Below are 58,420 nucleotides of genomic sequence, written 5' to 3'. Positions count from 1 at the left end.
CCACAGCCAGGGCAGGAGCAAGTGGGAAGCTGCAAAGACACAGCCCCTCACAGCAGAGACCCGGGCGTGCAAGGACAGAAGTCATCACCTATCTGCGGCTGCATCTTCTACTCCCTTGCTGATGAGCGGTGTTTACTTTCTCAGTTAATCCCGTGGCTGTGAAGCACTCCACTGAAGATTTCAGATAGTTTATAACTTCTCATATTGGGGTCTGTTCTTTCAAGGTAATCTAAAGGACTTAAGCCAGCTTCTCTCTTCCGACTCTACTAATGGAAATTAGTAGCCATCCGTCTTGCCTGACTGCTTGAAGGTAGTTCTTAGCCTATTTTTTTTCCAGATGGTATACTCTGTTATCCTACCCTCGTAGCATTAGGATAACTTATGTAAGTAGGATAATTTACTACTGTAGAAAGAAAAAGACGTACATTTTGCACTGCACTCTTTCACAGGAGGAATGGAGTAACAAGGGGATTGGCTCTGCAAATCTCAGCCCTCCCTCTTTCTGATTCCTAGCTTAGCCAGAAAGGACTGTCTGCCTGGAACATCCCCATGTGAGCCCACATTTTTGGAAAGCCTTCAGGGACACTGCAGACTAACTGCAGTCATTCTCTGAAGATTAGTAAGGAAGTAGTCACATGAGCACGGAGTGTCAATGCTGTTTCCTTGGATGAACTTGTTTACCTCCTGGAGGGAGAAATTTTTTAGATAATATTTATGAACAGCAAACATGTACTTACTTGAAAGTCTGTTTAAATGTTGCACGATCATTCTTGTCTCATTTCCCACTGAAAATATTTGGATACTGATAAGACCATATCAGCCAAAGTTGGGGGCGAGGCATGTCTGTCTCTGATATTGGTAGGGGTGGATGTTGTGGGGCGTTGATATAGCTGTTCTAACAAGGGCAGACATCACAATGGCCTAAAAAGGAGAGTATTCCTTTCTTTCTTTTTGGCAGTTGTGACTGTTAAAAGGGCTTCCCAGGTGGCTCAGTGGTAAAGAATCTGCCTACCAATGCAGGAGATGCAAGAGAAACTGTTATAAATGTTACATCTGCATTTTATTTTTCAAAAATTTTATTTTATATTTGAGCATAATTGATTAACAGTGTTGCATACGTTTCAGATGTACAGAAAGTAATTCAGTTATACATATACATGTATCTATTCTTTTTCAAACTCTTTTCCCATTGAGGTTGTTACAGAGTATTGTGTAGAGTCCCCTATGCTATGTAGTAGGTCCTTGTTGATCGATCTTATATACAGTAGTGTGAACATGTCCATTCCAAACTCCCAATCTGCCCCCAGGGGAGGTTATTTCTGTCTCACATCCAGTACAAGTATAAGCAGTCCTGGCATGGCCCCGCCATGCCAGACATCCTGGCTCCTTTGGTGTTATTTCCGTTTTGATCCCACTCCTGGTCTGACTCCCACCACCAAGGCCATCTGCCGGCCAGCGGAGGAGGTGAAGGAGGGGCGGGACATACCAGTTCTCTTCAAGGGCGCATCCTAGAGACTGCTTGCTTTACCACACTCACGTCTCCTGGGGCAGAGCTTAGTCACAGGACGCACTGAAGCCCAAGGGAGGCTGGCAAATGTAATCCTCAGCTGGGAGAGGACTGTGTCCCCCTAAAACCTGGGGCTAAGGGAAAGATGGATTTAGGGAGTCACACAGCAATCTCTGTTAGAATGACTTATCTTCCACAGTTGTTTTAAATTCCCAACCTGGTAATCCCAGCATCTCTGCCATGTCTGTGTTTGGTTCTGACGCTGGCTCTGTCTGTTCAAACTGTACTTTCTGCCTTTTAGCTTGCCTTGTAATTTATTTTTTTTCTCCACTGCTTGTCTTGTGGGATCTTAGTTCTCTGACCAGGGATCGAACCAGGGCCCTTAGCAGGGAAAGCATTGAGTCTTCACTACTGAACCACCAGGGAATTCCCTAGCATGCTTGCACTTTTCTGTTGAGAGCTGGATATGATGTCCCAGGTAGCAGGAGCTGAGGTGAGTAGGCCTTTGGTGGGAGGCTTTGTATGTTGATGTAGGAATTAGGCTGTGTTTAATGCTTACAATGCCTGGGATGTCAGAGGGTGAAACTGCCTGTGGTGTAGTTGTTTTTTCCCCCTGATTTTCCCTGGGTTTTCTCTAGGTTTCCCTTCAGATTTTTTCTTAAATGGGGTCTGAGACATGCCCGTCTTTGGGCTGTTTTGTGGTTGTTTAGTCACTCAGTCATGTCCGTGTGCTCTATGTAGCCCACCAGGCTCCTCTGTCCATGGAGATTCTCCAGGCAAGAATGCTGGGGTGGGTAGCCATTCCCTTCTCCAGCAGATCTTCCCTACAGTCTCGTACAGTCCTGCATTGGCAGGCGGGGTCTTTAGCACTGCATCACCTGGGAAGATTTACTACCCTGTACCCGTTAAGCAACCACTCACGCCAGCCCTGGTGAGCAGTAGTTTGCTTCAGTCTCCTTGGAGCTGCCTCTTCTGGACATTTTGTACAAAGGGAATCACACAGCACGTGACATTTTATGTCTGGCCTCCTCCACTTAGCGTCATGTTCTTTAGGCTCATCTACATGGCAGCCTTTCTTGAAGGCCTCATTCCTTTCTGTGCCTGAGCCGTATTGCAGTGTGCAGAGATCACGGTTTGCTTACCCACTCATCCACTGGGGGGCGTTTGGGTTGTTTCCATCTCTTGAGTGTTTGGCTGAGATGCTGTTATAAATAGTCTTATACCAGTTTCTGTGTGCACATGGGTTTTCTTCACCCCTGGGTAATATACCCAGGAGTGAAACTGCTGAGCCATGTGGTCATTCCATGTTTAACTTTTTCAGAAACTACTACCACCATGGCGGCACCATTTGGCATTCCCACCAGCAATGTATGAGGGTTCCTATTTCTCCATATTCTTGTCAACATTTGTTATTTCTTTTCTTTTCTCCTTAAAGTCATCTTACTGGGTAGAACCATCTCACTGTGGTTTTGATTTGCATTTCTTTTTTAAAAAAATTTTATTGAAATATAGTTGATTTACAATGTTCTGTTAGTTTCAAGTATATATATATATAAATGTTCTTCTTTTACATTCTCTTCCATTATAGGTTATTATAAGATTTTTGAGTAGAGTCCTCTGTGCCATACAGTAGGTCCTTGTTAATTATTTTTCTATATAGTAGTATTTATATGTTAATCCCAAACTCCTAATTTATCCCTCCCCACTTCCCCTTTGGTAACCATAAGTTTGTTTTCTATGTCTGTCATATAAAACAGTATGTCAAAACATATTGTTTTATTAATAAGATCACTCGTATCTTTTTAGACTCCACGTATGAGTGATATCATACAATATTTGTCTCTCTCAGTCGGACTTACTTTGCTTAGTATGATCATCTCTAGATCTATCCATGTTGCTCAAAATGGCATCATTTCATTATTTTTACGGCTGAGTAATATTCCATTGCACACAGGTGTGTGCATGCCCATGTGTGTGTGTACACATACGTACCTGATTTGCCTTGCTGAAATGACCAGTGAGGGTGTGCTTGTTAACTGTCAGGACCTCTGTATGTTATTACAAGTATTGAGGGCTCCCAAAACTTTTTGTTTATATAGTTACATCTAGTGATACTTAGCATACTTAGATGCTAAAACACCAAGAAATTTTAAAAATATTATTCATTAATTCTTCCATCAACAATAGTGATAAACTTATTTTATGTTAACACCAGAGCGATGACATCATCATGTATCATGTAGTTTCTGGAAAACCCCACCACGCACTCGTAAGGGAGTAAGAACGAGAAGGCAAATCACATCTTACTCACAGTTGACCCTTGAACAGCCCGGGAGTTGGGAGCAATGACCCTCTCTGTGCAGTAAAAAAATCCACGTTATAGTTGGTTCCTCATACCCACGGTTTCTACATATCCCTGGTTCTGCATCTACAGATTCAACCAACCTCGGATTGAATAGCACGCAGGATTTACTGTTGACGAAAATCCACATGTAAGCGGACCCACGCGGTTCAAACCCATGCTCTTCAAGGGTCACCTGTATTATGAAAAAATTTTGATCTCACAGACTCCCCCCCACAAAATGAATAATGATAATCCAGTTTTACTCAAGTCAGATAAATAAGGTTAAAAACATTTTACTCACTTTCCCAGAAAACATACATGTCAGGGAACGCTGATGATGGACTCTGATTGTACTTGGTTGGTCACAGAAAGAACAGAAAAGCTCTTTTTAACCTGGATATAGACCTGCTAATACCTGTGCATTTTTTGGTAACACTTTCCTGCCCTCTCAGAAATGAAAACTGGCTGCTGATTTAAATTTTTCATTAATCTCCTTCATCATGTGATTTTGTTCAGCCAGGACATCTGTCAACTGATTGAGAATTGATATCTTGGGCAAGAGTTTGAACTTGCACTGAAATCTCAACCCCCAAGGTTGGCTTTTCCATTGGGGGTTGAGGGTCAGCAGGTATGGAGAGGTATAAACACGATGATTCTCAAAATGTGGTCCCGGGTTGGCATCCCATGTAACCTATTAGACATATGGATTCTCAAGCCCCACCCCAGACCTGCTGACTCAGAAACTTTGGAGATGGGCCCAGGCTTCTAGATCTCACCAAGTTCTCCAGGCAATTTTAATTTGCTCACAGTGTGAGGGTCACTTATGTGACCTCGTCCGTAATTACATGCGCTCCCCTGCCCCCATCCTTCTTTCTTTCTTTCCTCCCATAAACATTAGATGTACTGCTCCCTTATCAGTGTTTTTATGACACCTCTTTGCAAATGTACACATTTGCACACTGTGTGTCTGTCCGTAAACATCAGATTTGTGGTAGCCGAATGTGGAGCATCATTTATAGCAATCCCAGAGGAAAAGCTCTTAGAACAGCCAGTCACAAACAGCTGAAGCTAAATGTTAAGGATAACCCACTACGTGGACCCAGCTTCTCCCCCTTCTCCTGGCATTAACTCCAGTGAAATCCTTTCAAACTCTGAAGCTCAACAGTTCCATGGGTTTGCTTGCTGTCTTCTGCGGTCACCCAAAGACTGCTCCCCCAGGGAATCTGTTCTTTAGAAATTCAAACTGTAAGGTTCAGTAGAGGGGGCTAGCTTGGAGGACTGGGCTAAGGTCAAAAGGATTCCTTTGGGGGCATATGAGCAGGAGAGTGGGCTGGTCAACCAGAGGCTTGGAAAGGACTTATGTGGATCCAGGGACAAAGTCCACTCACCTGGGCAGAGAGCATGTGTGTCTATTTACATCAGTGTTAGGGCTTTCCTTGGGATTTCTAACCTGGGAAGTCGGGATGCTCTTAGCATGAAACTACTCTTCTTTATACTCTACATGGTGTGGAGAGAGCTCCATGCTACTTGTGGTCTAGTGAACGCATATACATGGAAACAGGAGCAAGAGTTCTGGTTGTCTCTCCCCGTTCCTCCAGCGACCTTGGACTTGCTGCCTAGACGCAGATCCACCTCAAGGGCTGATACCACAGGGCTGGCTTCACGATGGGGTTGCAGCTGCCCGGTGTTCTGTTCTGTGACTTCAGAGCTTTCCAGAGCCCACCGGATCAGGAAAGGCCTCTTGGATGAGTGTTTAGCTTCTTTGATTTTGATTGCGGTCCATGACATCTGTGGGCTGTTCTTGACTTCTTCTGGCCCTTGGTTTTCTAGATTGTCCTTCTGTTCTTCTTCCTGTGGTGATACAAGTCATAGTCATGGGTGGAATGCTGCATCAACACCAATATGATCTCACTAAACTGATGTGGGTTGAGCATCCCAAGCCCCACTGACCCGCTAACTTTAAGTCCCACCTCAGGATACCCTGACCATCCCACTGATCATCCCTCTAGAAGTCAAGACCGGCAGCCCCGTGGTCCTCACGGGGACGTGACCCAGTCATTGTGCAGCCTGTGGGGCTGAAGATGAGCCCGAGGTCTGGCGGATTACAGGTGGGGGAGCTGGTGGGTCTTGGGGAGGGGCTGAAAGGTGGGCTGTGCTCGGGGGCTGCTCCTCACGGGGTGCACATCCTCACTCTGCATTTTGTCCCAGTAGGTGGTGATGACAGTCCCTGGGGAGTGGGTACCTGCCGCATCTCGAGTCGACCCTCCTCCTTCACACTCACTTCCAATCAGCCACCAGACTCTGCTAACCTGACTCCTTTATGTGTCTCTCCATTCTTTTCCTCTGGTTTAGCTGATGCCCCCAACCTGGTCCAGCCTCTCCTCGTCCCCTGGGTGGATTTATTCCGGCATAAATATCAAACTGCCACCACTATTACCACCCTCAATCCAGCCTTTCTGGTGGCCGGACCATTCAAATGCCGAGGCTACCATTTACCACATCAGCCAGCTTCTGTGGCTGCTGTTGCCCTCAGGATGGGCCTGAGTTCCCCAGTCTGGCCTGATCTTCCAGGACGTGGTCTCTGGCCATCACACGTCGGGGCACTGTGACCACTGCCCCGTGCACTTTACCCCTCAGTGCGGAGAACTGCCAGACCCTCGCAGATGGCCTCCTGCCCTTTAGGACGCTTCCCTTCTCCTCCTGTGCCTCTGCCTTGCAGCTGCTCCTGCTGTTCTTCACCTGTCTGCCTGTGTCAGCTCTGAAAGCCTGTTGGGCGCCCCCCAACAGGATGGTCTGTGTCATTTCTCTCTTCATTCTCTGTAACGCCTCAGTCTTAGGCTTTCACAAATTGCATTTCAAGTCTCTCTCTTTTATTTTCTCTTCTCTTGGACTGGTCTATAAGCTCCTGAGAGCAGAGGCCCTTCTTAATCATCCTGAGGCCCCTACCAAGTGCCTTGTACACAGGAGATAGTCTCTGAGTCCTTTTAAAATCGAAAGATAATTGGCAATGAACACTGTGGACGTTTAAGGTGTAGTGTGTTGATTTGATACATTTATGTGTTGTGACATAATAGCCACGTTGCTGTTAAGCTAACACTTCCATCACATCACGTGGTTGTCATTTCTTTTTTGGTGGTGAGACTATTCAAGAGCTAGTCTCTTAGCAGCTCTAAAGTATATAGATACACTGCTGTTGCTTGTAGTCACCTAAGCTGCTGCGTCAGATTCCCCAGAACTTGGCCATTTCCTAACTGCAAGTGTGTGCCCTCTGACCCACATCTACACAGGAGCTGTTCTATAAAACTTTTTGGGAGTAGAAGACAATAGCTGCAGAAAAGGAAAAATCATAGCACAGCTAGCTGTGCCAAGGGGATTTCCTGAATTGAAAACTGCTAGTTTCTAGCCAGGACTGTGCTGTAAGAACTTTCTGTGAAGATGGGAGTGTTTCATATCTGTGTTGTCCAACGAGGTGGCCACATGTGGCTATCAAACACCTGAAATGTGGCTACTGCCACATGTAAACCGAACTTTTAATCATATTTAACTTATTTAAGTTTAAAGTATGAAGTATCCGCACGAGGCTAGTGGCAACCCTGTCAGACAGCTCTCAGCAGCATCTGGTTACCTCCTATCTGGCTAAGAGCTCCCATGGGGTGAGGCTGCAGGAACTGGCATGCAGGCAAATGCTTAACAACCAGCTCTCGGAAACCGTCTGCTCACCTCCGTGGTGTAAAAACCCCCACCACACCCAGTGTCAATATGTCCTGCATACAGAGCTGGGGAGAGAGGCACAATGTAAAGTCATTATCTAGGCAGTGTTTCCTCAACACAGGTACACAGATGCAAACAACCCTGAGAATAAAGTAGTCAAAGGCAATAAAATAATTAGAAAGTGATTAATTTTGAATATTTATTGACTTTGTACTAAACTTATTTAATTGTAAGCTTAATATTTTAGTTTTTAATAATGGCTAAACTTAAAAGCAGATTGCAAAACTCCAGAACACCTAACTTTTGGCTTTCAGGAGCCTTTGTAAGCCAGCTCCATCTCATCACCAACTCCTAGTTCAGTTCAGTAGCTCAGTTGTGTCCGATTCTTCGCATGGACTGCACCACACCAGGCTTCCCTGTCCATCACCAACTCCCAGAGCCCACTCAAACTCATGTCTATTGCCTCTGTGACACCATCCAACCATCTCATCCTCTGTTGTCCCCTTCTCCTCCCACCTTCAATCTTTCCCAGCATCAGTGTCTTTTCAAATGAGTCAGTTCTTTGCATCAGGTGGCCAAGGTATTTGAGTTTCAGCATCAGTCCTTTCAATGAATATTCAGGACTGATTTCCTTTAGATTGACTGGTTGGATCTCCTTGCAGTCCAAGGGACTCTCAAGAGTCTAACACCACAGTTCAAAAGCATCAGTCCTTCCGTGCTCAGCTTTCTTTATAGTCCAACTCTCACATCCATACATTACTACTGGAAAAACCACAGCCTTGACTAGACAGACCTTTGTTGGCAAAGTAATGTCTCTGCTTTTTAATGTGCTGTCTAGTTTGGTCATAGCTTTCCTTCCAAGGAGCAAGCGTCTTTTAATTTCATGGCTGCAGTCACCATCTTCAGTGATTTTGGAGCCCCCCAAATTAAAGTCTATCACTGTTTGCATTGTTTCCCCATCTATTTGCCATGAAGTGATGGGACCGGCTGCCACGATCTTATTTTTCTGAATGCTGCTGCTGCTGCTGCTAAGTCGCTTCAGTCCTGTCCGATTCTGTGCGACTCCATAGACGGCAGCCCAGGATTCTCCAGGCAAGAATACTGGAGTGGGTTGCCATTTCCTTCTCCAATGCATGAAAGTGAAAAGTGAAAGTGAAGTCGCTTAGTTGTGTCCGACTCTTAGCGACCCCATGGACTGCAGCCTACCAGGCTCCTCCGTCCATGGGATTTTCCAGGCAAGAGTACTGGAGTGGGGTGCCATTGCCTTCTGAATGCTACCAATTGCTTAAAAAAAAAAAAAAAAGAAAGAAAGAAAGAAAGTAGTATTTCATTTGGCCACAAGAGGGCGCTCTCAGATGGCATTGGATTCTAAGAAGGCTTTTGTTGGCTTAGTCGGTAAAGAATCTGACTGAAATGCAGGAGACCTGGGTCTGATTCCTGGGTCAGAAAGATCCCCTGAAGTAGGGAATGGCAACCAACCCTGTATTGCCACAATACAGGCAACCCAGTATTCTTGCCTGGAGAATCCCATGGGCAGAGGAGCCTGGCAGGCTACAGTCCATGGGGTCGCAAAGAGTGGAACGCGACTGAGTGACTAACATTTGGAACAGCTCTCTGGGTCAGTCTGAGGTGTCTGCTCCCGTCTCCCAGAAGACTGCAGTTCTGGGCGTCTGGGGGACTCACACAGTGTCAGGCAGTTCTCTGTTTCACAACTACTCACCATTTCCGCTGCCAGGTGAGGCAGCTCAGGAGGAGGATGCTGGCGAGCAGGAGGGTGCAGCCGGCCACTGCGGACAGAGAAGCAGGTCAGGGAGGCGGCCCCGGGGCTGAGAGAGCCCCTTCCCGCGTGTCGGTGCCCCCAGCCCTCCACACCCAGCTCAGTGCTTCTGGGGAGGTGAGCGCCGCGGTCTCCGCAGCCCCTTTTCAGAACGCAGCTCCCTCCTGGCCAGGCTTCCCTGGAGGCTGCAGGACCAGGACCTGGGGGTATGGATCAGAAGGGCCCCAACCTTTCCCAAGGGGACTCCCCTCCTTCTCAGGGAGCAGCTGACAGGCACCCTCTTCAGAGAGGGTCAGAGGCCCAGCCTCAGTTAAAGAGAACTTGAGTGAGGCCCGCAAGGGGTGAAAGAAATGTTGAAACATCAAGATGAGTATAAAGGTAAGTGATAAACACTTGGCATCTCCTGAAAGCATCTCTGTTTCCCATACACTCTTTCCTTTGCCCTGGAGCTGGCGGTTATCCATCCAGCCATCCATCTATCGGTCTCAGACGTGCCTCAGAGCCTGTTTTTCTCCCTTCATCCGCCCCGTAAGATATAATTGACCTGTAACAGGCTGTAATTTTAAGGTGTGCACTTTTATTGCAAAATATATTGTAATTACTATTTCTCTTCTGTGCCAAGAACGTTGAAGATTTACTGTTAGCAACTTTCAAGTCCTCGACACAGCATCGTTGCTGTGATCCCCACACCCTGACTGTCCCAGACCGACTCCTCTGCTGAGGAAGTCCGTGCCCTTTGTCACCGTCTTCTCTTTGCCTCACCCCCAGGCCCTGGTCACCAGCATTCTACTCGAAGAGCTCCGTTTTGGTGTTTGGGGGTTTTTTTTGTTTCCCTCAAAGCCTGTTTCTGGCTCCCACCAGAAGGCAGCTGGAGTGGTCTTGGTGTGTTTTTTTCTCTCCTGCGCTGGGCACGCCACCTCCCTCCACTCACATCCAGGTGCTGGGTGTTTGTCCTCTGGGAGCTGGTCAGGAGGCTCTGGTTGAGGCTGGTTGGAGACCTCACTGCTGACTCACCACAGCCGTGCCTGTGACTCTGAGTCACGTTATGCTCTGGATTCGTCTTTGAGTTTATATATCATATAGTGTAAAGAGTTCATTTAGACTAACTCACCAAGCAGCTCACCACCCACCAAGCAAATGTGTAGGTTTCTGTTGGGTCACTACCCACCTGCAATCTGGTACTCAGTGGTAAATATGAACGTATCCAGCGTTGCAATCTCATCTGTGGGCTTCTGGAAATCTGCAAGAGAGGGGGAGGAGCTTGTGGATGCTGGCTGTGGGGCTGCCTGGGGCTGTGAGAGTCCAGGCTTCTGGAGGCAGGGGACTCGGAGGCCGCTGGAGACCTGCGAGAGGCCAGGGGAGCCCTGGCCCAACTTCTGAACATCTCGTTCTTCTGCCTCGAGCTGCTGCCCTCCAACTTGCTTATCCTCTGACACTGGCGACACTGACCGTGTTTGAGGCCTGGGAGGTCGTGTGCAGATGTGGGACCGTCTCTAGCACCAGGGGGCAACTCCCAGGCCAGCTCTTCCCTCTCCTGCCTCACAGTTTAATAGCCAGGCTTTTGTCTTCCAAGAATGCCAGCCGTACCTGTGGTCCCTGCCATCCTGGTTGGTAAGAAAGTTCCACTCCCAGGGGGAGCTTCCGTGCTCTCCTGAGGCTCTGCGTCATCTGGAGGAGAGAAGAAGGATGCTTGTGGGGCAGAGGTGAGGAGTGGGGTTCTGGGGTCTCCCACCCACCCCCTCCGCCTCCTCAGCTGACCCCAGACATGGTAGCTGAGGTGTGTCTCGGCTTTGCGGTCCCCATCAGGGTCACAGTGAAGTGGCTCAGTGACCCCAGCAGAGCGGGAGGGAGGGACCTGTGACCCTGACTCTGGCTCTCCTTGGAGCTCTGAGCAGCTTTCTCCCCGAACTTCCTACTCAGCTCTGGTTGCTGTCTGCAGCTTGGAATTGGGTCATCCTAATACAAATTCCATCAAACCATTAAGCAAAGTGTGTGCGTGCTAAGTCGCTTCAGTCTTGTCTGACTCTTTGCGACCCTCTGGATTGTAGCCCATCAGGCTCCTCTGTCCATGGGATTCTCCAGGCCAGAATCCTGGAGTGTGTTGCCATTTCCTTCTCCGGGGATCTTCCCAACACAGGGATCGAACCTCTTATGTCTCCTGCATTGGCAGGTGAGAGTTCTTTACCACTAGGGCCACCTGGGAAGCCTATTAAAGTAGAAATGCCCAAAAGGAGAGCTTTTCTTTGTGACAGATTCCCCATTGCTCGTGGACACGCCTGGTGGGCAGTGTGACTCATGGCGGGGGGGCAGGCTATGGGAAAGAAACACAGCACCCCAACAAGAAGATCCAAGAGGGAGGTGTGGGGCCTGGGCAATGGGGGCGAGCAAAGAAACCACCGACAGTTAGGGCCCAATGGGGGGCCTTTTGATTGTAGATATGGTAATACGATTTGAGGACAAAAGTAGCAGAAGAACTCAACGTAGGTGGCGTGTCCGTGTGTGTGAACGAGCACACAAGCGTGTGCCTGTGTGTCTGTGCTTGAAAAGTCCCTGCCCTGCACGTCTGCACTTTGGCAAAGCTCAGGTGGGACTCACATAAGAAGGGGGGTGGCTTTCTCCTGGTATAGAAGGAGGCTGGATTTACATCACGTATCAGCAAGTTGGAAACATATGCAGGGCAGGTGGACTTTCCCTTTTGAATGAGGAAGTCTTGGTAGCTTAGAAGCAGAGGGGGAATTTCAGGATCAGCTAGAAACGCCGTGTGGGGGTGGGGGGGCCCTCTGGAAGATGCCTGTCTTCCTCTTTCAGATCCTGCTCTTTATCCCCATCAGGAAATGGGGGACCCCAGGGCATGGAGACCTTACGGTTCATCTCATCCGTTTTCTAGAGTAAGAACAAACCGAGGCCCCAGGAGAGGGAGCGGCTTGCCCAGGACCACGTGGCGGGTGGGTCAGGGAGCAGCCAGGCGGCGGGCCCTGGGCCCGGGCACCTCTGTACCTGAAGCCTGACCGTGCTCCCCTTCACGTATGCACTTGAGCCTGGGCCTGGTCCACCTCAGCTCCCCGTTGATCATCATGCAGGTGCTTTCAGCAGGACTGGTCTGTAGGGCCCTGAATCCCTGGGCGCACTGGTAATGAACCGTCTGCCCCAGCGTGAAATGGTAGACTCTCTTTAAAGGTTCACGTTCGTGTTCCCATGGTGGCGGTTCCTCACAGTGACCTGGACGAGGGGAAGGGAATTCCAGAGGCAAGTTGAGGAGATGCTGTGAGTCCAGGCTGCCTCTTCCTAGAGACCAGACCACAGTCCTTCTTCTCTTCTTTGGCCCCTCCTCCACCCCTCCCCCCGCTTTCTTCCAATAAGTATTGGTAACATCTATTTGTTAGGGCCTTTGCTAGGCACTTTGTGAAAGGCATGAAGACCCAGTCCCCCTCTCCTGCAGTGAGCAGACAGTGGGTCAGGGAAGGAGCCTCTGCAGGGAGAACGTGGGGAGCATGACACAGGTGCTCGCTCTGGGAACGCAGAGAAACGAGCTTCTGCTGACAGGGAGAGATTTGCTCAGTGGACAGGTGTGCGAACAGTGGTTTCAGCTTAGGGTTAAGGGCAGGCTCCAGCCAGTCTGGGCCGAGGAGATGTGGAGACCACCTAGATCTCGACTGCTAAGTGAGGAAGCACATTCTCAAGTGGTCGTCTTGGAGCCACGGAGAAGTACTTGGGACAAATCCAAAGCTGGGAGGAGGGAAGCACCAAGACGATCTTAGAGAAATGGAGCCTGGTCCCTGATCAAGCCATGCCTGAAGCTTGCCCTTTTAAGGCCTCTGAAAATTCCCATATCCAGTAACTTTCCCCTCATCCAACTAAAACCAAAGCCTGGCTGCCCTTTAACCCCACAGATCATGTCCTGTCTTGATTTAATCCCTTGCCCCCCAAATCTGGACACATGGAACCACAGATCCTTCTAAGCCCAGAACTGTGAAGCTGTGTATATGCTCTGACCTTCCACAACCCCAAGGATCCAACATAACCCCTCCTACTGCCCTCCATGACCCTTTGCAGCAGGAGGCCTAGTGGTCCCATTCTGAGGGGTCTGCTCAGTACAGCATCTTGCAGTCCATCCTTGAACGTGTGTTTAAGTCTCAGAATCAAATTGCCTTTCCAGTCAGTAAAATTCATAACCGTCCAGACCCGTTGGAATTAGTTTTGCTTCTTTCGAGTGAAAACTTCCAAATTAAGACAGTCTGCGCAGCATCCCTTAGCCAGAGGCAGCTGGTTATCTCTTGAGTAAGGAGAGTAAACACTGATCTCTTGAGAAAACTTTCAGTAATTGTGGGATATGGGAGGCGAGAAGGAGAGGAAAACAACGAATGTGTTCTGAATCCTCACTCCAGAAAAAAGTCACAGTGACAAGGAGAGGAGACAGCGTATTGCAGCAGGTTCCCCAGATTAGTTGTTGTCTTTTTATTTTTTGTTAATTAATAAAAGCTGAAAATAAATTCAAAGTAGCTTAAATAATCGTACCAAGAGCCCTGGTCTAATTCAGGAGACCCGAGGCCTTATTTCGGTCCCATTTTATGAGTCGCGCCGTGTCTTTAATTGTCTCTGCATCTCAATTCCATCAGTAAATTGAAGGAATATTTCCTGCTCCCTGACATACTGGGTTCTGAGGTTGGAACGAGATTATACACCAAGTCGTAAAGTTCTCTGTAAGGTTGTACAATCAGCATAGGGGCACGGGGTATTGAAAGGTCAGCTGGCCCCCCAACGCTCAGGTTTCCCTAATGGGCTCCTTTCTTCCCGATGTCAAGGCTGACTTCCACCGTATTAATTTTGGAAAGTCGAGGCAGCAGCTGGGTGACACAGCACTGGCTCGTCCACAGCCCGTTAGCTCAAGCTCTGTCCGCAGCTTCCAGAAGCCAGTGTGGCCCCACCCAACTCAGAACCCTGTCCTGTTAGAAATAGAGACGTCTGGAAGTCAATTACTTGGCTCACAGTTCAGTGTCTCTTCCTTAAGGGAAACACAGAGCATCTTTTGAGGCCAAGGAGTACTGGCGACTCAGATTGCTATTCTCTGGCCACTGTGCTTGGGGCAGTTAGCCCCCAAAATGCTATTTGAATGGAAGTGAGTTGAGTTGAACTGAATTGAGCCCTCTTGGGCCAGTTCCCAAGCCTGGAGGATGCACAGAGCCCAGGCTGGCTGCTGTAAGAGGGGCTCGAGATGCTGAGCAGAGAGCCTGCCACCACCGCGCCACGGCGCTGGTCCCCAGGGCGTCCTCGGGAGAGAGGACCACAGGCCGGACTTTCCTCCTTGGGGGTGCACTGCGTGTGTCTGTGAGAGAGCAGGTCCGTTCCTACCTGGAAGGTCAGCTTCCTCCGGAGGCTGCGTTTGGTTCTGCGCATCTGTGGGTTTTTTCTCCCTCTGTTCTTCGGGTGCAGGAGTGACTTGTTTTACTGGGTTCTTAGCAGGGGCTAGAGAGTATGGAGGGAATGAAGAATATAACTTCACAGGTGTTTAAAAGAGAATACCCTCAGAAAGAACATCTTTCTAGGGCCTGTAACATGCCAGGCAATATTGGGAGATGCTGAGGTTATAAAAATGAGCCCCACACACCCTGTCCTCAGGGGGCTCTCAGAGGGCCTGTTCACGGGCAGCAGAGCACCAGCCCGCCAGGCAGGCTTCCTGTACGTGATGATAGTAGTCTATAGTGTGTTTCTGAAGGACCCAAGCTTTTCTGGCTGAATGGTTTGTGCCTGTGTGTCTCCCCAAAAGGGACCCCGTTCTGGCCATCAGCCTGTCAACGCCGTGCATGGAGGTGAGTGTGGTGGCCAGAAGAGCAATCTCAGCCACTCCTGTCTCCCGAAGGCAGGTTGTTTAAGAGTCAGAGGGCATCCTAAAGAATGGCAATGTGTGCAGTCTCAGAAAAGACAGAATGGTCTCTGCTTCCAAGGCAAACCATTCAATATCACAGTAATCCAAGTCTATGCCCTAACCACTAATGCTGAAGAAGCTGAAATTGAACGGTTCTATGATGATCTACAAGACCTTCTAGAACTAACACCAAAAAAAGGTGTCCTTTTCATCATAGGGGACTGGAATGCAAAAGTAGGAAGTCAAGAGATACCTGGAGTAACGGTTTGGCAAGTTTGGCCTTGGAGTACAAAATGAAGCAGGGCAAAGGTCAACAGAGTTTTGCCAAGAGAACACACTGGTCATAGTGAACACCCTCTTCCAACAACACAAGAGACGACTCTACACGTGGACATCACCAGATGGTCAATACCAAAATCAACTGATTTTATTCTTTGCAGGTAATGATGGAGAAGCTCTATTCTGTCAGCAAAAACAAGACCAGGAGCTGATTGTGGCTCAGATCATGAACTCCTTATTGCAAAATTGAGACTTAAATCGAAGAAACTAGGAAAACCACTAGACCATTCAAATACGATCTAAATCAAATCCCACTTCCCTGGTGGCTCAGATGGTAAAGCGTCTGCCTACAATGTGGGAAACCCAGGTTCAATCCCTGGGTCGGGAAGATCCTCTGGAGAAGGAAATAGCAACCCACTCCAGTACTCTTGCCTGGAAAATCTCATGGACGCAGGACTGTGGTAGGCTACAGTCCATGGGGTTGCAAAGAGTCAGACAGGACTGAGAGACTTCACTTTCATTTCCACTTTCTATGATTATACAGTATAAGTGAGAAATAGATTCAAGGGATTAAATCTGATAGGCAGAGTGCCTGAAGAACTATGGACGGAGGTTTGTGACACGGTACAGGAGGCAGTTATTAAAACCATCCCCAAGAAGAAGAAATGCAAAAAGGCAAAATGGTTGTCTGAGGAGGCTTTACAAATAGCTGAGAAGAGAAGTGAAAGGAAGGGAAGAAAGGAAAGATATACCCATTTGAATGCATAGTTCCAAAGAATAGCAGGGAGAGATAAGAAAGCCTGCCTAAGTGATTAATGCAAAAAAAAAATAGAGGAAAACCATAGAAGGGACATGTTTAGAGATCTCTTCAAGAAAATTAGAGAAACCAAGGGAACTTTTCATGCAAAGATGAGCACAATAAAGGACAGAAACAGTATGGACCTAAAAAAAGCAGAAGATATTAAGAAGAGGTGGCAAGAATACACAGAAGAACTATACAGAAAAGATCTTCATGACCCAGACAACCACGATAATGTGATCACTCAACTGGAACAGACATCCTGGAATGTGAAGTCAAGTGGGCCTTAGGCAGCATCACTACTAACAAAGCTAGTGGAGGTGATGGAATTACAGCTGAACTACTTCAAATCCTAAAAGATGCTGCTGCTAAAGTGCTGCACTCAATATGCTAGCAAATTTGGAAAACTCAGCAGTGGCCACAGAACTGGAAAAGGTCAGTTTTCATTCCAATCCCAAAGAAAAGCAATGCCAAAGAATATTCAAACTACCACACAATTGCGTTCATTTCACACATTAGCAAAGTAATGTTCAAAATTCTCCAAGCTAGGCTTCAACAGTACATGAACCAAGAACTTCCAGATGTTCAAGCTGGATTTAGAAAAGGCAGAGGAACCAGAGATCAAATTACCAACATCCTATGATTGTTGGATCATAGAAAAAGCAAGAGAATTCCAGACAAACATCTACTTCTGCTTTATTGACTACACTAAAACCTTTGACTGTGTGGATCACAACAAACTGGACAATTCTTAAAGAGATGGGAATACCAGACCACCTTACCTGCCTCCTGAGAAATCTGTATGCAGGTCAAGAAGCAACAGTTAGAACCAGACATGGAACAATACACTGGTTCCAAATTGGGGAAGGAATATGTCAAGACTGTATAATGTCACACTGCTTATTTAACTTATATGCAGAGTACATCATGTGAAATGCTGGGCTGGATGAATCACAAGCTGGAATCAAGATTGCTGGGAGAAATATCAATAACCTCAGATATGCATATGACACCACTCTTATGGAAGAAAGTGAAGAAGAACTAAAGAGCCTTATGATGAAAATGAAAGAAGAGAGTGAAAAAAATGGTTTAAAACTCAATATTCAGAAAACTTAGATCATGGCATCCAGTCCCATCACTGCATGGCAAATAGATGGGGAAACAAGGGAAACAATGGCAGACTTTATTCTTTCGGGCTCCAAAATCACTGCAGATGGTGATTGCAGCCATGAAATTAAAAGACTCTTGCTCCTTGGAAGAAAAGCTATGACCAACCTAGACAGCATATTAAAAAGCAGAGACATTACTTTACTAACAAAGGTCTGTCTAATCAAAGCTATGGTTTTTCCAGTAGTCATGTATGGATGTGAGAGTTGGACTGTGAAGAAAGCTGAGTGCCAAAGAATTGATGCTTTTGAACTGTGGTGTTGGAGAAGACCTTGAGAGTCCCTTGGACTGCAAGGAGATCCAACCAGTCAATCTTTAAGGAAATCAGTCCTGGGTGTTCATTGGAAAGACTGCTGCTAAAGCTGAAACTCCAATACTTTGGCCACCTGATGTAAAGAGTTGACTCTTTTAAAAAAGACCCTGATGCTGGGAAAGATTGAAGGCAGGACGAGAAGGGGACGACAGAGGATGAAGTGGCTGGCTGGCATCACTAACTTGATGGACATGAATTTGAGTAGGCTCTGGGAGTTGGGAAAGGACAGGGAAGCCTGGCATGCTGCAGACCATGGGGTTGCAAAGCATTGGACACAACTGAGCGACTGAACTGAACTGAAGAATGGCAGTGGTGCAGCTGCTATGGAGAACAGCTCAGTTGCATGTGCTACATTCACATCGTTATGAACTATAGTTATTTTCAGTTGTTTAGTAATTATTAGTGTAATGTCTTCCCCCCCTCCGCCACGCCCTCTTAAAGTGTGGTTTCCTTGGCTTGGTGTGGCAGAGTCTAGGTCCACCCAAATCTCTACAAATGAGCCAATTTCATGCCTTTTTATGGCTGAGTAATGTTGCATTGTATATACGTAGCACATCTTCTATATTCATTCCTCTGTCAACGGACTTTTAGGTTGCTTCCATGTCCTGGCTATTGTAAATAGTGCTGCAATAAACACTGAGGTGCATGTGTCTTTCTGAATCATGGAAAAGTAGTACAGATGAACCTATTTGCAGGGCAGGAATAGAGACGCAGATGCAGAGAATGGGCGTGTGGACACAGCAGGGGAAGGGGAGAATGGGAAGAACTGAGAGAGTAGCATTTACATATATACACTAGTGTGTGTGGACCAGCTACTGGGGAGCTGCTGTACAGCACAGGGAGCTCAGCTCGGTGCCCTGTGGTGACCTAGAAGGGTAGGATGAGTGGTGGGAGGGAGGCTCAGGAGCTAGGGGATATATGAATACTTGTAGCTGATTCACTTCCTTACCAGCAGAAACTAACAACATTGTAAAGGAATTCCACCCCCCCCACCAGCCCCCAAGGAAAGTTGCAGCCCCGCCTCCTTCTTTGCTCCAGTTTTTCTCCTTCCCTAGGGGTTACCAGTGGAAACTCTTACAGGTGCTGTTGCAGAAGCATCTGTTTTCCCAGGCAGAGTGGCTGGAGTCCCCCACGCAGCGCATGACGGCCGACACTCTGCGGAAGCCTGTCTTGCAGTCGCAGTTTATCATGGTGCCCACCTCGTACCTGAAGACCTTGAACATGGCGTTTCTGAGACTCGGAGGGTCATCATGACAAGCCTCTGCCAAGACAAAAAGGCACCTTAGTGATCCAGAAGCTTCCAAACACGGGCACAGTCAACCATCAAAAGGTTCGAACCCCACCTTTCTTCCCTTGATTTAAGGGGTTGGCATGTACCCCACTTTTTCCTGGAAAGAAACTCAGGCTGTTGAAGGTTCTTTAGAAACCTTCAGATCAGAGATGGTTCAGAATTTAACTTCAGCCAAGTTCTAAGCCAAGCTACAGTGTCTGTCAAACTAAATTAATAGAAACAGCTGGGGTTTTATTCTGATGACTCCTGCCGAGCAAGCATAGTTTCTAAACAAGGAACAAGAGGAAGGGCTTCCCTGGTGGCCCAGCTGGTAAAGAATCCGCCTGCAATGAGAGAGACCGGGGTTCGATCCCAGGGTTCGGAAGATCCCCTGGAGAAGGGGAAGGCTACCCATTCCAGTATTCTGGCCTGGAGAATTCCAGGGTATAGTCCATGGGGTCACAAAGAGTCGGACACGACTGAGCGACTTTCACTTCACTAACATGAGGAAAGGTGGGCAGCGGGGGAAGCCACACGGATTTAACTGAGGGATGAAATGTATCTGTTGAGAAATCGTTTCTTGGAGGAGAAATATTTGTTAAGTGTTCACTCAGTGTGTGGTGAGTAGGAGATGTGTTTCTCACCCATCCACCCACCTCTGAGTTTACCACATTTCTTCTCACACCACAAAACCTGACCCTCGCTTGGCCCAAAAAACCATCACTGGTTTCCCACTAAAGACACTTGAAGAAGTAGCCGAACACCCAACTAGTATGGGGAGGGAAGCGTGCTGGTCTCATCAGAACAGGGATTCCACTGTGTGTCTCTAGACACGTTGCCCTGCTTCAAGAGATGAGATTTTTCAGGAAAAAGTCATAGGCTGTGTGGAGGAGGTGGACAGGACGGAACAGGAAACGGGAGAAAGTGAGGCGGCCAGGGCTGCCCGCAGCTGGCCTCGCCACCCAGCAGAAGGGCATCAGCTCTGGGCAGGTGGCCAAACCCGGGGCCGACAGAGGACCGTCTGCAGTTGTGAGTCAGTCACTCCGTGTGGAGCGGAGCTTCTCGGAGCCCTCATGCTCTGCCCAGCCACTCACCGTCCTGGAGACCACCCCTTATCCCCATCCAGGATGCAGGACCCTCCTGACACCCCCCAGAGGATGAGGAGAATGTGAACAGCTTGCCCCACCTCTAACCCAGAAGGGACTAAACAACAGCAATTTGAATGGCCGAGCGGGCCAGCAGTTGCAGAGGAACCTGTAACATAACGTGCATGCTGAGTCACTTCCGACATCTCTGACTCTTTGCGACCCCATGGACTTTAGCCCACCAGGCTCTTCTGTCCATGGGATTCTCCAGGCAAGAACACTGGACTGGGTTGCCATGCCCTCCTCCAGGGGATCTTCCCGACCCAGGGATCGCACCCGCGTCTCTTATCGTCTCCTGCTTTGGCAGGCGGGTTCTTTACCATTAGCGCCACCTGGGAAGCCCATCACATAATTAAATTCTGGTAATTGTAATACTCATAATAAGCCAAGAAACATAGTGTAGTGGAAAGGTGTTGGGGGCCAGAGTGAGGTACTCCGCCCATGGCAAAGGTCATGAGGAAGGAGGCTCGACATACGCAAAGGCGGGATCGAGCCTCAGGAGTCCCCCTGGAAATCCCCGAGCGTCTACCCCCATAACCAGAGCCTGCCTACTTTACTACTTTGTGCTCTTACCTACACCTCTGACTTTACGGGGGGCTGTCCCCCACCACCTCTTTCGGAGAAGGAGTTAACCTAGAGCTCCAGTTAATAATAATTCCTGGGCGTGATAAGAGTGTTTTAACCTACAAACTCCTCTGAAGGTTCTCTAGCCTGCCTGACAGGCTCGTCCAGCCACATGTGATTGCTCACAGCCTCCCAACCGTGAGAGGCACAAGATGCTTTAAACCCTCTAAAAACAGGTTCTTTAGAGAAGTTAGAAAACTATTAGTATAAGTATAATGGGCTGATTAGAAATTGTGTTGGTGAAGGGTTTTTCATTTGTTGAGCCAATGTTTGTTGCTAAGTCTCCACATCCCCTGCCCTTACACACATTAATGAATATATAGAAGGAATAAGTATTAACCTTTGATATTAATCACGTTAGACCTTAGGCTAAGTAAATTCTTTCCTTAACTAAAACCCACTACACCCTCACCCTGTAGGAATGTAACTTTATTTGGGTGGCGTCTGTTTTGAGAATAATCAGCCCTGGAGAAATAAGTGTCCTGATTGACTGACCGCTGTCACAAGGAGAGGGTCGTAAATTGTCAGCAGGCCCCCCTGGCCAGAAGATGATGTAACACCCCTAAGACCTCTGTATACATTTGTGTGAAGCACCTGACTTTAATAAAAGTCAGGACTGCTGTCCCCACGTGACTTTTGTATAACATCTCAGTGTATAAAAACAGACTCTGGAAAATAAAGAATTGGGATCAGTTTCTCGAAATACTGGTCTCCCCATGTCGCGCTCTCTCTCACTCTGGCTGAGTCTCCATCTGGAGCGCGGAACCCACCATGCTTACTAATTATGCCTGGGCTTCTAAGATCCGACCCGGGAGGCCTCAGTGTCTCCTCTCCTTCGGGAGAACGGAAGGACGCCTGCGGCCTACGTAAGTGGTGCAAACTTCTTGTCTTGAAGTTTTATTGGTCTCCCGTGTAAACCAAGCTACTCAGCCTCTTTTCTCCACTGAATTTTCCTACTGAGCTATCCTTATTCTATTACTCTTTATATCTTTAATTAATATCTAATTGAAGCTATTGTATCCTGATCCTCGCCTATGCCGTCTCTCCTTCGAATACCCTGGATCAGCTGGGGCTGGTCCCCGGCAGAAAGGGAAGGAAGCTGGGTCTCTAAATTGTAGCTCCACCAGCTTACTAGCCACACAGTTTTATTGTAGTTACTTATCTAAGACGCAGCTTCCTTTTCTGTAAAATTCATATAATAATTATCATTTTACTGATTTGTTTTAAAGATTATGTGAAATAACATATCAAGGTAACTTGCAGAGCACCCAACACGTAATAGTCATAGAATAGATGCTAGTTCAGCTCCTTTTTTTCTCTGTCCAGAAAAAGCAATCTTAGATGTCCTTCAGTAAATGAGTGGACAAATAAACTGTGGTAAATTCAGACAATGGAATGTTATTCAGAGCTGAAAAGAAATGAGCTCTCAAGCCAGAAGAAGACATAGAGGAAACATTAATGCATATTATTAAGTGAAAGAAGACAATCTTAAAAGACCACACATTGTATGATTCTAACTATAAGACATTCTAGAAAAGGAAAAACTATGAAGGCAGTAAAAAAAAAAAAAAAAAATCAATGGTTGCCAAGGGTTACGGAGAAGGCAGTGGCACCCCACTCCAGTACTCTTGCCTGGAAAATCCCATGGACGGAGGAGCCTGGTAGGCTGCAGTCCATGGGGTCGCTAAGAGTCAGACATGACTGAGAGACTTCACTTTAACTTTTCACTTTCCTGCCTTGGAAAAGGAAATGGCAACCCACTCCAGTGTTCTTGCCTGGAGAATCCCAGGGATGGGGGAGCCTGGTGGGCTGCTGTCTATGGGATCACACAGAGTCGGACACGACTGAAGCAACTTAGCGGCAGCAGGAGCAGGGGGGCTGGAGAGATGAATATGTAGAGCACAGAGGATTTTTAGGGGGTGAAATTACTCTGTATGATACCATAATGATGGATACAATAAATAAGTGGGCGAAGATTGTTCAAGTCACTTCTCCAAAGAAGATATCTGATTATCAGTAATCACTTGAAAAGGTGCTCAAGACAACATTAGACATCATGGAAAAGCAAATCAGAAGCCACTGTTCAAAGAGTCCATTAGAATGGGTAGAACAGATACAAGACTGATAATACCAAATGTTGGCAGGGAGCAACTGCAACTTGCTGACATTACTGGTGGGAGTGAAAATAACACTGTTAACTTTTGAAAATTCCAAGTTTTTAAAAATGAAGTTAGATATATACCTGCCCTACGATCCAACCATCCCACTCCTGGGTATTTATCCAGGAGGAGTGAAATCTTGTGTCTATGAAAACACTTAAACATTTATAGTAGCCTTAAGTAATCTCAAAAACATTATGTTGAACAAAAGAAGATAAAACAACACACACACACGTTGATTCCACTTATATAAAGCTTCAGAAAAGACAAACTAGTATACAGAAAGAAATTAAACCAGGGTTTGCTCGTGGTGGGCGGGATTGACTGCAAGGAGTTGGTGGGGTGATGGAAATGGGGGGTCCTTGGGTGTACATCTTCATCCTGATGACAAATTGAAATTATAATGGACTCATCACAGTTCAGGCAGACAAAAGTAGAGTCAGGGGCCATGGAAGACCTGCTCTCAGACACCTCCCTGCACCAAGAACTTGAATTTTCTCTGAATTGCACAGAACTTAAGGACACCACCAACCGTTTTCAAAGCAGTATCTGCCAGCAGCTGCAAACTGATGGTCTCAAGGTTCCTCCTTGAAACTGTGCATGCAGCCTTTTCAGATGTCAGCCGATTGGTACTTAACAAGCATCCTTATGCTTGCCAGCTCCAACTATAATTCTTGGCAAACAAGTCATGTCACTAACTGTAACCTTGTGGGTTTTCCGTTTATAAGCCTCCCTTGTTTTATTGTTGGGGGTGGAGTGGGGAGACAATTCACGGGCTCCTTTTCTTAATTTTTATTGGAGTCTAGTTGCACGACAATATTGTGTTAGTTTCTATTGTACAACATAATGAATCAGGCGTAGATATACATAGAGCCCCTAGTTTTTGGACTTCCTTCCCACTTAAGTCACCACAGAGGATGGAGTAGAGCTCCCTGTGTTGTACAGTAGGTTCTCATTAGTTATCTATTTTATACAGAGTATCAATAGTGTCAGTCCCAATCTCCCAATTCTCACCACCCTTGCCCTTTCGCCCTTGGTCAAGGGCTTCTCTGGGGTATTCCTAACAAACCCCAAAGAAACACCTTTTTTATTTCAATCAGGTCTCCATTTCTGAAATTTTTTGTTAATGGCCAAAACTCATCAAAATCGTACACTTCAGATCTGCGCATTTCACTGCAAGTAATTTTACTTCCAAAAAATCAGTAAGAAGTATACCGAGCAACTCTCACGATTATTCACTAGCACAAAGAATCAAGGATTGACCTCAGATGCATTCGGAATCTGACAACTCAATCACAAACCAAGGAAGTTTCCAAACACAGAAATTGGAAAAGAACCAGGAAAATTGCCCTTGGGACAACTTGGTGTCCTTAAAAACTATTTACATGGTGATATGCTTTTTTTAATTAGGCCATGGAAATTTTTCCAGGATCATCATAAATTAGCCTGAGCGTCGAGGAGGTCATGTGAGGACAAGGGAAAGTTTCAGAGCTTCTTACTCCCACAGACTTGCTTTTTATCAAAGCATCTTTCCTGGAATCTAGAAGCAATGGAACTTCCCTGATCTATAGCTTAGAAGTAGTAAAGAACTTGACTATAACCCTTTGCCCTGGAACCATGCAAAGACTGAGCCAGATGTCATCTGAAGAAGGTGGAGTGGGAAGGTGTTCAGCAAAGGCAGACAGAGGGTGGGGTGTTCTTTTTAATAGGATTAAATCTGAGATTTTTAAAAAGTCCTTCTCAGACTGGTCATAAAAGAAACAGCAGTACAACATCTTTCAAAAAAAAAAAAAAAAAAACCTGAAAATGCCTCTTCTCTCCTGAAATCTTGCAGAGGAATGAGTGAGTGAAACTTGCTGAGTCGTCTCTGGTTCTTTGTGACCCCATGGACTGTAACCTGCCAGGCTCCTCTGTCCATGGAATTCTCCAGGCAAGTGTACTGGAGTGGGTAGCCATTTTCTTCTCCAGGAGATCTTCCTGACCCAGGGATCAAACCCAGGTCTCTTGCATTGCAGGCGGATTCTTTATCATCTGAGCCACCAGGGAAGCAGAGGAGTGTTGAAGGACAATTCTGTTTATGTGACTCAGCAAAATGTCTTTACATCCCCTTTCCTCATATTATCCTTACAAATTTTCTTCTCACACAGCATGGCAGCTGCCCTCATTTCCTAGTTTTACTCTAAAATTCTCAGAGTTCAGCAAAGGGGCTTTTTCCGCCTTTACTCTTGCACCCACATTTCCAAATCTATTTCCTGTTTCCACCGGAGGCTCTGCCTTTCTAACAGAAGTCTTTCTCTGCTCTCCACTCTGCCCATTTCCCCAACTCAGGAGGCAAACACAGAAAAAGTTTTTGCAAGTGGGAAGTGAACTGTTTTTCTCTCTGTCGTTTTAAAGCATCGATACATTTCTAAATTGGATGTTATCTTCTCTTCGGAGAGGACTGAAAGCGTGTGCTGCTTCTGGAGTGAAGGAGAACTGTGTACATTCCTAGTCTGGTGCTGGGACTTGGGGTGAATGCTCAGAGCTTGGACTGGGGGTCCAGGCGGGGTCCTACCAGGGGCTCAGAGGAACACTGATATGGTCTTGCCACCTCCTACCTTTCGTGTGATCAGAGGTGGAAAGAGAGCCAGTGATTATCATTAATCCTGCAAACCCCAAGAGCTTCCACTCTCACTTAGAGAGTTCAAATTGAGCTCTTCTGACGTCGAAAGTGTTTCCTGTCTCATTTCAGATTTTAGCTAAGACAGGTAATTGGAAAGACACAGGCGGGACCCCACACATGTGTCCCTCTGCCCTGCACCCACCCCACCTCCATCCACACTGGCCCAGGTGCAGCTCCTCTTGGGATATTTGTAGGTTTGTTGCCTCCGGGAATTCCCTATTCAACTGAAGTGCAGGAATCTGTGCACTTTTGACATCTCCAGCTGACACTGGTGACAGTCACTGAGAGCTGCCTTGCTCTGGGCTGTGTCACCACGCAGGTCTGGGAGGAAGGTGGACGAGGACGGGGGCCCCTGGGACACTCACTTCTTTTGATCTCCGTTGTTTTGTTTTCCCTCCAGTGGGTCGCTGGAGCTTCACCTCCTCCATCTCACCACACCCAAGCAGGGGGAAAGAGAGCTGAGGCAGCCACTGCAACGCTGCAACAGACCAGCTGTTCTGTCTCCTAGGCATCTGCTCTCTCCTTTCTGGCCTCTTCTTCTTCTTCTTTTCATTTTTTAAAGATTTATTGATTTATTTTTGGCTGTGCTGGGTCTTCATTGCTTTGCATGGACTTTTCTCTAGATGTGGCAAGCTGGGATGCCCAGGCTTCTCACGGGGGCGTTGCTTAATGCAGAGCACGAGCTCTCGGCACATAGGCTTCGGTAGCTGAGGTTCAGCAGCTCTAGAGCAGGCGCTCAGCAGTTGTGGTGAACAGGCCTGGTTGCCCTGCAGCAGGTGGGGTCTTTCCAGAACAGGGGCTGAACCTGCATCCCTTGTGTTGGCAGGCAGATTCTTTCCCACTGGGCCACCAGGGAGGTCCTGCTCTCTCCTTTTGAACATTAGACCAAACCACCAACCATTTGCTGCTGTTTCCAGAAGGACAGCTCCTGCTGCTTGGGTTTCCAATAACAGATGAGAAACTTGGTGACTCAGAGCAGTCACTTCCCTTCCTCTAAGTGACCGGCCACCCGGTAGGAGTGACAAGAGATGCAGACCGGGGCTTCCTAATTGGAGGTGGGATCCTGATACCCCTTCTCTCGCCCCGCATGTGCTTTCAATGCCACTCCCCCCAACATAAAGCTACCCTTTGTGTTTTGCCATTTTGTTTTTAGAAGAGAATAGAACTAAGATGCGGGCTTCCCCGGTGGCTCAGTAGTAAAGTGCCAATGCAGGAGACATGGGTTCGATCCCTGGGTTGGGAAGATCCCCTGGAGAAGGAAATGGCAACCCACTCCAGTATTCTTGCCTGGGGAATCCCATGGACAGAGGAGCCTGGGGGCGCTATAGTCCTTGGGGTCACCAAGAGTCGGACACGATTTAGCGACTAAACAATGGCAACCGCAAAGAACTAAGATGAGTTTTGGGCTGAGGTGTTTTCGTGTCCCTCGAGTTAACCAGGAATACCAGCACCTGGAGGGAAGTCGGTCCTTTGAGCGGGAAGTCTGATTAGAGCCGGCAGGACTCTGCTTCACTTGTGCACAGCAGAGCCTCTCACACTTTGACATACAGACATGTGGCCTGTGGGGGGCTTGTTGAAATGATAGGGTGAGTGTGGATGCTGAGACGATTTCTCACAAGTGCCTTGAAGCTGCTGGGGGCTGCAGCCACGTTCAGCATCTAGCAGTGGCTGCCCCCTCCCCAGGGGCCCGCCTCCCCCAGGGGCCGACCAGTGGGGTCCTTAAGCGCCGCTAAAGCTGCTTCTGGAACACTTTGTTCCCAGGAAAAGCATCTGAGAGGGTGCACTGAGAACTCCCTTGGCTGGAGGAAAGGTAGATGGGTGAAAACAGTTGTGGACTAGGTGATTTTTTTTTTAGTATTCTTTTCTGATGTTGCTGAAAACAGAAGAGCACTCATATGGCCCCTGCGGCCTGTGTGAGTAACATGAAAGACAGGGAAAGGGAAGGGGCTTCGAAAGGATGTGGACAAGGTCTGAGATAAGATTCTTCGCTCTGTGCGTGAATCAAGATCAAGTTGTGTTTGCCCGAACAGCCAGGCCAGCTCTGAGTGCCTGGCTTCATCTTTGGGCGCATCTGCCTGGCCATCCATATGCTCGAGGCTGGGGGCAGGCATCAGAGGAGCTCACTCAGCACAGGAGCTTCTGGGTGATGGTTCACTGAGCTTTACATAAGGGATGTGGGAGCCATGAAAGTTTGGACCACTGGATAAAGAAATGGTGTGGTTCTTGACCTCAAAACATCCATCTGTGTCAAATCTAAGAACCCCGAGATTTGCTGCTGTTGTTCAATCGCTAAGTCGTCTCCAACTCTTTGTGACGCTGTGGACTGCAGCACGCCAGGCTTCCCTGTCCTTCACTATCTGTCAGAGCTTGCTCAAACTCATGTCCATCGAGTCAGTGATGCCATCCAACCATTTCATCCTCTGTTACCCCCTTCTCCTCCTGCCCTCTGTCTTTCCCTGATGAGAGCACCTCATCAGGGCACCTGATGGTGGCCAAAGTATTGGAGCTTCAGCTTCAGCCTCAGTCCTTCCAGTGAATATTCAGAGATTTATCTAAAAGTAAGAGACAGTCTCCAAATTCCTTGGGGGGCCCACCCAGCAGTCTGAGCCTCAGAAAAACCAGGTATTTCAGGTGCAAACTAAAATATTACAGGACACGTTTACCATTAATCTAATAGGATCCCAGGATCTGAGAGCTGGGAGAAACTCCAGAGATAATTAAGGTTAACCTGCTCTTTTGTTGATTAAGGAAACAGACCTTGTTCCATTCAACGAATAGCTGCAAACGTGGGACACGACAGAGCCCCGACTTCCGGTTCAGTGCTTCCCCCCATAGCTAGCGTCAGGAAGGAGCGTGCTTGTCACCAGCGGTGGAAGCTCCTCTAGCTGGAGGCAGGCTCTGTCTACACTATCTGGGTCACTGGGAAGTGTTTGTGAAGTGTTGTGGTTGAATTCAGATCATTATCTTTGAAGAATTCAGAGCTCACGTCCTCCATTTGGGGCTATTTATATAACAGTAGCTGTGACACCTGAGCCCTGCCTGTGGCTGCTCCCTTGTAGAGATTACCTTCCATGCTCACTGCAACCCTCAAAGGGAGAGATTGTCATCACACCTTACACGTCAGGGAACTGAGGTTCAGTCAGTTGCCTGAAGTCACACAGCTCAAGGCGATGGGACCAGAATCACAGGAAATCCCACTATTGCTGCCTTCATGCCTACCTTTTTTTTTTTTTTTAAAGGAACGCCTTTTTTTTTTTGGTATGGCAGATGATCTGCTTACAATGCAGGAGACCTGAGTTCAATTCCTGGGTTGGGAAGATTCCCCTGGAGAAGGAAATGGCAACCCACTCCTCTCCTGGAGAATCTCATGGACAGAGGAGCCTGGCGGGCTACAATCCATGGGGTCGCAAAGAGTCTTACATGACTGAGTGACTCACACTATTTCTTTTTTTAAAGAATATCTATTTATTTTTGGCTGTGCCGGGTCTTCACTGCTGCTTAGGCTTTCTCTAGTTGTGGTGGGTGGGGGCTGCTCTCTAGCAATGCGCAGGCTTCTCATTGCACTGGATTCTCTCATTGCAGAGCACGGGCTCCAGGACATAGACTTCAGCAGTTTGCGGTTTCCCAGCTCTAGATTACAGGCTCGATAGTTGTGGAGTATGGGCTTAGCTGCTCCACGACCTGTGGGATCTTCCTGGAACAGGGATTGAACCCTGTCTCCTGCCTTGGCTGGAGGATTCTTTATCACCAAGCCACCAAAGAAGCCCCCTCATGCCTACTTTTAAAAAAAGATCTCACTTTTACTTTCAGGAAATAATTTCAAATAGCAAACTTAAATGAGTCAGAAGAAGCAGTGATGAAGAAGACAGCAGGAGAAAAGGTTTTCATGGACCCCAGGTCACCACAAAAACACAGAGGGTGATGCAGTTGGTTTCTCTGTAGGCATGAGATTCAAAGTGTTGAAGAAGCAGGATAGAGGGGCTCGGGAACCAGTGTGAGGGATGCCAATGTAAGGGTGAAGCCAGCGTCCCGCAGCCCCCGTCTGCCACAGAGTGACCCTTCAGTTGCTGATGTGTGGGAGGAGCCAGGGGAACGAGTGCAGACGGATCATTTGAGAAGTTCAAAGAGCAGATATTGACAAACTTGGACATATTTCAATTCTTTAAACAACTAATATGACAAAGGCAGTGATTCTCAAACCTTTTGGTGTTAGACCTCTTTACACTTTCAAAAATTACTGAGGGTCCCACCTCAAAGCTTTTGTTTTTGTAGATTATATCCATCACTGTTTGCCACGTTAGGAATTAACACTGGGAGAGTTTAAGAGTACATGTTAATAATTCATCTTAAAGTAACAGTGACAAGCCCTCACAAATATGCCCTGATTTGATCCTGACAACCACACCATGAAGAAGATATTATCATGATTCCTACCATTTTACAAATGAGACACTGAGGCACAGCGAGGTTTGGAGAATTGCCTGAGCTTGCCCAGCAAGGTCGTGTGGCTAGACGACCCTCAATGATGGGACTAGAGGCTTGTCTGGGCTTCTGAGCTGAGGTCTTGGCAAGGATGCTGTGCTGCCCCGAGCAGACGCCTACCTCAAGCCCTGAGCTCATGTCGAGACATAGTGCCTTCACCTCCCCATCTGGCCATCCTCTGGTGCTCCAGCTCTGCTCAAAACCTACTATTTCCTCTTCTACTTAACTCGCCACTGGGGTTTTAGTCAATGCAATCAGATGAAAGAACACGTAGCCACCTAAATACTAGAAAGAAAAGAAGTAGAACTATCTCTACTTGCAAATTTTATGACAGCATGTCCGGTAAACCCCAAAGAAGCAATGGTGGTAGTGATAAAATAATGAAATGGTTTGAAAAGCTAGCAAACGATCTGTGTGTGTGTCCCAGCTGCTCAGTCATGTCCAACTCTTTGTGACCCCATGGACTGTAGCCTGCCAGGTTCCTCTGTTTATGGGGTTCTCCAGGCAAGAATACTGGAGTGGGTTGCTATCGATAGTGATACTGAAAAAGCATGGCATGGAGTGAGGAGGAGAGAAGCACTTTTTTGGATAATGTCTGGATAATGCCAGCTAAGGAATGCAGAAAGATGGATTGAAAAGGGAATTATGTGCAGAAAGGTAGATCACAAAGGAATTAGGTTGAGTGAAAAAAAGCCAATTTCAAAGGTTACATATCATGTAATTCCATTTATCTCATAGTCTTAAAATGACAAAAATCATAGAGATGGAGAGTGGCTCAGTGTCTGCCAAGGGTCAGGGAGGATGGTGGCCTGTGGCCATGGTCACAGTAAGGCAGTGGGAGGGATCTTGGGATAGGAACTTTTGTGTACATTGACTCTGCTCATGGTCACAGAAATCTACACACGTGGGAAAGTCGCATGGAAATAAAGACACACGTGCATCAATGAGAGCATGTAAGATTGTTAGATCAGCAAGACTGATAGATTGCAGTGAGGTCAACTTCCTGGTTGTGATACCATGCTATAATTGTGGGGAAGACTGAATGAAGGCTGTACTGGATCTCTTGATATTGTTATTTACAACTGCATGAAAATCTATAATTCTCCCAAAATAAAAAGTTAAAAACAAACATGCACTCAAACAACCCTCAGGTCTTCTTGTCCTTGTTTCTTTTAAGGGCCCTGTCATGCCCATGAGGCAACTCTTCAGTCCCTTCAGTTCCCCTCGCCTTTGCCATCGGGTGCAATCCCTTCCCAGGAGTTGTTGCTTGGACCTCTCTAGGACCCTGGCATATGTAGCCCCCTCCATCTCCTGTACCACCCACCCTCGCCTCCAGCCCTCCGGACTGCAGACCTGCCAGAGCATCTTATCATTTCCTTCCACCTCCCAACTTTCCCTGCTTCCGATATGTGTTTTCAAATGTCACCAGTTTTGTGCAGTGGCAGTATTGTGGCCAATGAGGCTTATCCGAGCTAGCTGAAAAGGAAAAAAGACCATCGAGTCAGGGACTTGACTGGCTGTCCAGTAGTTAAGAATCCTCCTTACAATGCCAGAGTTAGATCCCCGATCAGGGAACTAAGATCCCACGTGCTGTGGGACAACTGGGGCCTCGAGGAGCATCCAAGCCTGTGCGCCACAGCTAGAGAGTCTGTGTGCTGCAACGGAAGATCCTGCATGGTGCAACTAAGACCCAACATGGTCAAACAAATAAATACCTTTTACAAATGAAAGAACATTGAGAAGTCAAGCATCCTAGCATCCCAGAGCACAGAGTGACTGAACTGGTGCCGTAGTCAATGGCTGCAGGTGAGGAGCTCTCCACCTCTGTGATCGACCTCTGGGTATCACAACCACTCTCCCTCTTTCACCTTTGATTCAGGAAGTGGGTTTCTCAATCACCAGACTCGGTTTTTGACAGGAGGGATTGACAACATTTCTTTTCCTTACTTCGGGAATCAAGTCTGCCAGTCAAACCACAGATGGCAGATCCCTCAGCGCCATTAAGGAGCGTATGACCTTAGGGGCTTCTTAGACACTCCAGGTCCTCCAGGTCACTGCCTTTGCCAAGCTGATCTGGGCATGATGTCCCCGATGGGGAAGCCTTCCCAGCCTGTGAGTCAGGTCAGGAGGAAGGCTGTTCTCGGCTTTACCGGGTTTGAAGGATAAACAGTGGTTCGCCTGGCAGAGAGAATGTCAGATTCAGGGGACTGTGTGTGTGTGCCAAGTTTCTTCAGTCGTGTTTGACTCTTTGCGACCCCGTGAACTGTAGCCAGGCTCCTCTGTCCTTGGGGTTCTCCAGGTAAGAATACTGGAGTGTGTTGCTATGGCCTTCTCCAGGGGATCTTCCCAACCCAGGGATCAAACCCACTTCTCTTATGTCTCCTGCCTTGGCAGGTGTGTTCTTTACCACCAGTGCCACCTGGGGACTTTAAGGGGAATATTTTCTGGAGTGTGAATGGCAAGGGTGTGAATGACAAGAGATGCATCCATGGAAATAATGTAAGCGAAAGCTTTCAATATCTGGCCCCCAGGTCTTGACGTTGCTATTATTATCTCTGGAGCAGGGTTGTTTTTAGGACCAAATGATAAGATTGGTAAGCTTTGTGAGCTGGAAGAAAATATCTAAAGTGTTAATAAAGCTTGATTGTGTCAGAACAAGGAAATGGAGAGTCTTTTGATCTTTATCTTCTAAGAACTATTTGTGAGAATCCTGGATCTGTTTCCTTCCTCTCACCTGCGTTCACAATGGCCTGCACATGTAATAAAGTACGGTGAACTTCCTGATCACTACCCACTGGCTCACCACCGTTGAGTTTCAAAACTTCTGGTCATTTCTGGTTGTTGTTGGCCGTCCATGTCACCTACTGTTTGTTTAAACTATTTCCTCAATGTGGGCAGCCATAAGCCCTGAATGAATGTTTGAGTGTATTAGCAATCACATCGATAATATGGTCCATTAATTCATTCAGTCAACACAGATCCATCTTCACTCAGTGTAAGTACTGAGGCGTGCATGCTCAGTCACTCAGTCATGTCCAACTCTTTTCAATCCCGTGGACTGTAGCCCATCAGGCTCCTCTATCCAGGAGATTCTCCAGGCAAGAATTACTGGAGCGGGTTGCCATTTCCTTCTGCAGGGAATCTTCCTGACCCAGGGATTGAACCTGCGTCTCTTATGGTCTCCTGCGTTGCAGGTAGACAATGCTTTACCACTGCACCACCTGGGAATCCCCCACATGCTGAGGGAAATGTGGCAAAACCAAGTTCAGGGTCACCATGCTGTGGGCTGGGTGGGGGGATGGGGTTAAGGCAGGTTAACGGCATCAAAGAAAAGGTCGCCCAACTCCCCAGGTGGGAATAAGTGGGGGCGCTGTGTGCTCTGGGGTGAGGGGGGTACTCAGTGCAGCTGGGCTGGTTCTCTGGTACTGAGCATCCTTCGCTCATGAGTTCTGTATCTGACCCACAGTTTCTGAGACCCAGCTGGGCCTCTCAGACCAAAGAGTCAGAGTTTCCACAACTCAAGAATGAGAACACCTTCTGCCTTAATCAACACTTGTTACCAAGAAAAACGGGGGGCTGGGTGGGAAAAGAGTTCTTTTCTCTTTACGTTAGAAGGGAAGAAAGGAGAGTGAGAACCAGTAGTATTCCTGTCCCTAAGTCAAAGCTGTCGCATTTGGGGGTCTCAAATGCTCCTGCGAATGAAATGTTGAGGGTGGTGGTTTTGTCCCTGGGAGGCTTAGCTGATAACAAATTTCTGTATGTGAAAAAGTTAACCACACATTTACCGCAGAATGTCAACCCGATGAAAATTAAAACATTGTCAGATAAGAAAAACAAGGGGTGTAGAAATATAACCATGTTCTTTCTCTGAAATCGAAAATCAGTTTTCCTTCAAACCTTTGAAAGCTGTTTCTTGGGACGAAATAATGGTTTCAGCAGAAATGTGCTACGTTGGTGAATCCCACCCACCATCTGCCCCAAGAGGAGCCTTCAGAGAATTTAGACCATGGAGTCGTGAGATTTTCAACTCCATAGCCACAGAGTTTCCACTGTTTTAAAGAATGCCAGGCGCATAGGTGCAATGCCGGGTAGAAACTCAAGACCCAAGGGGAAACATAGGAGAGAAGAAAAAAGAAAAAAGTCACAGGAGAACATGGAGACATCCAGAAGGAAGAGTCACTCATCAGAACTGACATCCCGTTCAGGTGTCGTGCAGGGGCTGGCCGTGCCAGAGTGGGCCCCGAGTGTGTCAGGCGCCCCAAATCCGTGTGTCCTGGGAAGACGAGGGTCAGGTTTGCCAGTAGCCACCCCCACCTCCCGGGGTGCCCCCCATACCCCTCACTCTGGGCACGCTTCTTCCTGCCTGCTCTCAACAATACACTCCATTTCAAACAAGTGTTTGGATTCACATTCATATGAAGAAACCTTCCTGCCTGGAGCAATGGTGTCAGGAGGTGGGGCATTGGGTGACTTGAGGCTGTGAGGTTGGACCCTCATAGGTGGGTCTGGGTCCCTTAGGAGAGTCACGAGAAATCCTCTGGGGGGAAACCATAGCCCTCGCTCAAACCCCATCACGCCACCTGCCCCCACCCCCGGCTCAGATCTCAGCCCCCAGGAATAAAGTGAGGGGTAAGCTGTGTTGTCCTAAGGCCCCCAGGCCGTGGTCTTCTGCTAGGACAGTCTGCTAGGACAGCCTGCTCAGACAAAGACATCATTGTTTGTCTTGGATGGTGACCAGCCTTTCCATGGAGAAGGTCAATGCCGCTATGGAAACGGAGGCCACAGGCCAGCTGGAGGGAAGGTGCTGATTTAGGTTCTGAGGTTCTTGGTGCTTTGGAGGCAGCCCTGATCTCCTTGTCTACTGTGACTGGCCTAAGATGGGTTCAGTGTAGACCAACAGCAGCCGGAAATCCACACATCAGTAGGCGAGGCCCCACAGAGAACGGGGGGATGAAGCTGTGTCAGAGTGAACTGATGATGGGGGTGGCCACACAGTCAGGAGGAGGGTGTTTAAGATTGTCACGTAGACAAGGCCCGGAGCCCTCTCCGGTACTCCAGGAACTGGCCTCAGAAAGGCAGCCTCAACTGAAAGGCTTTTAATGAGCTTTTAATGTGGACTCAGTAGTCCAGAGAGTAGTCTATGGACTACTGAAGGAAACAGACTCCAAGATCCCCAGAAAGTGAAGTGAAACTGTTAGTCGCCCTGACTCTGTGACGCCATGGACTGTAGCCCACAAAATTCCTCTGTCCATGGAATTTTCCAGGCATGAATACTGGCATGGGTTGCCCATTCCCTTCTCCAGGGGATCCTCCCACCCCAGGGATCGAACCCGCATCTCCTGCACTGGGGGGCAGGTTCTTTACTGTCTGAGCCAAGTTCCCCAGAGCACCTTTTAAAGTGTCAGCTCTAGGGACTTCCTGTTCCAGTGGCTAAGACTCCAAACTGCCAGTGCAGGGGGTCCAGGTTCAATCCCTGGGCAGGGAAGTGGACCCAACAGGTCACAACTAAGAGTTTGCATGCTGCAACTAAGACCCAGTACAGCCAAATAAATAAAAATATTTAAAATCCACACCATTCCTGCCTTCTCTAAATTCATAGGCAGCACCCGCAATGTAGTCTCTGATCAAAGCCATAGGCGAGCACTGTTCCTTTCAAGGGACACCCAACTTAGAAGGTTTGACCACAGGCGATGAATTTGTAAGGGGTTTTCATGTTGGGCTTCCTCTTATTGAATTTAAATCCAAGGTGGCAGCATTTTCCAAGGACATGGGAACTAAGACCTGTTTACCATGATTCAAGGGGAATTGCTTTGTGCTGAAAAGAACAGATGGGAGCCATCAAGGATGTAGTTGTTGCAGCATGAACTGCATATAGTTCCTCCCATGGTGTGAGCGATGCCTTCAGTCCTGCTGGTGAATGGACGGGACGCAGTAGGGGAGCGGGCTGGCTGGTGGGGACCCTGAACGGCTTGATCAGCACAGCATGGAAGGGATGGGGTTTCACCCTGCTCTGGGGTGTTTATTAACCACAGAATGTCAGAACTGAAAGGGACTCAGAGAGCCTCTCTGTCATCTCCTCGGAGGCACAGAGAGTGCCCGCTCTGTCCAAGATGTGGCAGTCACTGCATGCTTGCCACTGATGCAGGCACACAATTGGCTTCCCTGGTCCCCCCAGCCACCTCTGTAGGAGGCTGTTATGAACATTCATGACAATTAATATGACGACTATTTTATAGTCCATTATTATAAGCAAGACATTGAATATACAATAAACTGAGATATACAGAATGCTACAGTGTTACTGATACAGCTGTAAATAAGAATCACTTCAGTGTGATTAATGACGGGATGGCCGTCCCTACTGGCTCCGTGTTATACACAATGTAGTGAGCCGGCAGCGTCAGTGCCCTGCCCAGAGTCACACAGCCGGTTCCGCAATGTCAGGATCCGCAGCCTCTCGGGGGGAGGCGCCCATGACTGCGTGTGCCCACCTTTCCTCCCATGTCGCAGCTACTTCCTGTCCCTGTGGCCACAGTAGCCTCTGACCTCCTTCCGCCCCACCCCCCGTGTGTCCTGTGAGGCAGGAAGGCCATCTCGGGCACCTCGGGCTGGGGTTTGGGGGGCTGGAGCTTGGAGAGTGGAGAGTGGGTACTAATATGCAGAGATGGTTCAGACTGGACTCCCCAGGGACTGGGCCTTTGTAAGGAGTGCAGGGCCAGCAAGGCGAAAGGAGCGGGATTCTGGGCATGTTCCCTGGGCAGCTGGAGGTGGTGGTGGTGGTAGCATCTTTCATTAAAACTGGAGATAAAGGAGGACAAGCAAGCCAGTGGGGTTGGGGGCAGGGCGCCCAGCACTGGCTGTACTGAACTTGGGAAGCCTGTGGAGAGGTACTCTGGCTCTCGGCCGTGCAGATTGCAGGCCCAGCAAGCCGTGCTGACTGAGCACCTACTGTATCCTGATTACCTTAGGCAGGCTGCCTCGTCCCACAGCAGCTGAGGCCCCTGGAGGCTTGAAGGACCAGCCCACTCCCGACTCTCCCCCAGGTCACTCAGCACCCTCAGGGGCTGCACCCCTTCCCCTGTGCCACCTGCCATCAGTCATACACACAGATAACAGGGCTGATGCCCTCAAGCCCAGATGGCCCCCATCCCTGCAGCTGCTCTGTGGCGTTGCCTCCTCCCCAGGTACAGTCCATGCCCCTGCACTTGGCCCAGCTCCACGGCCAGCTCACAGCTCCACCCCACGGGTGCTCCCCGACCTGAAGGACTGTGCTGTGTCCTCTGTCATTAACTCGCTCGAGACTTTGCTTCCCCCTTCCTGCCTTCTGCCTGTCCTGCAGGACCCTTCCTTGTCACTTTGCTCTGGGAAGCATCCTTGCCCCTTTTTTCTGGGGTTGGGCATGCCTCTGTCTTCCTGGACCACCTGCTCTCACCTGTCCATCAGCTGTCCCCACCCTGGTAGTGCTGGCAGAGAATGGTACCCATTGATGGTTTTACAGGAAAACAGGATTACACAAGTTCAAACCAGGTTCTGAATCCAAGCCCTGTGGAATCCCAAGTTCCTGAGCCCTTTCTACTCTCCCCAGATGCTTCCCAGTTGGGAAGAATTCCAAGTAGGCAGATGAGATGTGGTGGATTATAAAAGGGGAGGTGTCCCTAGGTGCCAGGCTTTGAAACTGTAGGTGAGGAAGCATGTTTGCAGAACAGGAGCCCTGCCTGCTGGAGTGGCTGGAGCTGCAGGGGGTCCAATATGCAGAGGACATTCAGACGGACCAGGTCAGAAAAAACACCAGACGCCAGGCAGAGGAAGCATGCCCCACAGGCGGTGGGGGAACAACATGAGATCTTTGATCAGGGAAGAGGCATTGTGAAAGCTGCTTTCAAGAGAATTAATTTGGGAGTGGATCAAAGAGTGACTCAAAATAAGAGACAGAAAACTTGCCTAGGAAGCCCAGGGGAATTGATGAGACGGGTTAACTGCCTTCTTCCTCTGTACAAGGATGGAGCAGGTAGCCTGGCTCCGTCACTTTCTGGGGTGTGTGAATGAAAGCCTAACTTCAGTTTCCTTGTCTGTAAAATGGCAATGATTCCAGTGGTCCCTGACTTACAGGGCTGTTGTGAGACCGGTAAGATCACAGGTGCAGAAGGCACAGCCGGGTGCCTGGCTGGCCCACAGTTCCTCTCCCAGGAGGAATGGGAGGAGCAGGAGAGTGGGAGTCCCTCCGCGGGAGCCCACTGCAAACTCAGGCTAGAGGAGCGAGACAGGAAACCCTGGGAGAGGGAAGGTGAAACTTGATGGCCTGGCGAGTGAAAGGCGTTGAAAGTCAAAAGTGAAATAAAGGGCCTGTTAGCACATCTGAGCCGAAAGCGCTCACCCTTTGCGGTCCCCGCACTCTCCCGGGTGTCAGCAGGATGTCAGCGGAAACTGCCCTGGTATGGTTAAAAGGTGTTGGGGTTTGTGACTTTTTCTGGTAGTTGTTTGTTTTGCCTTCCACTTGAAATAAGGAGTTTTCTCTTCGCGAAGATCCTTTTATTCTAAATCAGACGCTGAGCAGAGGTGTCACTACCGCAGGGGCCGGAAACAGATACCACACTCAGCTGGGTCTGCAGGCGCTACTGGTTTCGCCCGCTGGGGAAGCCGCCAGCCTGCCACAGCCAGGACCGGAGCCGCAGCACAGCCGCCCCGAAACTCCCGGGAAACTCACAGGGCCCGGGGCAGGAAGTGGCTGACGTCAGCCCGGGCCGCGGGGATTTCAAGCAAAACTTGTAGAAACGGCTCGCTGCCCTTTAACTGTGTCACAGTCTTTCTCTGAGGAGATAGACTGATTCACTCCAAGGGCCTCATTTCATGAAACTATGTGTATATAGTTATACACATATATATGTACACATTCTATACATGTGTATAGTTATACACACACACATATATAAACATTGTAGACGTTTATATATATCCACACACACATATATGTACGTGTATATACCATGTGCATATACACATATGTGTATACACATAGTGTATATATGTATATTTGTGTACATGTATGTATACACATGGCCTTCCCCAGTGGCTCAGTGGTAAAGACTCTGCCTGCCAATGCAGGAGATACGGACTTAATTCCTGGGTCAGGAAGATCCCTTGGAGAAGAAAATAGCAACCCACTCCAGGACTCTTGGCTGGAGAATTCCATAGACAGAGGAGCCTGGGGGGTTACAGTCCATGGGGTTGCAAAGAGTCAGTCACAACTTAGCAACTAAACAAACATATATATAGAGAGACACATATATATACATAAACACACACATACACATATATATCCATAGTACATATATGTATGTGTATACAATACATATAGCATGTGTATACAACCTGTATACATCAAGTTGGCCAAAAAAGTCATTCAGGTTTTTCTGAAAGATGTTACAGAAAAACACAAATTTTTTTTATGAATCCAATATATATATATGTGTATATATATTTATATGTATATATACACACATATATAGTTTAAAAAAACACTGTTCCTTTTAAGTACCTAGCATAACCAGACTGACTGGGTTCCCCTCATCCCTTTCTTGGAGAGGCAGTTCCTTCCTGGGTGTTTGAAATTGGAGAGTGGCTCACACACTGGTGAGGAGGTGCCATCTGTCAGCTCCGCATGTTAACGGTATTTCTATAACACCCGTGGGCTGTGAGAGCCATCCGTTTCTCCTTTAAGGAAAGTAACCGCTCCCACCAAAAATATTCCTATTTTCTTGGTCAGGGAGTTTCTTGAGCAAAGGACAACTTCTGCACATTTTCTGACTGTGCTGTTCTAAATTCAAAATCCACGGTGTATGATTTCAATAGCTTTAGTAATGACAGAGCAATGCCTTCAGCCCTTGTTTCTGTCCCAGGTATTAGGACAGTGAGGCAGTTCTTGAGTGACAATGTCCAGGGACTTGCATAGGAACAAATGCCTGTCTGTGTGGCCATCCACTCTTTCTTTGTATTTGCATTCTGAGTCTCAGCTCGGTTGGCATTGTCTGTGCGATATATTTTTCTCCTGCTGGATGGTGGGTTCCTGGAGACCCAGGGTTGGGTTGCACCCATCTCCCAACCCTGTATCTGACACATAGTATTTGCTTAATAAATGTTCGCCAAGGGAATGAATGAACAAAGGAACGACCGTCCCCAGCCGCCCTCCTGCGTACCCCTTCCCCCTGCCACACCTGTCCTGCGTGCCCAGCTCAGCGGCAGTGTTTTCACTGCAGAGAACTTCACAGCAGAGTGAACTCCCTCCATCATGCCTTGGATGCACACCTACCCTCGCCTTTGTTTTCTTATTGCTGAGGCTACAGAAAGCAGGGAGGCTTCTGAAGGAGGTATCTATTTTGGGCCCAAACAGAAGAGTGGGTGATTCTGTGGGCAGAGATTCCTGAACATGGTGGTGTTGACTCATGCCTGAAGGTGCTCAGAATTTCCTTGCTTTGTGGGCGGCTGGGGCAGACGTGGCTTGACGAGTGCTTTCTTTGAAGCCCAGTCAAATGCAGGAAAGACACCCCGAGCTGCTGTTTGGCGGGTAGGAGGGGGGAGAACAGGATTTAGAGAATTTAAACTTCAGGGATTCTGCGGGCCTGAAAAGCCAGCCCCTCGAGAAGACGGCAGGCGGCCTCTGGGCGTCTGGGGCTGGATGCGGTCGGAACAGGCTTTTCATTTATCAACAACCACAGGGGCAGTGGGGCCTACTCAGAGCAGACTTTCAAAAGGAGAAACTAAACTTCTTTATTAACAGCAGTTTACGAGAATCATCAACAATGCAGGCCCTGCATGGAGCCAGCTTGGCTGCCATCTGGCACCCCCACACCCACGGTTGTATTCCATGAGATAACTGATTCACCTCCGTGAGCCTCAGTTTACTGGGTACGAGAAGGGGGTGAGAACAAGGTGGACCCGATTTTGAGGATTAACACAGCCAACACAACGTTTTCACGTAGTGCCTGTGAGAGAGCTGTAAATATGAGCTCTTGTCGTTATCGCTCCTGTTTCAAATGTTTCTTGGGGACGTTCCTGAGGGTCAGGGGTTAGAACTTGGTGCTTTTACTGCCCGGACCCAGGTTGAGTCCTTGTTTGGGGAACTAAGAGTCCACAAGCCTTTGTAGTGCAGCACCCTCCAAAAGTGTTTGTTTCCTGGCACAAGGCTGAAGGCAAAATAAGCCTCAAAGGGAAAAGTGGGTGCTGGGATCAGGGTTTGTGCGGGGCCTGCCCCAACCAGCCAGCCGTTGTGCAGTTCACAGCTCTGCCCACCTTCCTCATCTCCCTCTATCCTGAGAGCCTCCTGGAGCCCAGTGGGCTTTCCATGCTGTTTAGAGTAAAGGGACCCATCACTTCCATGCTCTTTAGAGTAAAGGGACCCATCACCTCCTTAGCACGCACTTTGTGTTCTTTAAAAACCTGCTTCTCTTTCTTCTTTTCAGAAAGAAGCACTTCACTCTTCCTAGTCTCCTGATCCACCTGGCCCTTTCGTTGTGTCTGGAGGGGTGGGTGGGGAAGGGGGCACCCGGAAGCCCAACTCCACTGGCCTGGTCCGGCCACCCCGCTCATGCTCAGGCCTTCTGGTCACCCCGCCTGGGGCAGCCACACTTTGGTGCCTTAGAGTTTCTGCTGCCTGAAATCCTCGTGGGTCCCTGGCCCTGGGCTGAGCGCTGCAGGCACCATGGCTGATGGAAAGCTGTATACAGGATGGGTTAGGGGCAGACGGTCACGTGGGCAGTCAGGATGGAAGCCCTGGTGCTCGACAGAGGTCGGGGCAAAATTTGAATGTGGGGAAATAAGACTCCGGACTTCTTGACTGTTACCCAGAGGTGTCATGAGGTCCTAGTGATGCTGACTCGGTGGCCCATTGTGGGAGTGCAGACTCCAGACCCCAACAATGTATGTTACTAGAGGATCAAAGCGTGAGGGCAAGAACCCAGGTGCCTCTTGTCAGAACAGAAGTACTAGTTTTTATAGGATCACTAGGCATTTGAGCTTCATTTTTGTTCAGCAAGCGACCAACAATGGAGTAGGAAATATTTGAGACGTGGGGCATTTGTTTCTTTGCCCTCATGAACACCTCAATCTTCAGTTTGTTGCTCAAGGAGCATGACTCACGTATACAACTTTAGCCACTTCATTAGGAAACACCACCCTTCAGCCAGCTCCTGAGATTCACAAGCGCAAGCTCAGAGCCACCTTCTCCAAGAAGGCTTTCTGAATGCCCCAGGAAGCACCTCTGGATGCCAGGGTGTCATCAACTCTGCCACCTACCACGCTGCTACGTTCAATCTTGTGTCTTTCCCGGACTGGTTTTCCCATTTTAGTTGCAAGTTCTGTGTGGGGTGGACACAGCACCTGCTGCTTCTCTCCCATGACAGCTTTGCTACTCAAAACGGGGTTCAGGCACCAGGCACTCAGATCTCATGGAGGAGCCTGTTTGAATCAGAATCTCCTCCCTCACCCCAGATATTGTGAATCAGAATCTTTCTCACAACAAACCCCCTGCCTCACCCGTATTATAGGTGGTCTGTAATACACTGAACTTTGGGAAGTACTATGCTAGGGCATCTATTCCCAGTGAATAGGAATAAAACAATGGACTCAGACCAACCATGGAATCACTCTTCTGTGGATTTCAATCCTAACTGCATCTTGAATCATTTGAGCGGCTTAAAAATAACGCTAGCCTTATGTCCAGTTCTAATCCCCAGAGAGTCTGACCTAACTGGTCTTGGGTGGGACTTGGACATCATTTGTGAAAGTTTCCCAGATGCACATTTAATGTGCACTTTGTGCCAGCAACTGCTGCTCTAAATACATTTCCCAGTTAGACTTGTGTTTTCTCACTGATGGAAGCAAATCCCAGAGTAAGCTCCAAACAAGTCAAAAGCCGGAAAATTCCTGAGTAATCTTAGAGTGGAAAATACCTAAAAGACCCAGAGATGATTCTAGTATTGTTTTCCCCGAAATGGGTGACTTATTTGAAAGCCTGGGGAAAGGGGGGATTCAGTGATGGCTGTTGAGTCATTGGCAAATACTGCTGCCTCCCTTGGCAAGTCCTCAAGGCGGGAGTTGCTCAGCAGATGTTTTACCTCCAGTCTTAGGCCAGGAGCAGTTTGACAGCAAAGACCTTTTCAATCTCAGTAATCCTAATGCATGGATAGATTGATGGATGGATGGATGGATGATGGATAGATGAAAGAAAGGAAGGATGAATGAATGGAGAGATGGATGGATGGAAGGAAGGAAGGAGGGAAGGATGGATGGGTGGATGGAAGGAAGGAAGGATGGATGGATGGATGGAAGGAAGGAAGGAGGGAAGGATGGATGGATGTATGGTTGGATTGAAGGAAGGATGGGTGGATGGATGGAAAGTAGATGGATGAATGTCACTGAGAGTTGATGTGAAGACATATGGGGAATATTGTACTGTAATTTGAGAGGCCTGACTTCTAGTCCTAGATCTCCACTCCTCTTGCTTCCCTGGTGTCTTTGGTTTTTCCTTGGAAACCTTTGCTTCCAATCTTGTCTAGGCACCCAGGCCTTTTAGGTTACTTTTGCCAAGCCAGCTACATCTCCCTTAGTAGTGAGGGTAACATCCTGTGTCTCATTCTCTGTGCTCAGAGTATGGCTGTTCAGATATTAAAGAACCTGATCAGAGGTCTTACCTGGAGACCCTGGTTGACAGAGAGGTTATTATCCCAAATATTGCTCTCAAAATTTTGTGCATAAGAAAGTTTTCTAAGGAAACAAGTAGCAGCACTCCCCAAATTTGCTCAAAGACTCACTACTCAAGAAAGATGGAGCTAGATAGAGTGTGTCTATCACACTGTTCTTCCTGTTGGGAGTTTCAGGATGTATATAGGAGTAACAAATGAGGTCCATCTTTATGTGGTAAGGTCATCTCTGGGCTGTTTCCACCACCACCTCCCCCCCACCGCCCCCGCCACACCCCAGATAATACTTGGGACAGCAGCTGACTCCACCTAAGCAGAACTTCCTGAAGAAATTACTAGAAAAGGTAGCAAAAGAGGCAGATGAGGGTCCTCATTAGTGGCCTCCAATCTCTCCTCCCCTGATACATCCCTGGATGAAGAGCAACAGACAGAAGGGTCACAGGAAGTTTAGGGACCCCCCCCCCCACCTATGGCTTCAGGGGCTTCTCTGGTAGCTCAGATGGTGAAAGAATCTACCTGCAATGCAAGAGATGTGGGTTTGATCCCTGAGTCAGGAAGATCCCCTGGAGGAGGGCATGGCAACCCACTCCAGTGTTTTTGCCTGGAGAATCCCACGGACAGAGGAGCCTGGTGGACTGCAGTCCACGGGGTCACACAGAGTCGGACACAATGGAGCAGCTCACAATACTGTGACTTCAGAGGGCCCCGCTGGGCTGTGGTGACGCACTCTGTTAGCCTGGAGACAGGAATCCTAGATCCTGAGTCCAAAGGGCTCAGAAGCCATCCCTTGAGCCCCGCTGCCCAGCTCTTCATACCACTTGTGACCAACGTTCTTCTATGCTCTGCTCAGGTACTTCGGAGAAAGGGCACCCAGGACTGTCTGGGGAGGAAAAGGTGGAGGCGCCCTTTCCTCTGAACGTTGAGCTCCAGGGCACTTACCAGAGTAAATCCACGGCCCAGGTCTTACCTCTTCAGTGCCAACCTCCCCCACCCAGCCTCAACCTCCTTCCTGCTCAAGTCTCTTTCCTTCTCTGTTTCTCGCTGCCACCGAAAGACTGGGGCAGGGAGCAGACGAGGAACGAAAGCCGAGAATCGCGCGTAAGACCGAGGACCCACGGGTACGCGCTTGGGTGCTCTGACGTACGAAAAGTACGAATGTCATCACATATGCATACATTCATTTTTTCAGAGGGGAAGTTAGAAAACAGGGATTGGAGGGGCTTCCCTGGTGGCCCAGTAGCTACGACTGCGTGCTCCCCATGCCGGGGGCCCAGGTTCCCTCCTGGGTCAGGGACTAAGCTCCCACGTGCCGCAGGTAACCATCTCACATGCTCCAGCAGAGACTTCACAGGCCACAACTGAAGACGCCACAGGCCTCAGCACAGATCAAAGAGCCCACGTGCCGCGACTAAGACCCGTGCAGCCAAATCCGTGAACAAAAGTCAGTATTAAAAGAAACAGAGACTGGAGGGGAGCAGAGAAGAACCAAAATTCTTCCCTGACTGTCTTCCTGCCCAGCACACGTGCCCCTCTGAGGCTCCCCCGAAGTCGTTAGAAAGCCTCAATTTAACCGCTTTCAAGAATACAAGGGCTTATAGCTTTTTGAAGCAATTGACTGAATGAAGATCCTCTTTCCTCTCCTCCCAGGGAATGGCCTGGGATGAAGAGAAGAGAAATAGGTTCCCGCTCATGTAAGCCCTCCCGTACGAGAAGCAAGGACATCGACTGAGGGCAAAAAGGCCCCAAGAGCAAATAGCAGAAGCCTCCCCAGCAGGGAGCAGTATTACAGCCCTCACCCTCCCTGAAGCCGCGCTCCTGGCCTGAGCGCAGGGCGGAACCTACCTCCCAGAGGCTGGAAATAACCGTGATGACACGTCAGCCTTGGTGCTTGCGCCTCCGAAGGCCTCTCAACCCGGACCCTGCTCTATATGTCTTCGGTTTGGAAACTTTTTCATCTGAAAGTGCCCCAGCTTGCAAAGGCCTTTTGACAGAGCTTATTTTATTTCCTGTTCAGAATTCTTGACATAGAGCAAGAGAACCAGAAGGCAGTCTCAGGATCAGCCCCATCAACCTCCTCATTTTACAGAGAAACTGAGGCCCACAGAGATCCAGCAGTTTGCCCCCAAATCACGCCCTTCACCCCCCTGCAAAATTCAGCTTCCTCCTAACATTTCTCTGCCCTCGCCTCAGGGGACACGGCCCCACTTCCCAAAGGAACCCCTGTTTCTCCTTCAGGTCTCTGCTGGTCATGAGGCGATGAGGAGGGCAGGGAATGTGTGGGGGCTGGGGGAGGGCTAGCCCGACTTGAGAGTGACTGTAGCTCTGATGAGAATGATCTCAGCAAGATGTGACACAGGCGCCTCCAGACCAGTCAAGGCTTTGCTCAGAGAAGCTAAGAACTCTTCTCTTGCACATCAGCCATTCTTTTCAGCAGCTGACTGTCAGCGAAGCCAGCTCTTTCTGGCGCCTCGATGCTCCCAGATCTCAAAAGGACCAGATGTACAGGTGATAAACAGCACCACCTACTTAAGAAAGGCTGTTTTTAAAGAAAGTAGCAACTGTTTTATGAGATACTCCCTAAGTTTACCAAATCCATATATACATATATACACACACACACAATTATGAGCTATCCATCTATCTATATACACTACCTTCTCCAAGGCATATCTTAAAGATAAGCAAGGAACATGTGGTAATCACACTTTGGGATCTAGAGAAACTGAATGATTGAATGTGAAGGGTTAAGCGTTTGTGTTTTAATGACAAACGTGAAGACGGAAATTCCAGTGTGGGCAGTCATCTTTACAAGAAGGGATAATTAGACAAAAATATCATCTTCATGGGTTTCCGCACTGGGTGTGTGTTTTTGAGTCTAGGGCATGCAGATTTGATCACAGAATTCCTAGAATGAAAGAAAGATGATGAAGGCACAGATAAACTCTCAGAATTTCCACAATGCTGAGAAAGGCACTATCAATAATGTGCCTGTTGGCAACATCAGGAGAATTCTCTTTTCAACCACATCCCAGGACCCAGTAATACAGAGACTAAAAACACCCACGTTGACCAATACACTCCCTGTCAGCCCTCAAGTTTTAAATGGTGGCTTTGGAAATTTTCAGAATGAAAATCAGCCTTATGAATCAGCTAGAAATTGCATCTGTTGACAGTCTGATTGATTTTGTTAGTGACCTCTCCCTTCCTAGGAATAAGATTTGTTTATTTTAAGACTGGGCTCCTCTGGGAGGAAAAAGTCTGAGAGATTATTTCTGACCCTGGAGAGATTCCTAAGCCATGTGTGGATCCCAGAAATTCAGCCCATGTCATTCTCTTTGGCTGCCAAGTCCTTACTGGTCTCTGGAAGAGACCTTGTCTGCCCGCCTTTGTCTGTGAAGTCACTTCCACAGAGCTTGGGCCCTGTCCACAGTGAACAGAAAGAGCACTCAGCGGAAAGAACTGGGTTTGAGTCCCGGCCGTGCCACTGCCTCTGTGGCCTCTGAGTCTTGGGGTCTTCTTCATCTCATGGGTTGGTGACATCCACTTTGCAAAGGGACTGTGAAGGTGGAAGGAAGACATGTGTCTGGCCTATACAAGGTACTTTGTGCTCACTCACTCAGCTGTGTCCGATTCTTTGGGACCCCATGGACTATAGCCCGCCAGGCTCCTCTGTCCACGGGATTCTCCAGGCAAGAATACTGGAGTGGGTTGCCATTTTGTCCTCTGTGGATCTTTCCAACCCAGGGATCAAATGCATGTCTCTTGTGTCTCCTGCATTGGCTGACTGATTCTTTACCACTACTCCACCTGGGAAGCCCCGTAAGGTACACTATACATGGTAAATTTTACTTTCTCATTGTCTTTGATTGACTCCCAAATGAAATTTAAAATCCTCAACTTGGGGTCATCCAGTCTTAATCCCCAGTAGCCCTGTACCTCCACCTGAGGCTGAGGGCTTTTCCTGGCGCCCTGCCGCATCTCTGCGCGTGTGGTCCTCTCTCTCTGGAATTCCCATGGAGGGAAATTCACTGGCCCCTCAGGGCTCTTTGTGCTGCTGCTTTTGTGAAGCCTTCCCAGATGGCCCCCTGCTCCCATAGATCTTATCCCACCCCAACCACACTGCTGTCATAACTCTCTTCCCCTCACCAGGTTATATCCTTTTTAAGGTGAGGCTAAGTTTTGTTCACTTTTGTATTTCCTGTACTGTTGAAAAGGGGAACAAGAGGCATTGGATAGATTTTTGAAGATGTGAGTGTATGGCAGAGCACTGCGATCAGACCATTCACATCCTCAGATAAGTCACCAACACCTATCAGTAACCCGCACTTACTCGAAATGCGCTCCCTAGAGATGAGGCACAGTCAACCGTAAAGACTTTTCTGTTCCCTTGGCCTGCCTCTCACTTTGCAAAGACCCGGCGGAGGCAGAAGTCACATAAGTCTTCCTAAAATCATGTCCACTTTTCACTTTAAAGTAAAGAAGATCCTACCCCTGGGTCAGATCATAGCCCAATGACTGGTCACTTCCCCTCAACAGGCCCAAAAGACCCCTTATGCATCATTGTGTTTCACTTCTTAACACATCTTTCTGTGGCCACTTGGCATTATTATATGTCTAGAAATGAAGGATATGAAATTATAGATGCTGATACGTTTTCCTGCATAAGCAAGGGAGGACATTTTTAGAAAATTCACATGCCATTAGGAAGGAGGTTTGAGGCTGAAATTGGTGGCTTCTTATTTCTTTAAAAAAAAAAAAAACAAAACAGAAACGGACAATATCCTTCTGAAAGGATGAATGAAATGCAAAACTTTCATATATGTACACATACACACATATATATATACATGCATGTAGACACATAAGAAGATAAGAATTAATGTTCTCAAAGTGATATGCTTATATTTTTTAAAAACTTCTATAAAGTTGCACATACAAGGAGCTTCCTAGGTATCATTTCCTTGAAGCTTAACTTTTCTGAGATCCTAAATGATCCCAGTGCTTCATATGAGTTACTGACATCTGAGGCACATTCACCTGGTATTAGAGAGATTTCTACCAGACTTCTAGTATTACCCTTACAGCCAGTGGATGTAGTGGAAAACTAAATTCACGGGAAAATAAAATCTCTTGTGGAATCTGCTCATTAGTATCTGGTTAACAGTCAAATATCACACCACTATGTTCTTCCCAGAATCAACTGTCAAAGACCTTGAGTGACAAGAACTCCCCATTCCGAGTTCTCTTTATAAGTCGGTGATGACTGAGGCAAAGAATGGGGCCCCGGTGGGCCATGGACACAGAGGCAGAACCCAGGGTCCCATCCCCTCCCTGTACTTTCTACTTAGATGCCCCTCGTATTGTGTGATTGGGAAGAGCCTACATCCTTAGCCTTCCCAGGACTCCAAAGGCACCAGTGACCTCTTACCTGTCACGCAGCCAGGTACCACGATGAATACGAAGAACCTCCACATCAGCAAGCTTGGCTCCATCCTCCTGGCCCCTGAGACCACTGCCGATGTCGGGGCTGGGAAGAGAAAGTGCTGCTCTGCAGAACGCCGGGTTTCCTTTCAGCCTCTTGTTGGCATCGCACCGGGAGACGGGAATGAAGGGTGAGTCCGCTCAGGTTGTCATCCCTGCCGGTCCGTCAACCTCTAGGGCAGTAAGTGCTTACTCTGTATAAGTATTAGCCTGGGTTCTTCAGCCAGGAAATTGTGCGTACCACTCTCTTCTCTAGTCTCAAATATAGGAAGTGGTTTTAACCAGGTTTTTTTTTTTTTTCTTTCTCAAGTTCAGTTGCTGGGAGGTGTGGGCTGGGGTTGGTGAGAAGGATTGGGGTTCGTTTATGAATCCGTTCTTTGGCTTACCCCTGAAAAAGACAGGGAGATTCCCACTGCCGTTAAAGCAGGGTGAGCAAGCCCTTCTTGGCAGTGGTCTCAACTAGAGTTTCATAATCTGATGTCACCGTGAAACTGAGGTCCCGGACTCGCAGCTCCCCGGGGAGTCGGCAGGTGCCACTCAAGATGGAGGGGCGCCAGGTCATGCCAAGCAGTCTTGGCCCTAGATGGGAATTTCCTAAAGCTGTCTGACCACGGAGCCCTTGAAGAAGTCCACTGGGTCTTCGGGTGGGGTCTCCAATATTCAGATAATTGAAGAGGAAGCACAGACTGCCCCACGCTCAGAGCTCCTGAATATTCTCCCAAGACTTACAATCAGTACTAGCCTTAATTCTCTCACCATGATGCCCTGGGTCTTGAATATGAGTTGTCATTTTATAAGATATTTTGCCACCAGCTGTGTTTTTTTCTTGAAAGATCATTACTAAAAGTGGATTTTGGTTTTCAACGTTGGACTTTTTCTTGTTTTCCAGAGAGTTGAATCTTGCTTTCCTGTTTAATGATCAGAGCTATCTTCTGATTTTCACAGAATAGTTGACTATGTTTTGCCCTCTAGAAATTCATGTCATGGTGTATTTATATTAAAATAAAATTTAAAAAATATTAGCAAGTAAGCAAAAACATTGACAAAAGGAAGACTATCCAGGCATGACAAAGCAGTTCATAGTTCCAATATGTGTTATTGCTAAGCTCTAAGAATATTCTGACATTCTCTAAGAAAGACAATTACTGGGACTTCCCTGGCTAAGACTTCACCTTCCAATGCAGAGGGTGGAGGAGGTTCAATCACATGTCCCAGGACCAAACACCCAAAACATGAAACAGAAGCAACATTGTAACAAGTTCAATAAAGACTTTAAAAAAAGATGTGTGTGTCTTAGTAGCTAAGTCCTGTCTGACCCTTGGCAACCCCATGGACTGTACTCTCCAGGCTCCTCCTTCTGTGGAATTCATGGAAAAAAATGCTGGAGTGGGTTGCCATTCCTTTCTCCAGGGGATCTTCTGAATCCAGAGATCAAAGCCAGGTCTCCCTCGTTGCAGGCAGATTCTTTACCGTCTGAGCCCCAGGGAAGAAGAAGAAAGAAAGAAAAAGAAAGGAAGGAAAGAAGGAGGGAGGGAGGGAAGGAAGAAAAGCAATTACCATCTCTGAAAAGAGCCTTGTGCATGAGTGTGTGAGTGCTCAGACCTGTCCAACTCTGTGACCAATGGGCTGTCGACCACCAGGCTCCTCTGTCCCTGGAATTTTCCAGAGGAGAATACTGGAGTGGGTTGCCATTTCCTACTCCAGGGAATCCTCCGGACCCAGGCAGGGATCAAACCCGCTTCTTTTGCGTTTCCTACTTTGGCAGGCAGATTCTTTACCACTGAGCCACAGCCACCTGCAGATGAACTAAAAGGGGTTTTCAGACTAAATACCAGAGTTTGCAGGGAAAAGCATGAACTGCTCTCTTTCTGGGAGAGCAATACTTGTCAGAATGTGACAGGATCATCGACAGCATTCCAGGACAGGCTTATGCTCACTGCTGAAAACATTCTCAGCCCGCAGAAGGAGAGCAGCAGTTCCTGTTGTCTGTAGGGCTGGCCCAGTTATTAAGCTGGAGATTTTCCCTGGCTACAGGTATCAAAGTATAATTTTGAAACAAACACAGAAAAATTGGAAATATAATCCAAATAACATCCCCTCCCCCAAAGCATTGAAGAGTGGTTGCCAACGTGATATTTAGGGCTGAATTATTCAGAAAGGGAAGGAGCAGAGAATGGTTAGTGCTTAACATTCAAGAGTAAAGCAATGAAAGGAAAACGAGACCAAAATGTGAAATCCAGCCAAGATCAGTGAGCACGTTGGTAATGGAGAAGCAAACAAACCAGAATGACCTCCACGCTTTTTTAAAATTAATTTCTTTATTTGGCTGTGCCAGGTCTTAGCTGTGGCACATAGGACCTTCCATCTTCATTGCAACATATAGGATCTTTAGTTTGGCATGCGGGATCAGGAATTGGGCCTGGATCCCCTGAATTGGGAGTGTGGAGTCTTAGCCACTGGACCACCAGGGAAGTATCGACATACAAGCTTTGAAGGTATTTCATATTTTTTTAACTCTAGAGGGTCTTTGGAATTAATATTTCTCCTTGGAAAGTAACAATTACCTAAAGTTTACTAATACCTTCAGTTTTATATCAGTTTTCTTCTGTGAATTTAAAATTAAATGTATGAAACGAGTTGCCAGTCCAGGTTCGATGCACGATACTGGATGCTTGGGGCTTGTGCACTGGGACGACCCAGAGGGATGGTATGGGGAGGGAGAAGGGAGGAGGGTTCAGGATGGGGAACACATGTATACCTGTGGCGGATTCATTTCGATATTTGACAAAACTAATACAATATTGTAAAGTTTAAAAATAAAATAAATTTTAAAAAACAAATAAAAATTAAATTAAATGTAATGACATTTATTTACAAAATTTTTGAGAACCAAGGAAATATTAACCAGGATTTGAAAGATATACTTGGACTGAAGTAAGTAGACAACATTAATTTCACAAATTAATTCACTGTTATATAAAATAATCAAAATTTGAATTGTAATTTTTAAAATTGTATTCGCACATAGTTAATTTATAATGTTGTGTTTAGTTTCAACTGTGCAGCAAAGTCAGTCAGTTATGTATATATCTATTCTTTTTCGTATTCTTGTCCATTGTGGTTCATCACAGGATATGAAATATAGTTCCCTGTGCTGTACAGTAGAACCTTACTGTTTATCCACCCTGTACATATTGGTTTATATCTGCTAATTCCAAGCTCCCAGCCCTGCCCTCCCCCGTAAGAACCGCAAGTCTGTTCTCTATGTCTGTGAATCTATTTCTGTTTCATAGATAGGTTCTTTGTATCATATTTAGCAAGTTGTAATTTTTTTTTTTTGCTTTACAACAGAACTTCCCTCAACCCCTTCTCATAATTATTAGAAAAGTTAAATCCATTTTATCTTATTAACAACAAAATAAGAAAATAATAGCAAAATAGTTAAACATCTTTAATTTTATCTTGTTTATTACTTAAAATAATGTATAAACTGTGGAAACAAAAATAGTGAAATGGGGCTTTTTTTAAATAATGTAAAAGTTTTATTTCACCCCACAATCAGCAGGTGGGTTTTTTTTTAATTCAACAACAAGTTTTCTTCCTACAGTTGCCTGGTTGGGAGTTCTTTTTAATCAAATATGAGTAGTGTTTTTATGAGTAGAATTAGAGCCTTGAAAGAAAGCCACATTTGACATTTTATTCCGCACTGGAATGTTAGGGAAAAGGTAGGGCGTAGAAATTGCACACTGCTCCCAAAAACATCAGGTGGTTTACCTTGGGACGCTCACTTCTCCATTTGTAAGAAATTTCAGGTTGGAATTTTTCATTTTCACTTTGAAATGTTAAGATGTGTTGTTTGCTTAAGTCAATCCAAGTTGGAAAACCATGAAAAATTCTTTTTAAGTCAGTCTTCTTGGGACAACCATGTAAAACTCTTTTAAGTCACAGAGCTTAGTCAATATGATATACATGTGGGGGTTCATTAAACTGAATAATATCATAAATACATGATGAAGTTATGGACAGGGACCAGAGACCAGTAGGCTGACAACTGCATCATGACTGTTGTCATGGAGACAACATGCCATGGTAGGGTGGAGACAGCCAGCAGGTCCCCCAGGCGACCTTCCCTTCTTCTCCGGTGAATGATCAGAGCACATTCCCTAGCCCCCTGGAGCTAAGTGTGGTTCTGTGGTGATGTTCTTGCCAAGAAACATTAGCAGAAGTGGCGTTTACACCCCTGCCTGTTTCCCTTCTTTCCCTTCATTCCATGGCTGGAATGCAGGGACCAGAATCATCCTGGAAGTTGAGTGCTCCCCCTGGGTTCCTGAATGCCTGGAGCACACCTATCCATGAACTGTCATTTAGGAAACCAGTAGATTTTCTGGTATATTAGGTTGCATTCTTGTTGGGTTTTTGTTACAGCAACTTAGCTTACCCTGACTGATATCATTGGTTCCCACAGACGGATCAAACATCGTGTGCTCCTGGATCAGTGACTTCCCTTGGGGTGGCAGGTTTGCTTAGGGAGGACTCAACCATTCTCAAATCCCATAAGAATTGTCATAATAGTCTCAATCTGACTCATCATAAATGGAAAAAAAAACCCAGCATTTTGTGAACTTCTAACCAAAAATGTTTTCCCTTACCTTTTCAAAATGTGGGACTCTAAACATTAAATCTAGGTAAATGGTTCAATTATTTGACATGTTATTTAATTGAGGTTTCTTCCTAATATTGTTTCATAGAAACACACCTTGACCTTCGAACCAAGAGGTTGGTGAAGTTCAAGTAGCTAAGCAGCACCTAGTCCACTAGTAAAGCAGCAGAAAAAAAATCGTCTTGAAGTACTTAATGGATTGTGATGATAAAGTATCTACGTGCATACGAGTAACAGTCACAAAGTCTACAGAATTTTTCTGACAAAATAAGGGGACCAGCTCCTGGCGCTAAGATGGACTCATATAAGACAAATAACTTGGTCAAGTTTTACAGTTTGCACTGAGCTGAACTTGCAGTCTTAGTCTCCTGACCTTGACAGCACCGGGTGGAGGCAGAGAGAGGAGAAGAGAGCAGACCCATTTTGTCGTGAATTGTGTATGTATTGTACCAAGGCTGCATAGAGCAAAGCTACTCCCCACAGTGGACTCACGTTTGAGAAGGAAAGACACTTGACTATCACTTTTTAATCCTCAGACTCAAACCCTGGGTTGAATTTCATTTTACCTGCCTTCGTTCATCAAGGTCATTTTAAGACTTGCATGCTGTCTAAGCAGCACGTAGCCTGAACAATAAGATGTTTGCCCAAGTTGTCGGCTAGGAATTTGGAGTTTGCTGTGTCCAGTTCAAGCTGATGTGGTTAAGACTGGATGGAACCAAAGACCCTTCAACTGGGCAGGCGTGAATGTATGCATGGTGACCTTTTGAAGGTAATTTAGTCACTCCTGCACAGAAAGATAATCATGGCACCTTTTCCCAATCGTCTTTCCCCACTCTCCCATGCCTCAGACCATCCTGCTTCTTCAGTCTTCATCCCAGAAATACTCCAGCCCCTTGCCATCGGGGAGTCTAACTTGAGATTTGCTTTTCCGTCTCCTCACCTGGCTGCCTTGTGAATAACCCCTCTCTGCTTCAAACCGCAGTGTCCTAGCATTTTGTCTTGCTATGTCGAGTAAGATGAACCTGGTTCAGTAACAGACTAACACTATCACAGCACTTGCTTTGCTGTATTATCATCCACTCTTTTTTTTTTTTTAACTTTTGATCGCTTTATTTTGCATTGAGGTGGAGCTGCTTAACAATGTTGTGAGTTTCAGGTGAACAGCAAAGGGACTCAGCCATACATATCCATGTATCCATTCTCCTCCAAGCCCCCCTCCCATCCAGCCTGCCACATTTAGCAGAGTTCCATGTGCTGTACAACAGGTCCTTGTTGGTTACCCATTTTAAATATAAGTGTCCATCCCAAACTCCCTAACTATCCCTTTCCCCTCATCCTTCCCCCGGCCACCATAAGTTCTTCTCTAAGTCTGTGAGTTTCTGTTTTGTAAGTTCATTTGGATTATGTCATTTTAGATTCCATATATAAAGGATGTCATATGATATTTCTCCTTCTCTGTCCGACTTACTTCACTCAGGAAGACACTCTCTAGGTCCATCCATGTGCTGCAAATGCCATTAATTCATTCTTTTAATGGCTGAGTGATATTCTGTGGTATATATGAACCACATCTTTATCCATTCCTCTGTTGATGGACATTTAGGTTTCTTGCATGTCTTAGCTATTGTAAATAGTGTTGCAATGAACATTGGGGTGCATATATCCTTTTGAATCATGTTTTTCTCCATCTGCCCAGGAGTGGGATTGCAGGGTCATATGGTGCCTCTATTATTAGCTTTTAAGGACCCTCCACACTGTTCTCCACAGTGGCTGTACCAACTTACATTCCTGCCAACAGTGTAGGAGGGTTCCCTTCTCTCCACACCCTCTCTAGCATTTATTGTTTGTGAATTTTTTTTTGATGACAGCCATTCTGGCTGTTGTGAGGTGATATCTTATTGTAGTTTTGATGTGCATTTCTCTAATAATGAGTGATGTTGAGCATCTTTTCGTGTGCCTCTTGGCCATCTGCATGTCTTCTTTGGAGAAATGTCTTTTTAGGTCTTGTGCCCATTTTTTGAGTGGGTTGTTTGTTTTGATACTGTTAAGTGTCATGAGCTATTTGTAAATTTTGGAGACTAGTCTCTTATTAGTCACATTATTTACAGATATTTCCTCCCAACCTGTGAGTTGTTGTCATTCTGTTTGTTGTTTCGTTTGCTGTGAAAAAGCTTTTGAGTTTAAGTAGGTCCTGTTTATTCATTTTTGTTTTTATTTCCATTACTCTGGGAGATGGTGTCATCCCCACCTTCATATGCCTTTTCTTCCTCTAGTCTGGTGGTTAATCTTTGTTTTGGGGGGATGTGGTTACGCTTTTGAGAATTTGATAGAATCTCTAATTTCTTCCCTTGGAAAAAAATATACATCAACACATCCCCAGGAAGTTAGGAGTCCATTTCAGAAGAGTCTCCTTCACTTTGAGGACTTAGATGAAAAGATTTTCATGCCAATTTACGGGCCTCTGGGCAGCTTAATCACACGACCCAACCCAGAGTGTGACATGTGGGTATCCAATGGCTATTTGTTAAAATACATACCTATAAGAATACAACTGTCATCTATTAAAGCAACTTCAGACACATTCTTCATGAGCATACATTGAAGGTTTGTTTCAAGCCTACTACTGCCAGATCATTTCCAATCAGTCCAGGTCAAAGATCTTCCTGGTAGAGATTCTTTTTGGAAGAAAAGGTGACTAGATGACACAGACAGATTATGTTCAAGAAAGGAAAGTTTGGTTAAAGGTAACTAAGTTCCTCCCAGGAGAGGCAGTCAACTGTTCAAGTTGAATCTCAATTTTTCAGGAAGTTGCTCAATTCTGTTATCAGAAACACTTGGTACTTCCCAGAAGAGACCATTCATTGCATCAGACAACACATTTCTGACCCAGACTGCCTTTTCTGAGGTTTGTCACAATTTTGTAGCAGTAGAAGGTGATAAATACTAGTGATAATGATAAGAGACATAGAAGTTCAGGAAGAGAAAAATTCAGGAAGACTGATATGATCAGTCTCAGAACTGTCCTTGAAGGATGAGTGGGGAGGTGGATACTGGGGGTAAGAAGGCGTGGTCTATTGTCGAATAGAAATAGAGATAGGTAGAGAGAGGATGGGCTTCCCTGGTGGCTCAGATGGTAAAGAATCTGCCTGCAATGTGGGAGACCTGGGTTCGATCCCTGGGTTGGAAAGATCCCCTAGAGAACAGAATGGTACCCACTCCAGTATTCTTGCCTGAGGAATTCCATGGACAGGGGAGTCTGGCGGGCTACAGTCCGTGGGGTTGCAAAGAGTCAGACACGACTGAGCAACTAACACACAACAACACAGACCAGGGGGTGGGAGCCAAGAGCAGAAATGGCAGTTGGATTTAGATGGAGGTGGACCTCAAAGGACAGAATGAGATGTGTGGACTTTAGCCGCTGACGGAGTCTAAAAAGAGTGGGACATATTCAATGACATCATAGTCAGCCTGAGCTGGTGCAGCGGAAAGTAAAGGCACAGGGACAGAGATCCCGAGATGCTCTTCAGGCAGGAAATAACAGGACCTGAATGAGGGGATGATGCAGAAGGGTTACTGTCAGAATATACGACAAAAGAAAAATGCAGCTTGTAATACCTGGTATTTGGAGGCAAGAGGTCGGGGATGGACACTGTGAACTTTGGCAGAAGTGAAATTCATTGATTGGAGTTTCACCTTTTCCTTCCCTTGAACATTCCCAGGCAAAGATGCTAATAAGTGTGAGATGAAGAGACCAGTGGGAAGTGGCGCAGCAAGGGAGGACGTGGAAGAAGACCGTGGATGTTTAAACCCGGGTGCATGAGGCTGAGGTTAGGTGAGTGGAAGAAAGGTGGGTTAATGCAGGGGTCCCCAACCTCCAGGATCTCCTACCTGATGGTCAGAGGTGGAGCTGATGTAACAACAAGGAAATAAAGTGCACGATAAATGTAATGCACTTGAATCATCCCCAGACCATCTCCCCGCCGGCCAGTCCGTGGAAAAATTGCGTTCCTTGAAACCAGCCCCGGTGCCAAAAGGGTTGAGGACTGCTGGATCAATAGGGAGGAGTTAGTCGCTCATTCGTGGTTGTCTGTCATTCTTGCTGTCTTGTTCCGTCCTTGAAGACACGAACTTTGTCATTTATCATCCAGACTATCCTAAGCCTTGGCTCTCCAATCTTTCCCTGCACCCCTTATAATGAACAAATTGCAACAAACTGCTTCTATTTATCAGAATCTAGATTGAGGAGGGAGGGTAAAGGAGCAGCCGGCAAAAGAAGAAGAGATGGTGAGAAATCAATCCTCCTCTTTCACTTTTCCTTCACTTGCCGTTATGGCTTTGTCGAAGGTCATTTCAACAGTGCCCCTAGTCCCGAGTTGCACAGATTCTCCTATGAAAGGCCGATAAAAGAAGTGGATCGTGAAAGATTGAATGCAGAAATAAAAGGATGAGGTAAGAGAAAGGGTAGGACAAGGAAGAGAGAGAT

At 47.2% G+C, this 58,420-nt stretch overlaps 1 protein-coding gene across 1 annotated transcript; it reads right to left on the bottom strand.

Annotated features, from left to right (window-relative positions):
* Window positions 1-4,128: 4,128 nt before the first annotated feature.
* Window positions 4,129-49,452, bottom strand: IL2RA (interleukin 2 receptor subunit alpha). The gene is made up of 8 exons (NM_174358.3): window positions 49,225-49,452; window positions 18,839-19,021; window positions 14,689-14,802; window positions 12,337-12,558; window positions 10,927-11,007; window positions 10,508-10,579; window positions 9,283-9,349; window positions 4,129-5,702 (listed from the first exon to the last, which is right to left on the bottom strand). The coding sequence occupies exons 1-8, from the start codon at window positions 49,286-49,288 to the stop codon at window positions 5,678-5,680; spliced, it is 828 nt and encodes a 275-aa protein (NP_776783.2). The 5' UTR covers window positions 49,289-49,452; the 3' UTR covers window positions 4,129-5,677.
* Between the last annotated feature and the right edge of the window lie 8,968 nt (window positions 49,453-58,420).

The sequence above is a fragment of the Bos taurus genome, chromosome 13 (genome assembly GCF_002263795.3).
Source record: "Bos taurus isolate L1 Dominette 01449 registration number 42190680 breed Hereford chromosome 13, ARS-UCD2.0, whole genome shotgun sequence".
NCBI lineage: Eukaryota > Metazoa > Chordata > Mammalia > Artiodactyla > Bovidae > Bos > Bos taurus.
This window is presented reverse-complemented; position numbering and strand designations above follow the sequence as displayed.

Excerpts from the sequence above, each read along its gene's own strand:
- IL2RA (NM_174358.3), bottom strand. The coding sequence starts at position 49,288 with ATGGAGCCAAGCTTGCTGATGTGGAGGTTCTTCGTATTCATCGTGGTA. Across the intron at positions 19,022-49,224 it reads GGTACCTGGCTGCGTGACAG|AGGCTTGTCATGATGACCCT; the intron begins GTAAGAGGTCAC and ends TTGTCTTGGCAG. Across the intron at positions 14,803-18,838 it reads ATGCTTCTGCAACAGCACCT|CCCCTGCTAAGAACCCAGTA; the intron begins GTAAGAGTTTCC and ends CATACTCTCTAG.